We start from the raw sequence: 72,089 nt of genomic DNA on the forward strand, positions 1-72,089 counted from the left end.
AGGAACTTGGGCTGTCGACGTGACTTTGTGAAAATAAGTGCATAAATAAAAACAATATTCATGCTTTCCTCTCTCCTCTTCCACCTTTTCTCATCTACCAGTCTGAGAGTTGCTCAGTCGGTGGAGACAGAAAATCAGGTAAGCACTCCTAAGGAGAGCTGCTCAGCCACACGAAGGGAGCCCTCCCATCTGGAAATGGATTAGACGGAGGCACTTGGTGCCAAACCTATGGGATCATGGGGATACTTTTATGGGTTTCCCATTTTTGTCATACTGGTACACCAGCATCTTGATACAGTGTGAGTTTGCCGGCGAGATCCAAGGGCTACTTGTTATGGAAAAGTTATGGTTGGTGTAGAACTGTACTGGTTGCTTCTGGCACTTGAAGAAGGCCTTGAGCGTGGCGGCTGCCATGGTACGGAACCGCTTGCTGATGAAGCAGTAGAGGAAGAAGTTGATGGCTGTGTTCAGAAGGGCCAGCATGTTGGCAACATCAGACATGATGTGCACCAGCCAGCGGTTCCGGATGGGAGCCCCATAAAGATGATAGAGAATCATGATGATTCGGGGGGCCCAGAGTGTGGCAAAGATGGAGGTAATGGTGAACAGGATGGCAGTGGTTTTCCCTGTGGAGTAGCCACGGAGACGAAAATTGCTCTTTCTCCTGAGCTTGTACACAATGATGGAGTTCAAGATGAAGAAGATTGAGCAGGGCACCAGGTACACAGTGAAGCAGTGCACCCAGATAAGGATGTGATGCATGGAAGTGCTGATGTAGTCTTCAGTCCAGATGTTGGGCCACCAGTAGTAGGGGATGCTGGTCAGGAAGCAGGTGATGTAAACACTCACAATGACTTTCCGGGTGCGGGCTGGGTAGGAGACTGTGTGGTATTTGAGTGGGTGGCAGACGGCGATATACCTGTCAATTGTTAATGGAACAGTAATCCAAATGGAGGTGTGGATGGAAGAGAACTCCAGCACTTCGATGATCTTGTTGGGGACCTGAGGCATCTGCATGTTCAAGATGAAATCTTCCAACAGGAAGTCCACAAACACAATGAAAAAGAGGACCAAGATGTCTGCAGCAGCAAGTGCTAAGAGATAGTTGTAGGAGGACTTTTGCCTTCTAGCCACCAGCCGGGAGAGGATGATCACTGTCAAGATATTTGCTGTGAAGAGAAGAGAATCTGGTTTATCTCTGAAGCAAGAATGACTTTGTTGGCTAATAGGAGGTCCTAGGTGTGTATTTATTGGAATACTCCCATGGAAGGCAAAGGGATTGAACCAATGCTTCTGAGGGACAACCTCTGTATTACAAATCACACCTCACAGAAACATCTGGATACTATCTTAAAGTTATGCTCATATTCTAGTTTACTTGTTCCTCACTCAATCTTGAGAGGTGGCCCCGTCATTATCCTCACTTTAGAAATGAAACCAGAGCCCTGAGAGCTTAAGGAACTTGCTCAGTCACCCAGGTGGTAAGACATAGTGACAGAATCCAAAACTCTACTCCCCCATCTCAAATCGATCTCAAATCCCATGCTCTTTCTTTTGTCCAACTGCATGGCAACCATGGGGCTGAGATCGCTTTTTCTGTTGTATGTTTTCACATAGGAGACTGGACTGTATAACCTCTTAAGAACCGTTTTAGAACTTGAATTTTAGGATCTTTCCTCTTTAGGTGAATTCAGAATTGAAGGAGCAGAGAAGATCATGACTTTTAGATTAATTTTTTAAAAATTATATTTGTTTTTGGAATAGATAATTTACAAACATGGAGCATAGTTAAAAATAACAGCAGAGAAAAGTAAATTTCCCTTCCACTCTTGTTCTGTAACTACCCAAGTTCCCCTCCCTCACAGAAATCACAGTTAATAAATAATCTATGCTTACGTATGTCTATATAATATGCATGCATATAGTTTTTGCACAAACTATAGCAATGTATTGTTTCTCTTGGGGCCAGAAAATGCAGCCACATAATTTCTGATCAGTTTAAAAAACAAATGTCTCCGTGAATAAGACACATTTAGAAAGTGATCAGGGACTCACTCCAAAACGATATTCTGGTGGATAAGATCTGGAAGTCATTTTATACATTTGTTGTCATTAATTCTCACAATCAACCCTGAAATTTGAACATTGTTAATCCAATTTTCCAAACAAAGAGGGCCTGGGTCAAAGGCCTGGCTTCCAATCCTTGCTCCTCTGACCTAATAATATACAGTGAAAACTTCATGGAACTCAAGCTGTGGAAGGGTCTTGGGGAGCTTATGTCCTTTGTCTGAGGTCTAGTGGCAGAACTAGAATCCGGCTCTCTCTCCTTTCTCCCTCTCACTCTCTCCTTCTCTTTCTCGGTACCCATTTAAAATGTAATAAACTAGTTCACATGTAAAAATGTCTTATAATAAATATACCCACATACTCTGGTGTGCTCATTCCTCAGATTGAACAAATTTTAACATTTTTCCATATTGCTTCATCTCTTTTTTAAAAAAGAAATGACATTATAGATACAGTTGAAGTCCCCTTGAAATAGGTCCATTCCCATTCTTCTCCATCCTCCCCCCTCTCTCTCCCTAGAGGCAGTCACAGGCTGCAGGCAGCGTGTAGTGTTCAGGGCCGCGTTTGCATAGTCTTGCTTTTTTTCATATTGAACTTGACATTCTGTGTGCTGCTTTTTTTCATTCGGTATTATGCTTTGGAGACCTATTTCTGTTGATACATGTAGCTATGGTTCAATCATTCTTTTTTTTTTTTTTGCAGCTATTTTTATTTTTTATTTATTTTTATTTATTTTATTTATTGTTCAATCATTCTAATGACTAGATAGCATCCCATTGTACAAATGTATTGAAATTCATTTATTTATGTACACGAGTAAAGAACATATAGTTTCTTAAAATTAAATGTATATATACATTTAAATCAGTTCCAGGATTTTGCTATTATGAACCACTTTTGTTAATATTATGATATGACTCTCCATGAGAAGTACTTACATGTGGGAATGTCTCTGTGTATTTACGTTTTAGTGTATGTGCATCTTCCTCATTCCCAGACATTGCTGAATGGCTCTGTAATGTTGTTTCCCTAATTTGTCTCCCAACAGCAGAGTAGGAGAATTCCAGTTGCTCGATATCCTGTCAGTACTAGGTATCGTCATTTTATTATTATTATTATTATTATTTTTAAGTCTGTGCTGTTCTTGCTCTTGTCTAAAGCACTGCAAAATAACATTTTGAAGTGGTGGAGAGTTAAGGTACTGATTTAATTAGCCAGGATTCAAACCCAGGACCAACATCCGTGCTCTAAGCCAGTCTGCAATATTGGTACTTGGATTCCAAGTGGGGTGGGGACTCCATGCAGGTATGTTACACTGTACTCAATAGAGGAAAATGGTGAATATATCCTACTTTAAGTCACTACTTAAGAAAGAAGTTCATTTAAGCAAAGTTCCTTATATGTGCAAACCTGACATTTCAGAAGCTTATTCTGCATTCAACAATGCTTTTGTATACACACTCTGAGCTGGAGGGTATGGTGAATAAAATAGATATGCTCTGTGCAGCCTTCATTGAGCTTAGATTCTACTAGGTAAGAAAAACATAAATTGAGGAGCCACAGAAGAAAATGCATACACAAGGCATAGTAAATGCTGTGAAGGAGTATTTAGGAGTAGTGATTAGGAAAATCTCTGCTGAGATTTGGAGGAGCAGAGGAGGTAAGCAGGCAAAAAGACTGGGAGGAGAAAGTGTTTCAAGCAAAGGAAATGTCATGTGCAAAGGCCCTGAGGTGGGAGAAACGTAAAGGGTTGGGTTAATTAAGGCGAGGAAAATCTATATTGATTTCTGTTTGCTTTGTAAGCATTTTTTGCATTTTATAGCTCTTTTTATTAAACAGCCTTGCTGTGTTCTGTTGAAAGCATTTCAAAATGTTTTATTCATCCAGAAATCTATTAAAAAAGTATTTAGCATCCATCTTCTCTGGGCAAGGATCTGTGCATAGGCCCAAGGTGGATACAAATTGGTATTTCAGAAATTCAAGGTTTTTACTAGAGAGTGTAGAAATAGCTGATAAGTGGCTAAGTATTAAAGAGATAAATGAGAAGGCACATAGGGATACAAGACGTGCTGGTGAACAGATACAGAATGAAGGGCAAAGTTTTCAGAGGAGGGTCTAGGTCAAAGACCTGACTTCCAATCCTTGCTCTTCTGACCTAATAATATATAGTCAAAGCTTCATGGAACTCAAGCTGTGAAAGCAGGTCCAAATCTCCCACTGAGCCAATGTCATGGAAGCAATTAAGTGTGTGGAATCTAGGGCTGGGCTGCATGGGGTTCTGTCCTGGCTCTACTATTTATTGGCTCTTTGACTATGGGCAAGTTTATTCCATCTCTCTTTGTCTCAGTTGTCTTCTTTATAAAATGGGGTTAATAAGAATACCACCTCATAGGACCGTTCTGAGGATTAAGTGAGATAATTTTTGTAAAGTGGTTAGAATAGTGCCTGGCATGTGGTAAGTGCTCAATGAATTTAGCTATTGACTGAGAATCCATTCATTCAACAAATATTAACTATCATTTACTATGGAAGGCATTGTATGAGGCACTGAAGATACAGGGATTAAAAAAGTGAACAAGTTCCCTTTTGTTCTGGGGTTCATAGTATAGTGAGGGAGACAGACCAAAAATAAACACACAAATAATGCACAAGAGAATTTTAGATGTTATACTACAGAGAATGAAACCAAGGGATGAGACAAATTGATGGGAGAATCATTTTTAGATTGAAAAGTGACATTGGCATTCAATCAAGGATGAGGATAAGAGATCCACCACAAAAAAATTGTAGGAAAAGAATTCTAGGCGGTGGAAATGGCCAGTGCAAAGGCCCTGGGGCGGGAATGAGGTTGGTATGTTCATGGAACAGAAAGAGAAGGGAACAGTTTCCCATTTTACAGGTCAGGAAACCGAGGCTTGAATTTTTAGGTAATTTGCTTAAATCACAAACTGAGCAAGGGGGGAAGACAGAAGGTGACTCTAGCTCTGTCTGACCTTATGGCATATTAAAATCTGCTTTGTTTACTTTTTATCCTAGGAAAGGGTTCTCAACAGGAGGATGGGGATTCCTGTTCCCTAGGTTGCCCTCTGACTTAGAAAAGTCTCATGATTTCTCAGAACCTCTTTTTTTTTCTATCTGTTAAACAATGCCTACATTCCTTCTCATGTCCCTGCTACCCAAGCCCATAAGGAGGCAGGAATGGATGAAGGCAGGGAGTTCTCCACAGAAAAGTGCTGAATATATTCTGCAGAGAGTGATTCTTTGCCACTGTCTCTCCTTCTTCAGTTGAATCCTGTTTGAAGCATGGTGCTAAACATTCATTCTCCATAACCAAACTCTTCAAAAATATTCCAGCCCTACCCCCTGCCCACAACCAGGCACACTGCCTGTGCCTCAGGGCCCTGCCTGGGATCCTGCAGCATCAAGCCTGGGACTAGATCCCCCCACACAATCAGGCACACTGCCAGTGCTGAGGAGCATGCCAGAAATTTCACCTCCATGTGGGTGGCCCACCACAGCCACTGCAGTAACCATGGTTGTCACAAATGTGGCTAGACATCACAACCACCATGCAGATTGTCCACCAGCCACTGGAGTGCATTGACACAAGGAGAGTCACCAGCAGAGACCAAAGAAAAGAATAGGATGTCTCTTACCACAAAGCCCATTCCAGAATGACAGAAGAAGCATCTGCTCTATGATAATATTGGGGGACCTGATCACACCTTTCAGCATTGGACAGATCATCTAGGCAACAAATCAACAGAATAACCATTACTCTCTTAGAGGGAGAGAAGAAATCTAGGGTTATCAGTGGTGGGAGGGGGTAGGGAGAGAGGGATAGGGAGAGATTGGACAAGGGGCATAAAGAATAAGTACAACTTATAACAGTATACATACTAATAAAAAAAATAAATAGATAAAAATTATTTTAAAAAATAAAAAATATATTCCAGCCCCATCTAATTAATGCTTTAAGTAAGGCAAGTCATCAACTCCAAATTAAATTGCAAGGTATTCATATTTGACATTTCCTTAAGCTTCTAGTAATTGCCTCTCTTGAGAAACTAACCTGTGGACACTGAGTTTCCCATTTCTTTTGTACACTTAGATTTCTCCCCAAGGCAACATTAAGAACAATTAGTAGATCCTTGGGGTGAGACAGAGATGTGTGAATTGGAGAGACTAAGAAGGGAATGGAACAATACCTGTGTGTTGATTTTCTGAAAAAGAAATGGGAAGGTAGAGTCTTCAATTCTTAAGGCTTGGCATTTGCTATAACTCCCCATATCAAAAAATCGTTTTATTTCCACATTGGCTCATTTTTCCCCAGAGAAAAAGAGTGGTGTCGACAGGGTCTATATGTATTTATAAAGAGTGGGTAAACTAAGAAACCCAAGTCATCACTGCCTGAAATTCCATTTCTCAGCTTTTTTCTTAAAGTAACTGGTCCAAAGACTCTGTTGAGGAAATTCAACCAATCCGATCCAACCAAGCCCCAGTGAACTTCACAATCAAAATGTCAATGCTTCTAAAAAACAAATCCTTCCTGTCAATGGTGTTGTTGGACAGGTATAATCTCCTGGGTAATATAAAGCCCATATTTTGTGATTTAAAATCCTCTTGTTTATATTCTTGGGGGGAATCCATTTCCTACATTTTGCAGCTTACTGTGCTCAATCAAACTTGAAAGGATCTGGTAGTGGCTGAAAGAACAACACAATTCAGGTTATCAGATCACACCATTGAACAGTCTGCTGGCCCAGAGAAAAAGGTTCAAGGTCTTCTTAGAGGTAGTCTTAGTGACTGTGATGACCAAAGGTTCTCTGCAGGTTCCTTGGAAGAAACAGTTGAACTGGGGAACAGAGCACTGACTGAGAGTCCTGAGTTTATATATACCTTAGTTCTGCTATATTACCTTTAATTTTTGCCTTTGAAAATTATTTTTCCAGTTACAAAAGTAATACATACTTGCAAAAAATTAAACATTCTATCAATGTATAATAATAATACAATTAGCTCACTTTTACTGAGCTATGCCCAGAGCGCTTCCGAGCATTTTACATACAGTATCTTATCCGATATTCACAACTACCCTGGGAGGTTGGAACTATGATTTGAGAGCACTGAGGTTCAGAGAGGTTAAGTAATTTGTCTGAGGTCACACAGCTAGAGGGTGGTGAGCCAGGACATTAAACCAGGCTTTTTGTCTCCTGAGTTTATATATTTAATGACTACATTAGAAATCAGAAAGAGAAAGTCTGTCAAAACCCCATCTTCCAGAGATAACGTGGTAGCTAGCCTTATAAATGGCCCCCAATGAAACACACCTCCTGGTATTCTTGCTCTTACGTTGGAGCTGGTCCTATGTCTCTTTTGACCAATATACTATGGCAGGAGTGACACTGCATGACTTCGGAGGCTAGCTCATAAGTGGGCCTCTGGAATACTTGTTCTTGGGATGCTCCTTCTTGGAACCCAGCTGCCATTCTGTGAGATACCATGCCACTTGGAGAGGCCATGTGCAGGGTCCCATGTTGAAACTCTCAGCTAAGCTCATAGCTGACATCCGGCATCAATTGTCAGCCATGGGGGTGAGCTACCTTGAATGTCCAGCTCAATAGAGCCCCTGCGTGGCTGAAGTCCCAGCTACTCCCTGGCTGCACTTGCATGAGAGACCAGGAGCAGGAGCCACCCAGCAGAGCCTAATCAGCCCAACAACCATGATAGTCATACATTGTTGCTTTTAGCTTCTAAGTTTTGGGGTCGTTCACTATGCCACAGCAGATAACCAGAACAGATGTTTGTTAGTCATTTGGTGTTTGTATTTCCAGGATGCTTATATGCCTAAGAAAACATAATATAATTAGTAATAATGATTATTGGCACAAGATGAGATTATACAACCGTACTGTTATGTAGCTTGATTTTTTTCACTTAGAAACAAATCACAGATTTTTCCTCATGTCAATAGTATTAATGAAATATTCACTTATTGCTGGATGTTACTTACTATTAATACTTTTTTGTCACTATCAAGCTTCATTAAGCATTTTTGTGCATTTCTGTAGAATAATTCCCAAAGCAGAATTGTTGGTTTAAAGGACAACATACTTTTCTTTCCTTCTTCCGTCCTCTCTTTCTACCTCTTTCATTCTCTCTCCCGCTCTCCCTCCCTCCTAAAGGCAGCTAAGAAATTCATAAGAAGGGAAAGACCTCAAGTTGGAGCTACAAAAGGATTTAGGTTAGACCCCGAGAAGAACTTTTTGATTGCAATTGCAGAAGAAGAACAGGCCACTGATGACCACAGTTGCTCAGTCCATACAGCTCTTAAGAATACGAGGGAAAATTGCTTCTCTGGGCTGATGAAATTCCCAGGTTAATCTTTTGCAAATCCTGCTTTTCTGCATTCTAAATTATGTTCTTGTGAATTTCCAAAAAGAGAGCCCCTTAGTTACCATCCCTTGTGACTTAAATGCATCTCTTCCCCACAAGGTTGCCTATCTTTTGCATTTGAAGAATCAACCCTTGTGACATGCAAACCCCTCCCTGGCACTTTGAGCAATTCCAGTGGTGTTATTTTACCTGCTACTAGCAGGTGCTCCAAGGATGGATTTTTAGGAATTTTGAAGCCGTCTAGGTAAGAAGTCAGCAATGCCCTTGTTTAGACTAGCTGAGGAGTGGGGATGGAATTGTGCGATGGGGCACTACCTCTTGGAGGCTGTTACCTCTCTTGCTGTCACCTGTCACACTCTGGATCTTAGGGCAGAAGAAGGGGAAATAAAAAGATGACACTGCTAAGACTTGGCATTCATCTCTTTGATCTTTGCAAATGGTGCTGGGGGGTTTTCAGGAGGTTTTGCTCTGAATGGGCCCATAAGAGAGGAGCAGAAGAGGCATTCCTATGGGCAGCTGTCCTACCACGTGTCTCCAATTTCCGGCACTGCCATCTGGTCAGTGGTCATCCTTGTCTCCTGGTGTTCCACTTGCCCCAAGGCAGAAACTTGGGAATGTGGAGCTTTCTTCTTGCAGTTAGTTGTTAGGGGCACAAAACTGATTGTGAACTAGTGAGGTGGAGGTTAAAGAATGCGACCCCTCCCCACAGGAAAGAAAATCCCTGGGGGACGGCTTCCAGGTTCTCGGAGGGCCTCTGAAGGGCCATTCAGTCTTTTCACTCTTTTCAGGCTGAATCTCACCCAAAATATCCAGGTACATGTGAACTGATCCTAGCTGGGAGTGTCGCGGTTAAGAGTACATTCCCTGGAGTGAGACAGCCTGGGCTCAAATCTCAAGAGAACCATTACCAACCATGAGATGGTGAGCAAATGACCCAATCTTTCCAAGCCTCAGTTTCTATGTCTGTGAAATGGGCATCATAAGACATAGTACCCTCTTAGGTTGTTATGAGGATATATGAAATACTTGTAAAATACTTAGCACAGTTCCTGGCACATAGTAAGTCCTCAAAAAACATTAGCTATTGTTACTTTTTTTTTTTTAACTAGCTCAGTTCAGTTCGGTAGAAAATTCCTGAATATCTACTAGAGACCAGACCCTGTGCTAGACCCAGAGAGGAGGAGGAGGGATTCCAAGCTCTCACTGAATCCCAGTGAAGGTTTAGTTTCTCTCCATGGCTCATTCTCAGCACTTGCAATCCTGCCAAATTATCAAGAAACTCTTCCTGGCCTTTGATCTAAGCCCTCTAGTTGCAACTGTGTTCCAACCCCTACCCCTACTTCATTCCTCTGCTTGGTGGAGAAGAACACTGGTCATTATCTACAGAACCATGCCCTTAAGAGCCATTATTGTATGGTGACGCAGTTATCTCTTGCATCCTGTGAAATAGCCTTTGTTCCTTTTAAATTTTAGTGCTTATTTTGATAGCTATTTGGTTTTCTTTGTAGTTTCACTAGCATGCTCTTCTCTGTTGTTTTTCTTGTGGAGACAGATGTGAACTGTATTTTTTTTTAACCACATTTTAGCACTTGAGTTGATTCTTTTCAAAACTAGGGTCAGTGTTTCTCCTTTCTTTGTATCTGCCTTTCTATAGGGTCTTGTGCCGAGGCTGAGAGCACAACCTGAGGCAGGGATAGCAGAAATGTGTCATCTTCAATCTATTGGTAGTGACTATCTGGATGCCATGTTGAAAAGTACTGTATTCTAAAACCATGCCTGGGCTTAGAAATGCTGTGATGGATTGGTGATGTCTGCCTAGGTGGAACAAATGTTATGGATTTGTCCTGCAGGTCTTGGGCCCTAGATCCGTGCTGTGGCCTCCCTGGCTTTTTCCCGTAATGAACAAAGCAGTGGTTTCCAGTGTAGACCAGAGCTAGCTGAGACCTAGCAAGCCTCCCCCTTGCCGATGAGTTAAGATGGCTGCCATCCCAGGCATCTGAGTCAGGCAAATGGGGAAAATGAGTCAGCATCCAGGCTGCAGGGCTGGAGTCAGCTTTGCCAATCAATTGACTTTCTCTTGACAGCAGAACTGTTCTGGCTTTTTGATGAGGAGCAGCTTCTTTGGGTGACCATGATAACTGCTGGGCCTTGATCATGAAACCACATCCAAGCTAGCCAACAGACCTAATAATTTCCAAACCATACTTCTCAGTACCAAAGTTCATTTTCTTATGACTACCCTATGTTGAGCACCTACTATGTGCTGGGTGGCTTTGTATAGATGAGATGATTTTGTGTGATTCACTGATGAACATTTTTTATTTAAAAGTTGTGTATTTAGTTTAAATGGTATTAGAGCAATGTTATCTTTCTATGTTGGGTAGTGATAAATGCCGGCTTATAAAACAAGTTCAGTTTATTTACAAAGTGAGTTGATTTAAAGAAAACTGTAAGGAAATAACAGTGCAGGTGGAATGCAGGCTTCTGGTCTCCATGTTACCAATGAGGAAACTGATATCCAGAGAGCATAAGCTACCTGCTCAAGACGGCATAGCTGGTAAGTCAAAGAAGTATCTTGAAAGCACTTGACGGTGTCATCCTGGGTCAAGTTCTGCACCAAGTGATGGATGCAGCTGTGTTTCTAAGCTCAGGGAGTTTGTCACAAAGACAAATGGGGACAGGGCTATACAGGAACAAGTCCTGGGCATGCAGGGGGCTCTCCAACAAACACTGAGTGGAAGAGTTATCAGAATGAACAGGGTACTTAAAATGAGAGGCATGCCTTGTGGGGTGTTGAAGATCTGCACTTTTCTAGCTGGTGCTCTTGGGTAAGCTGTATAAACACAATGAGTTTCAGATACCTCATTAGTAAAATGAAGGTAATGATGGTACCTGGTTCAAAGGCTCACTGTGAGGATTAGAGAGAATCCTGCATACAAAGCTCTTAGCACAGAGCTTGGCCTAAGGAAAGCACCCAGTAATTAATCATAGTCATTATGTATAAATGTGTCCATCAGTCCTGCAAAGGTGATAAACTGACCAGGCAAAAAGCTGATGAAGCAGAAGAAGCACTGGCAGATCTAGGCATGGGCTTCTGGAATATTTCTTGAGCACAGGAGAACTGGCTCTAGAAAAGACCTCTGACTCACTTATCATAGTCAGTCAGTGAAAGTGACCTTAGACTTCCCAGCTTTGTTGGGAGATGCCTCAGTGTTAGGTCAAGTGCTGACATAGGCTCCTGGGTGCCCGTGGACAAGCCACTTCCCTCCTTAAGTCCTCAGTTTCCATATCTGTAAAATGAGACAGTTGATAACAAGCAATAACCATAATAGTGATAGTATCATAGCTCACATCTAGTGAAGATGAGTGGGAGTTTGACAGACAGACAAGGCAAGGAAGGGCTCTCCAGGGGGAGTGAGCAGCGTGTGCAAAGGTAAAGATGCACAAAAGAGGAAGGTCCCTGCCTTCCCCTCAGAGCAGCTGCCATCGAGTGCCTTCTGTGTGCCAGGCCCTGAGCTCACTGCCTAATGCACATGAATTCTGCATATCTGTCATGCTGTATTAGCTAATATCATAATATCTAATATTAAATATCTAGTACTTAATCCTCACGGATAAAGTAGGTACTGTTTTCACCCCCTTATTATAGATGCAAAAGACTGTGGCTTGGAAGGGTTAAGAAGTTGACTAAGGCTGTACAGGATGGTATCAAATGCCTCTCCCACCTCTTCCATTCTCTGACACCTGTTATATGAGAGCTGAGCAAAGCTGGTACATTTAGTAATAATAGCTCTCTTTATTAAACACTTACTGTGTGTGGTTCACTTGCTAGAGGTTTTACTTGCACTAAATTTAACCATCACATGACATCACGAGATAGATACCATTAATATCCCCATTTTAGAGATAAGAACACTGAGGCTCAAAGGATTAAATGACTTGCCCAGATCAGACAACAAGTGTGTGCTGGATCCAGAATTCAAAAACAAGTTATTAGACTCTAGAGCACCTCTGACGCACCTGCTTGTCCAGATGCTTCCTTAATCAGATTGGGGAAACCAACCATTAAATAGAAACTGGCCAGTCCTTTTGTTTTCTTTCATTACTTTTTTTTTTTAAAATAAAGCAGTGTATATCAGCTGGCATATATGTGGCATGAGGGAAGATGAGGAGAGAATTCCTTTTAGAGGAGTCAGGGCTTTCGAGAACACTCAGCCCCTGGAAATAAGTGTGGGATAAAGAGCCCTGAAGGTCTAATCACTTTCTTCAAGTCCAGAACACACAACGGAGACCCTTTCTGTTGCTCCTTCTAAGAGCAAATGATGTTCCCCGCTGGCTAATTCTTCCCTGTATTTATTCAACATGCTCAGTTTTCTGCCCATCCACTGACTCCAGCAGGTGACTGCCTCGGGCAGAAGATGCTTATTTGATTTTGCTATTTTGTGGACCCAGGCTGATGGTCGCTGGTTGCCAGAGGCCCAACAGGAAGTCAGAGGCTTCTGGACTCTTCATCTGGAGTTTACTGGGGTGTCAGAGGCTAATTATGACTCTACTCGGGTTGTCACTGTTTGATTAAACATCTTGCACTGAGCTCTATCCATCTGCTTCTCCCAACGGCTGCCAGGGGTAGGTATTTTTAGCTGCGGGCAAATAGCTTATCAATTGTGCATACAAAATGCAGCCAACACAAAGCCATCATTTTCTGTTACCCCGCCTTATTCTTCCATGCAGACAAGGACAAAAGAAGAATCAGATGAGGTGGCAATCACATATTCGTTCAACAAATTGTTTACTGAGCCGCCCACTGCCCACCAGGCACAGTACCAGACACAGTACAGTCCACACGCACATGGAGCTTACATTCCATTCTGACCCAGTAGAATTCTGCTGTGCTACCTACTAGCTCTGAGGCCTTGGGTAAGTCACACATCTCTTGGGACTTCTTTGATTCCAACAGCATGTGCTGAGCATGTCCTATGAGCCATTCCCAGTGCCAAGGCTACTGGTAAGGGGGGCAGATTTCCCCCTCTAATGAGGGAGGCTACAAAACCAAGCAGCAAGTGCAAGATGAAAGAAAGGCGCAGGCATTTTCTTGGACACATGAAGAGGAAGCGGCAAGTAGTTCTGTGTTCTGAGCTCTGGGTTCATGGACAGGACAGACTTCCCAGAAGCATGAAGGGGGTGACTGGGGAGAAAAGCACTCTAGGACCCAGGAACAGCATGAGCAAAGGCAGGCAGGCGTGACTGTGAGTGACACCATCAAGAAATAGGAACATAAGAAATACATTAAGGAAAAAAAAAAACTTCAGCCAATGACTCGAGCTGTCTTTCTAGCCTTAAGGCTTCTCTTCTCAGGGGCCACTTCCTGGGGACAGCTGGCTGCCTTGCAGCTAAGGCCATGTATAAACTGCAGCAAGATGTCACATTCCCTGCTGCTTTCTAGTATGAGGTGTGCATCAAGTGTCTCCAACTTAAAAGAAGAGAAAGCAATAACACATGACATCAGGAAAAAAACCAAAAAAATGAAGTAGTATATGCCTAGATTCCAGTACACGTTGCTATGGTTAATCTACATACCCAGGTTTCCATTGCTGCAGACGCCCCAAGAGCTGACCACAGCTATGATGACCACCACTTTGATGACTCAGAAGGCACTTCAGAGGCTCCCAGCCTCATCCCAGAAAGATAAGTGACAGAGTGCAGATTCTGGAGCCAGGTTGCTGGGGTTTGAACCTGCCTTTGCCACTTTCTAGCTGTGTGACCTTTGGCAATTTACTTAACCTATTTGTGCCCTTAGTTTGGTCATCTATGAAAAAGGATGACAAGATTGCATCTATCACTGGCTTTTAAGAGAATTAAATGAATTAATATAGGGAAAGGGCCAGAAGCATGCCTGATACTGTGCACACTCTATACCTTTTACCATCATTACTATTAGGTTAAAAGTCCAGAAGGGCAAGGAGTCTGTCTGCTTTGCTGATTATTATTAATATTTTTCCAACCTCTCACACAGTTTCTGGCATACAGTAGGTGTTCAATAAATATCTGAATGAATGAGTAACTACCAATATAGATTAACAGAGCATTGCAGACATGCAGAAGTCTGGTTAACAGTTTTGAATATACTGGAAGATTACTAAGGTTTACTGCAGACAATAAATCAGGTGATATAATCAAGGGTAAATGGAAATTAATTGGAAATTAATTTGGTGTTCAGTATGTGAAAGAGATTGTTTTGAGACTACGAGCTCCCTGAAAAGAGGTTTTGTGCCAGAGTCTTCCATGTGAATCCAGTTCAGTTCAACATAGATTTAGTGATGCTCAACCATGCGCCAGAACCTGGGTCAGACTTCTGGAGTACAAAACCCACTCCTTGGGCTCAAGGTGCTCAGAACTTACTAAACAAATCAACCAAGGCAGCATGAGGAGTCATTGTACACTCCCTGTTCCCTTTGTTGGCTCTATGCTAGGGCTTGCAGACTCAAATGGCAAGAGGCACCGGGCAGGTAACATGAATGTACGAAGGGGGCATGTGGGGGTCTCTAGTGAACAGGACACCTCCTGCCCCATTTGAAGGGAGCAGTCACTGTTTAGTTCCACTTGGTAGTTTCCCACAAGGAAATGACAGCCAACTGTGGCCAGGTGTTCCAACATTTCAGGAGAGGCTTGCAAGCAACATACACACACACAGAGTGTGGTCCATGGATTACTGGTTTGAGACCTCTGCTCTACAGGCCAAAATCCAAAGTCCTGGCATGGCCAACAAGGTACCTCCCACACTGTCAGCTCCCTTCTGCAACCCACGGAAATGCACCTTGCACATCACTTGATGAGCCATTGTCCGGGTGTACAATGCTCTTCTTTACCTCCAGAACTGGGGCTATTTCTTCTGCTTGGAATGCCTTCCCTGCCTACAACGCTTTGCCTAGTAGACTTCATTTTAAAAGTCTTCCCTGATCTCAATGTGCAGAGTTAAGCACCTCATTGGCTAGGGTTCTTAACACATTTTTGTGATGATTTCCTATAAGATCTTTATCACCTGTTCACTGGAAGGTCCTGGAAGGTAGGGACTGTATCTCTTTTCTTTGAATCTTGGGTGTCTATCACAGGGCTATTAAAGAGAATGCAATCCATTAATGTTTGTGGCATGAAAGAGTGACAGATGTATGTATGGATGGATGGACAGATGGACAGATGGACTGATGGGCTCCCCCAAGGTGCTCTCTGTGGAACCATTCATCTGCTTGCTGTCATTTTCATGGTATTCCATTACATGCATGATGACTGATCTTCTCTCTTCCCTCCACTTTCTTCTCTCTAAACCTAGTGTCCTTAGGTAGCCTCTTGGGAAATCCTTCCTGTTACCTCCTATGATGGCTGATGGGTATAAGCTGAAATTCCCATTTACTTGCACAGGCATGATACTTAACTCGGTTTCTTCATCTGTGCAGTGGGGACAATACCTCTTCCTGCAGGGCTTGTTAGGAAGACTGAGTAACTCAGCATGTGCAAAAGCATTAGTACCATACCCGGCAGGTAGTAGATACTCAGAAATATGATTCATTTTCCTATTGAGTGTGGTAGACAGTTTCCCTCTTAGAACACTAAACCTTTCCTTTGTTGAAATGTGGAGAGGTTAAGAGCACTGATTCTGAAAGCAGACTTCATGGGATAAATCACAAGTTTGCCGCTTCTTAGTTTTGTGATCTTCACTAAGTTTCTTAAACATTCTGTCCCTCAATGTTCTTCATCTGTAAAATGGGGATAGTAACACCTGTCTCACAGGGTTCTTATGGGAATTAAATGAATCAACACAAAGTGCCCAGAAGACTGCCTGGCACATAGCAAGTGCTCAATAAATGTTATTTTGGTCATTCATTAATCCAACCCAAGAGACTCTAGGATGAGGATGATTTTGCATTTTCACCAAGACAGCTCAAGCCAGCCCCCCTCCCCTTCTTCTACGGGAATACGGACTCCCCACTGTGTTCAGGCACCTTGCTACGTGTTGCAGCTCTCGCGGGAAACCAGAAGAACCGGTTTCTGCTCTCATGGAGCTTCTAGCCTGGGAGAGAAACCAGATATATACCTAGAGAGAGGTCCCATGATGGCGGAAGACAGCATGCTATGGAAGCACATGAGGAGGGGAACAAATCTAACCTAGAGCATCATGGAAGGCTTCTTGAAGAATGTAGCATATGAGCAGGAATGTAGAGCAGAAGCCAGTCAAGGGACTGGGAAGTCAAACATGCCCACAGGAGGGAACGGAATGTGCGGAGGCCAAGAGGCAAGACAGAAGATGGCTGTTTGAGCAGCTGGATGTTCGGCGTAGAACAGAGGTCACAGTGTGGCAGCTTGTGGGGTGGATTCTGGGTTGCAGAGTGTCTCTAAGGGTTCTGAATCAGTTGCCATATTTATAAGTTGGAGTATTTCATGTCCAATCCAGGATTTGAGCTTCTTCTGACATGCTGGACCCACACTTCCACATGGGGCTGCTCTCCACCTCAGTTATGTCATCTGCCTGCCCTTCCTTGCCCAGAGGGAGCGACAGGAGGGAGGCCTGACTAGAGCATCCGATTCAAAGAGCTTTGCCGCCCTGTTTGAGTTGGATTAGTCCTGAGGCAATGGAGAGTCATCGAAGGGCTTTAAGCATTAGAGTTTTACTAAGAAGCTTATTATTTTTGTACCAAATCACAGACATCCCTGAAGGGAGACAAGGTGGGGGGTGAAGTACAGAGACTTCTTTACATACCTCAGGAAAACCTCCAAGTATGGGCTGGTATTGTAGCTTCCTCATCTATAAAATTTGACAAGAGATGGCAGAAATGCTGAGGAGTAACATCTGCCCACACAATGCATACCAACCTCCCCGCCTTGGGTTAGCACACAGGATCTGGCTGTTCAAGAACATTAAAAAATTCTCTGGTGCACATGGCCCAGCTGCATGCTGTCCAAGGCCACCCTGTTCCACCACGGGACCTGCATTCTCCTGGCATATGTGGGGTTGAAGTGGCAACACCTGTGCCAGGAGACAGGGATGGACAGGGAACAGACCATGCCTAGAGGACAACATCTAATTACCCAGGGGCCTCAGGAAGTAATTTTCTGTGGTTGGAGAAATTGTTTTTTGTGCTTCCAGCCCCAGCACACAGCTGAATGACATGTAGGTCAAGGAGGAACAATTATATGGAAATGGTTTTATGTTTGGGAACTTCTAAAAATCCACCTCTGCACTCTGAGAGGTGGCAGAGAGAAAGTGGCTTCTGATCTGCTCAAGCCAAGTTTGGCAGGTGAAGGTGGTTTGCTTCCTCATGACTTTGGAGGGGTTTGCTTCTTCTCTGGCTTCAGGACATGAGCCTGAGTGTCACAGAGAAAAAGAAGCAATGCCTTCTGGCTCAGTGGTAACGAGTGTGGGTGCTGAATCCAGATCAGATCCATACTTGCTGTGTGACCTTGGGCAAGTCACTGAAATTCTCTGTGCCTCCGTTTTTCACCTGGAAAATGAAACTGATCATAGAACCTACTTCCTGGGATCATAGTGAGGACTAAATAAGTTAATGCATAGAAAGTGCTTAGACAAGTCTGAGGCACTTAGTAGATGCCACTGGAATTTTGGCCTCTGCTCCCCATCCATCCCATTTCACTTACCATCCCTGCCCCCCCATGTGGGCTGAAAGAAACCACTGTAATTGAAGTTTCCCAAACAAGCCACACTACCTCCTGCCTCTGGGCCTTTGCCTATGCGGTTCCCTCCTCTTGTAATACCTGCTGCTCCATTTCATCTGGATGACTCGTCTGTCCTTCGTGAACCAACTTGTCCAGCCACCAGCGATGACAGATTAATGTCCCTCCCCCATCCTTTGCTGTAATCCTGCCTATGACAAAACAAACTGCTTTTCTTTTTTCTGCTGAGCAGAAAAACCATTTCCAAGTCAAGATAGAGAAGTGTCAGTAGGAAAAGCAAGTGGGTTTTTTCCCCTTTAAAAATAAGAGAAAACGTAAAGAATAATCTCAGTAGCAGTGTTAATTGTGATGATGATAAATGATTCCATACCTATTTCTGCCATAAAGGAAGTTGTCTTCATAATAAAAATAATAGCTGCCATTTAGTAAACTCTTCTGGAATGCTGGAAACTCTGGTATTTTACACTCAGTAGTCCCTGCTGCTCCCTCACTCCAAAGTTGGGTATTATTCAACCCTTTCTATAGAGTAGGATAGTTAGGGTGAAGTTTAGAGACTTGCCCAAGTTTACATAGCAGCTAAGTTGAAGAGCTAGGGTTTGAACTCATGTCTGTCCAACTGCAAAACTGGGCCGTTGCTGTACTTCTTTAAGAAGGGAGGAGGCCTGGGGACCGTTGCTTCCATTGACGCCCACATCAGCTGCAGGACAGATCTGTGTCCACTGGCCTGCTGGTCTACCCCTGACATGGACACCATTGCTGGATATTCCCTACTCTAGAGTGTCCAGGACTGCCTAGCTACCCTGAGAAACAAAGGCCTTTCCCTGTCTGCCCAAGTTTTCCTGGAATGAATAGGGCACTCCTTGGTTGAATGAGGAAGAGAAGGGCTTCTTTCTTGGCAGAGGAAGCCACAAGTGCAAAATCAAGAAAGTGTGAAAGCAGGCTGTGTTTGCAGAACTATAAAATGACAGGCTTGGCCGGTGTGTGGACCGCAGGGAAATGAGAGATGAGAACTCAAGAATCCTGTGCGATAATCTCAGCGAAATTGCTTTGCAAACTCCCAAGGTTGTTGTGGGGACTGAAGGAGATAATGCATGTGTAGCAGCTTTGCAAACTGGAAAAGCGCTAGGCAAATGTTAATTATCATGAGATATTTCAGAGGTAGCCTGATTGGTATTGGGAGCGAGATAGCAGAAAATTAAAATATCTGCTAATTTCTCTTGAATCCACATTCTCAAAAGCATTCATAAATGAAGAATTCTAATTTCATTGCTCTCATGTCCCTTGTTTCAGATGAATAGATTGTAATAGATTTCAGAAACTAATAAAAATTCAGCCGATTTCCTGGTCATTATCAATTACACAACCTGGTTTTCAGACTTGGAATAACATTTTGTGGCCTGCCCATGAGACCACATCCAGCAATTCTTCATCAAAATACCTCTCAGATGCACTCTGTCTTGTTTCTTTCCTATGTCATCCTGACACTGGGAGCTCTGGAAGGGCAGGTCTGTGCCTATCCTGTTTAGGGGCATATTCTTAGTCCGTAGCCCAGTACCTATTATACAGTAGGCACTTGGTAAATATTTGTTCAATGCATCAACTGAGTCTCAATGTCATCATGTCTTACCCAAGTTACTGCAGGGACTTTTTAGCACCGTTCCTGAAGCCATTCTGTCTGTTTGCTAAAAAGCTCAACCCATTTACCTCATAATAAAATACATTGGTAAAGTTAATTTAACTAATATCAAATACTATTGCTACTAATAGAAAACCCAAACCCACAGATTAGCTAAAGCGATAAGGCAGGAAACTAAAATAAGAGGTGTAGCTATTTTAGAAGGCACAATCATCATCATCATCATCATTATTATTATTATTATTATTTGCAGATACTATAATTGTATGCTTAGGAAACTCAAGAGAATTAGCTGAAAAGTTATTGGAGCCAGCAAGTGAATCATCAGGAGGGCCAAAGCCCAAATACATCAGAGACGGCTGGTTAGAAAATGGAGTGGGGGGGAGATTCCATTCACAACACTCCAAGTGCCATGCCTGAGGAGGGCTGCACTTGTTGCAGAGGTGGGAAGAATGGCCTCCTTTCTGACTCGAGGCTGCATTTTGTTTCCTGGGTCCCCAAACAGCTCTACTTGTACCCAGTCTCCCACGAAACTGCTCTGTCAGTTTCTGGCTCCTTTCAGTGTGACAAACAGGGCTCAAACCCAGCCTGCCTGATGGCCGCTCTCAATACCATTTCATCCCCTTCTCAGAGAAGATATTTTCTACCTGGTTCATGGAGATAAACTTCTATCTTCAACATGGATAGCCTTTGCAATTCCATTGCCCTAAGGTGGTAGAATTTGAGCAAAGGGAGATGACAGCTTTAATGAAAATACCTACTTGGGCGATCTTGGAACCAAAGAGTTATGAGGCCCCAAAGCACTTTTAAAATCTCTGCCTCTTGCCACAGTTCAGCAGGTGGGAGCATGGGCTGTAGCACCTGGTGCCTGTTTCTGAAGACTGGCTTTGAGCCACTTAACAACTTGCTGTGTGCCTCAGTTTCCTCATCTATAGAACGGGGGTAAAAATGGCACCTACCTCATGGGGTTAGAAGGCTAGGTGAGTCAATTCATGTAAAGTGCTTAAAACAGTGCCTGACATATACTAGGCACTTAATTAATGTCAGTTATAATTATGGCAAATGACCGTTAGTTTAGTTTCTACCATCAAGGCTTCAGTAATCTTACTATCCAAGTTTCAGCCCTGATTACTGCTATGTGGGGGAATGGGGTGATGGAGAGGCCTGAGTGCAGTATTTGGCTACTGACTTGGGGTTATGACATCATCCCAAAATGTACTCCAGAAGAACAAATTATTATACTATATGGTAATAGGTTGAACCATATACAATGGACATTATGAAAAGGTAAAACGTGGCCCAATATTGACGATTTCATATAGCACAACCTAATAATTTTTGACTGGTTTTGCTACTGGACACACATGTCTTGAAAGCAAGGGTGAAGTTCATTCACGTTTTGTCTTCTCCAGTCCTTAGCAATGGTTCTGATGTGAAGGGGATGCTCAGTGTACACGTATGATAAAGACACGGGCTTGTGATCAGGAGACCTGCATGTCAGGTCTCAGAAAGGAGGGAGGTGAGTTCTAGACAGTGGGGACCAAAAGTCTGTGTTGATAACCCCACCCCGTCCCCAGCACTGTCCCCTAATCCAAGACTGGGGTTGATCCCCTTCCTGTTTGATTTCTTTTTGTGGCACTAGCAGCTAACACACAATTCACAAGTGAATAAACAAGGAGAAATCCAGGAGGTTTCACAGGGGTGGCTCCATCTTGGAGGTCATTCCTGCTTTTGACAATTTTATATATAAAACAAGCCCTGGGTCTGAGGTCCAAGAATACAGCTTCAGTTTTCAGCCTTGCCGACTCGTAGAAGCTTCAGAAAGCCATTTAACTCCTCTGGGTTTCAGCTTCATAATGGAAGAGACCTTTGTAAATTTTAATTCACTTTGCATACTAGTCAGTACTATAATAACATTAATAGTTATTATTGATGACTTTAAGCATTAGGAATAGAGTCTGGCACATAATAGGTGGTCAATAAACACTCAGTACATAAACTGGATTTGGAATTCTGAGAACTTGACTGAAATTGAGACCACTGATGGCTGAGAAAGGAAACTCTTGAAGAATCTGGAAGAGGATGTACTTTTTCAGGGGAATTTTTCCATTACATTATGCTACTTTAATAAAAAAGAAGTATCTCATTTTGTAGGTTAGATGTGGGGTGGAGAGGGAATTCACCTATTTGTCCTTGCTTAAAAATAATTTCAAGTAACTGCTTGGGGAGAGGGCAGTAGGGACACTGGGAGAGTCCTCAATCAGGATGGAAGACATAGTCGCTCAAAACGTCTGCAAAGACGAGGCTGGGAGGATGAACCAAGACAGAGGTCTATAGACACAGCATTTGTCTTGTCCCGTGTACTGAATGCCAATGTCTGCAGCGGACCCAATGGCAAGCACAGAACTCCATCAATGACATGCAGCCGTGTGACATCTCAGCTCTGCTGCTCACTAGCCAAATTACCCTGGGCAGCTCACTTTACTTCTCAAAGCCTCAGTTTCACCACTTGACAACCTCACAGGCACTAAACAAGGCAACATTGAACAATATGTTTGGTTCAGTGCTTGGCTCAGAGTAAGTGCTCAATAAATGGTAGTGCTGCTGCTGCTGCTGCTGCTGGAAATAGTTATTATTAAGATGTGTCTTCAGTATCTTCAAGGCTAGTATGGAGATTACATTTATGAGATTAATAATATAGTCATTCATTCATCCATCCATCCGTCCAATAGTTACCAAGCCCCTTACCATGTGCTAAGGCCCACCAGAGGGCATTGGAGTGACAGAGATGACTGGGAATCTGTGACTACTTCCAAGGGCTCACAGTCTAATTCAGCATCTTTTCAATGTCTCCAAGCAGAGATAAACCTTTCTTCGAATTTACAGAGGAACTTAAATTCCTTACCCCACCACCAACCTCATCCCTATTACATAACTTGTTCTATTTTATTATGACTGTTGATTTTCCTTTCTATCTAACTAGAGTGTTGATTCTTTAAGGGCAGGGACCATTTCATGTTTATCTTTGTCTTTCCCTCCATTATAATGCCCTATAATCTCTGGCACAAAGTAGGGCCTCATGCGATGCAACTTGGTCCTTAATAATGTAACCTGAAGAGCCCACTGGGTATCTGATACAAAATCCCTGTCAGTCATAAATAAAAAGAAACTCTTCTATTTCTTAAGCAACTACAATGTGCCAAGTGTTTTATGTACATGATCCTGCCTATTCCCCTCAACAAGGTGGGCACTCATCCTCATTTTACAGATATGGACGTAGAGGTTCAGAGAAGTTAACTAGAAACAGCTACAAAGTCCAGTTGGAACTCACATCCAAGTCTTATAGACTTCCCTTCTTGCAAAAAAAGCATTTGGGATGGTTGGCAAGGAGATAAGGCCAAAAGTATGATGGTGTAAATGGATGTGGGGTGTGTGCATGTGTGTGTGTGTACGTGTGTGTGTATTGTACACATAGTCAAATTTGAGGAAGGCATTAAAAGAGAAAATGTAAATTCCTACAGGGGTGAGGCAGGAAACAGAAGCGAGAGAGGCCAGTTATAGAAAACTCTTTTTTTTTTTTTTTTTTTTTTTTGTGACCGGTAAGGGGATCGTAACCCTTGGCTTGGTGTCGCCTGCACCGCGCTCAGCCAGTGAGTGCACTGGCCATCCCTATATAGGATCCAAACCGGCGGCCTCCCAGCGCCACTGCGCTCCCAGGGCCGCACTCTCCCGAGTGAGCCACAGGGTCGGTCCCAGTTACAGAAAACTGTTTGTGCTGGGGAGGCAATAGGGAGAGGTGGGGACTGTGGTGAAGTGGATGGCACAAGCACCAACTATGGGAGACTAGGTTTACTTGGCTCTAGGCTCTTGGTGACCATCGGAAAGGGATCGTTTTTTGCCAGACCTTAAAATTCTCAAGTCATGAGAAATCTGGATTTTTATGAGCTTGCCTCTAAATGTCACTAAGGAAGTGGCTGCTTTCTCAGAAAACCTTAAACAGATTTGCCCCACATTCTGAAAGGTCTGATTCCAGTTGGCTGTGGGCTGGCCATGACCTCTACTAGTTCAGACCTCTACAGGAAGGGAAAGGAGGGTGGTTGAGAAGGATGTTAACTGACATGCATCTGACCAGCATTTTGAGTAAAGCATTCAGTGCTGAGAGAAATAGAAAAAAGTCTCATTTCCCAGAGCCATCCTCCTCTGGCCAGAAGGTTTATTCCGAGAAGAGCCAAGAAACAACCAGCCTTTTCTTCCCTCTTTATGAGCTATCTCTGCCCATTTTCAAGATGTCCTTGGAGTCTCCACGTCAGTCTTGGGGGCATTACTCCTTTCTTCCTGCTGGACTCTGTGTCATCAGAAGTGAACACAGTCATGGTGACAACGTCCTCTGCCAGGCTGGCCAGAACTCAATCCCATTCATTTGTCAAATGACAGTGCTGAAGGTGACCCTTCTCTTCTTGTTCACCTCCGTCAGATGGCAGCCCAGCCCAGGCACTTGTTTTCTCACTGTTCAGGATTCTTATAACTGACAGCTGGGTCATTAGCAGGACTTGCCTACTGCCACGACCAAGATGACAGCTCTCTACTGAGCCACACTGGTCACAGATGTCCTTGGTGTCTGAGGACATCGTCAGCTTGCTCACCTCTCTCAACTGTCTCTGTTTGTACTTGGAGACTGAAGGTGATGGTGGATGGGGTAGCGTGGGATGTGCGAGGCTGGCTGTGAACACACCCCGTGCCCCACACTCCTACTGTGTGCCGGGCACTGCGCGGTGCAGATATTTCCCTGTCTCCTGCCAGCACCCATGAGGTCCTTCATACCACAGCAGCCTCCTCACTGTTTTTACTGCTCCCCTCTCACCACTGTCATCTACTCTTGTTAGAGCAGCCAGAGAGACCTCACCTGTGTCTTCTTGCAGCATTTAGAGTAATTTCCAAATTCCCTACTGCCCACATAATCCAGCCTGTGCCTACTGCTTCTCCCATCTCCTGCCACTCTCCTCTTGCTCACTGCACTCCAGCCTTGCTGGTTTTCCTTTGTGCCAGCTGTTTCCACCTCTGGGATTTTATCCTTGCTGTTCCCTCTGCCAGGAATCCCCTTCCCTACTCACTTCCCCTGTCTGGTTCCTCATTACTCAGGTCTCAGCTCAAATATCATCTCTTTGGAGAGCCCTTTCCTGAGCACTCTGTCGAATGCAGCTCCCCGTCACCTTACCTGTGGCATGTATCAGTACCTAAAATATTTCCGTGTGTGCAGTTGTCTACTTGCCTGTGGCTTGTCTTCCCAGTAGCATGTGTGCCTGTGCAAGGACATCTTTGTGTTCTTCTTTGCTTTTCCCTCACTGCTTAGAGGAATGCCTGGCATATGAGAGGGGCTCCGTACGTATGTGCTAAGTGAATACACTTGATATGATCACTCCCATTCCCAGATGAGGAAACTGAGGCTCAAAGAAGGGGTGATTACCTGCTCAAGACCTTGCAGCTAGCAAACTTGCAGTGCTGGGACTCAAACCCAGGTATGCCCAATTCCTAAAACAGTGTTACCTCTGTGATGCCCTCTGCTGAGGAGAGGGGGTGTTCCAGAAGGGTCCTGGGTGTGAAGGGCAGACATGATGTAGGACCACGTTCTGTGAGGGACAGGAGTGTGGGCCCTGGGATTCCTTTAAGGAATGCCCACCCCCATCCTCCAAATGGCACTGTCCCCTCTTAAACTCTCTCTTCAATCACTGCTCTATTCCACCACATCCCCGGGGAAGTTGCTGCTTTCCTTTCAAGAGGCAGATGATGGTCCTTGTCAGCAGCTGTGGAGCTGAACTGTGATGGTGAGGTCGGGAATGCTAAAAGCATGGGGCTGCAGCTGGAACAGAACCACCAGACACTCCACACCTTTGGCTGCAGGGTGCATGTGTGTATGCGTGGTATATGTGTGCATCTGTGCACATTTATACGTGTGTGTCTCTACATGTGGTGTATGTCAGTGTGTGTATGTGTGTGTGTGAGGTGTGTGTGTGTGAATCTCTGTGTTTATATATATATAAATACACATATATGTACATATATGTGTGTGTGGTGTGTGTGCCTGTTTGTCTGCATCTATGTGTGTCTGTATATGTGCATCTCTGTGTGTGGGTGGTGTGTGTGTGCGTGTGTGTGTGTGTGTCTCGGACTGTCTGTATGTGTGCATGTCTCTGTGTGTGTATGGTGTGTGTGCATTTGTCTGTGTGTGTCTTGGAGTGTCTGTGTGTGTCTATATGTGCACATCTCTATGTATATGTGGTGTGTGTGTCTGTGTGTGCATCTGTGTGTATGTCTCTGTGTGCATGCCTGTTTGTGCAGCTGTGAATGTGTGTATTTGTGTGTGTGCCTGAGTGGAGTCCCTCCGTTGAAATGATGTGGCTGGTAGCTTGCTTGCACTTAGCTGAAAATGATAAGAAATGTCTGCAGTAGAAAAACAATTCCCCCAGCGCTACCGACTGCCAAACATTCTGGCAAACAAGGAAGGAAAGAAAAGTCACTGGTGGGTACATCAGCTCACACACTGGAGAATGTGTTGTCCCGACTCAGGGTCAGTTCAGCTGGCTTTCATGAAGCACTGGCTTTCCGTTCCCCTTTGTGTTCATCTCATACTGTGTCTCTCCCTTTAGTCACTCCAGATGCTCTGGTCTTCTCTTTGTCCTTATACGTGGGCCCCAGTCTCCTCCTGCCTCTGGGTCTTCTCTCTTTGCCTCCTCCCTTCCATTCTTCCGTTCCTTACCATTTAGATTTCAGTCTTTCTTTCTTGAGGGGCGCTCTCCTTGGCCTCTCTGCCTGGGGCAAGTTCCCCAATGGTAAGCTCTCACAGTGCCATATTCCTCTACTTCATGACCTTTCACAGTTGAACTTTTACATTTATTTGGGTTTCTGACCTGCCGTGTGTGTGTGTGTGTGTGTGTGTGTGTGTGTGTAAATGCCTTGAGGGCAAGGAACAAGTTTTCTTGGCTCGCTATGAGCCTAGCACAGTGCGTGGTACTTGGCAATGCCAGGCACATGGGTGGATGGATGGTTAAATCAATCAACTAATGTGGGTCCATGTTCTGATATATGATCATACTATTTGGTTTCTCTTCTCATCCCTCCTTGACATGGGGCAAAATGAAAACACACGTTTGGGGTTAAAAGTCCTAGCTTCCTCTCAATGTAGTTCACTCAAGAGAAGCCCAAGACATTCTGCTTCTACTTTATAAAAAAGCAAAGATTCTGGGTCATCCATACAGAGAAGTTCCCTCCCTTCGAATCCTGCTGGGATCCAAGGTGCCCCACACTCCGACCCTTCCTTCTTTACATTTCTGCTGCTGGTGGCAGAGGTAGCAGGGTTGTTCCTGCTGCTGTGATGGCCAAAGCTCAGCAGATTTGGAATGCAGAAGACTTAGGGTCAAGGTCCAGCTCTGCTCCTAATTAGCTGTGTGTTCTTGGGGGACCTCCTTGCCCTCCCGGCCTCAGTTTTTTCATCACGGGCATTGTATTAGACCAGTGTTCCCCAGACTTTAGTGAATGGCTGGCTGCAATGTACTGAATGCTTGTGCCCCCCTCCCACATCCGTATGTCTAAGTCTTAGCCCTCAGTGTGGTGGTATCTGAAAGTGAGGTCTTTGGGAGGTGATTAGGTCATGAGGGTGGAGCCTACATGAATGGGATTAGTGCCCTTATATAAGGAATCCCAAAGAGCTCTTTTGCCCTCTTTCCACCATGTGAAGATACAACCAGAAGTCTACTGGTGAGAAGGGCCCTCACTAGTACCCAACCATGTTGGCACCCTGATCTCAAACTTCCAACCTCCAGAACTGTGAGAAATAAATTTTTGTTGTTTACCAGTCACCCAGTCTATGGTACTTTGTAACAGCAACACAAACTGACTAAGACACCCACCAACTTTATAATTCTTGCCCCCTTCAAAAATTTGTTTCATCTGTACACTTATTTACTTAGCATTTTACTTAGCTTTTTTCCCCTTAAATTTATATTCCAATACAAATGTGATGTGAACCACATATCTAATTAAAATTTTCTCGTAGCCACATTAAAAAAGCCAAAAGAAACTCGAGAAATTAATTTTAATAATATATTTCATTTAACTACATACATCCAAAATGTAATCAATATAAATTATTAATGAGATATTTAACTTTTTTTCCATGCTAAATTTTCAAAATCTGATGTGTGTTTTATACTTCCAGCACATCTCTCTATGGATGCTACATTTCATTGACCTCTATTTATTTTTTTCTTCCAAATTTTATTTTATTTTGTCAATATACAATGTGGTTGATTATTGTGGCCCATTACCGAAACCTCCCTTCCTCCTCCCTCTCCCCCTCCCTCCCGACAATGTCCTTTCTGTTCACTTGTTGTATCAAATTCAAGGAATTGTGATTGTTATGTCTTCTTCCCTCCCCTACCTCCGATTTATTTGTGTATTTATTTATTTATTTTTAGCTCCCACAAATAAGTGAGAACATGTGATATTTCTCTTTCTGTGCCTGAATTGTTTCACTTAATATAATTCTCTTTAGGTCCATCCATGTTGTTGCAAATGGCAGTATTTCATTCTTTTTTATAGCAGAGTAGTATTCCATTGTGTAGATATACAAAATCAACACACAAAAATCAGTAGCATTTCTATTCCCCAATAGTGAACATGCAGAAAGAGAACTCAAGAAAGCTTGCTCATTTGACCTCTATTTAGAAGTCATAAAAATGTATTTTTGAAAGAGTAGACTCACATACCCAAGTTGTTTCAAGTATACAGTTATTTTCTAATAACTGAATAGAGTATCAGATTTTAATTATAAATTAATTAAAATGAAATGAAATGAAATATTCAGTTCCTTAGTTGTACTAGTCAGATGCTCAATAGCCACATGTGGTTAGTCATTACTACATTGGACAGCACAGATGGATAACAACCCCAGATAACAAATCAGCCTTCCTGTTGTAAACATAATTACAATGGCAATACAAGAGTGGCATTAAATTCTAGCTAGATACTGCTGCCTGCCAAGGTACTGATCCCAAGGCCTCTCTGTGTCTGTTAAAAAAGGAAATTTAGCACATTTTTAAAGTGTTAAGGGCATACTAGCTAAAGCTTTCTCTTTGATGCAATCAGAAGGATTAAGAAAACTGAAAAGGGATTTCAAGCTGCAGACTTATACCACCGAAAACAATCGTGTATACCAACAAAACAAACCAAAAAAATCTAGGTGATCACTCTGAACTCTGAAATTACCCAGCTTCTTTCTCCTTTAGTTCTATCACTTTGCTACCTCTTTGGAGTGTACTAGCAGTGTGATTTCATGAAAAGCAAACAAAATAAGAGTTGGGAAAACCAAGTTCTGGTTAAGACTCTGCCATTTTTAGCTCTGCAATTTTGGGAAAGCTCTCAGATTCCTCATTGTGTGAAATGGAGATGTTGGACTCATAAAAAAAAGAGCAGCCATGGAGCACTGTGCCCTGTGCTAGGTTGAATCACCTAATTTCATCCACATCATAAATCCATGAGAAAGGCACTGTCATACCCATTCTGCAGACAGGAACACTGAGGCTCAGAGAGGGTAAAGCAACTTGTCAGAGCCCCAGTAGGAAGCCACGAGGCTGGAATTTGAATCCAGGTCTGGGGACCACTGAGCCCATTTCCTAATCCACCATTTTGGCAGGTTCTAAAAACTCTTCCTGTTCCAAAAAAATGGATTTGAATTCCAAGACAATGTCAACATGTAATTTGGGGTAATTTTTGGAGCTATTTCTTTCAGTTTATGCCAAATTGCTGGTTTCCTGAGTTGGCATGTTTTTCCTGTTTGGCTACATATTTCTCTGGGTCTCTATCCCTATTATTCCTCATTTCTCCCTCCAGATTCTTGTTTTTATTCTCTACCTACTGTGGAACCCATTGGTGCTTCTTGGTGCTTCTTGCAGCTTTCCCCACTCCGAGTTTGCGAATTGGCAGCCTGGTGGGCCATATCAAGCCTGCAGAGCTGTTTGGTTTGGCTTACCAAGTGCTGGCTCACATGGTGTTTTTAAAATTTTTGAATTAGCTGCCAATATTGAAATATTGGACATTTTATATAAAAATCTGGATTTCTAGATTTTTGGAACGATTTGGCAACACTGAATCATTGGCTGGAAAGCCAAGTGGTGGCAGCACTTTCTAGCTCCCTTGGTCGATATCCTCCCCGTTGTTGTCACCCCCACCTCTCAACCCAGCCTGAGTGTCCATTGTCAGCTGTCACTGTGCGTGTGCTGCTGTTTTGTTATAATAAAGCTCGGCAGCAATGCTGGATAGTGCTGTGTCATTTCCTAATTGTGTGGCCTTGGGTAAGCGTCTCAAAGTTCTCCTCTGAAAAATGGAAATAATCTGTACATGCCTCAAAGTATTGTCATGAGAATTAAATGAGTTAATGCATGTTAAGGGCTTTAAAAAATCCCTTGCATATAGTATGTGCTATATAAGTATTACCAATTATTAAGAGTAAAGTGTAGAATTTTTGTCTTGTTTTTTGTGCACATATCTCTATCACTGATGGAAAATGAGAGACCAAGAGAGACACATGCTTTCAGAAAAACACCAGGGAAGCATAATTCTTTGGGTAAGTGAAGCATTTCTTAGAACCGGACCACTTTGTTCATTTACATTATCTGACAGCCACTCCCCCTGGCCCTACTAACCCCTAGAATTTTGGGTGCCCTCTGCATTTGCCTGTATGTTTCAGATCCACACAGAAGATCAGTGGCAGGACCCTTTCTGTCATGACCCTGGCTGCAGTACCCAGGACAACCTTGCTGGTGGTACTTGTCAGTCTCTACCAGTGTTAGCTGAAGGCCATTTCATGTTCTGGACTGGTATTATTTCTGCGAGTTTCAATGAATCCCAGGCAACTCTTTTGGGGGACAAATTCCCTAGGCTTATGATGGAATCGATTGCTTAATACATTGGATCATTTTCTTCTAGTTTGCCAAGGCACAGAGTTTCATTTCCACGTTGAGCTAAATTCGGCACTTATGGAAAAGACCTATGTGTAAAGTGATATGTGGCTACAGGGAATTCACAAGGCTTGGACACAAAGATATGTTAGACAATAAAACAATGCGAGTTACTATTTATTGAGCTCCCACAATATGCAAGGGACTGTGAGAATCCTTTGCATGTTTTATTTCTAATCACAGCAACAATGCAGGGCACAGAAGTTAAAAACATTTATTGAATTCTTACCCTATCTGAGAGCAAGTATGTGCCCAAAATGGTGCTAAGCATTTTTACAATTTTATCTAATTCTCAAAACAACCCTATGAGATAGGTGGTGTTATTATTCCATTTGATGGCTAATGAGGCTGACTCACAGAGAAGAGAACGTGACATATCTGCCTGAGGGCACAGACTAGCAAGTAGGGGAGCCAGCATTCAAACCCAGGCACTTTGACACCAGAGACCACTTGCTTAAATGCCGCACTTGACTGCCCACTTTCTTTCAGATAAGAAAACTAGGGCTCAGAGAGGTGAGGAATTATACTTGAGATCACACAGCAAACAAGGGTAAAACACAAGATTCGCATCCATGTCCAGTTCCACTACAATGTGTTTTACACTTGGCCTCACAAAACAGAAATGACATGATCATTACAGAAACTGTGTGTGGGAAAGAACTATAAAACCACTGTCCTGGACTCCAGGCCAAAGCCAGTTAAGGCAGCCTTCAGCATAGCTGCATTATTGGTCCATGCTAGTATCCCATCAATGGGCCATGTCTCCAACTAAAGCTACACAGGCAGAGCCTGGATCTCCTTGGGCCTTTGACAGACTCATCAAAAATGACTTGTCCAAGGTCACACAGTTAGTTATGGCTAGAACAAACCTGCAAACCAGGACTCCTAATGCAGTGCTCTTTGTCTCACTGTTGTAGCAGGTGTCAGACAGGTCAGACAGGTTACAGAGGTGAATCAGGTGCACCATGTAGGGACTGTTTGGAATTGGAGTGCATGTTCACTTTTGAAAGGGGCAGCCATTGAATAAATTATGGTAAAAATACACAATGGAGTACTATGTAGCTGTACAAAAGAATAAGCTTCATATATATTGTTACTGATGATTAATATATTAAGTGAAAAAGAGCAAATGTAGGACAGTGTGTGTAACATGCTTATTTTGAGGAGAGTAAAAATAAGGGAGAGTTAAAACCCTCAATTCATATTTTCTTGTATATGCACTAAGGTATCCCTGAAAGAAAACGTAAGAAACAAAGACACTAACAACAGTGGTTACCTGTGTGGGGGTGGTGGATTTGAGAATTGATAACGGGGAAAGTGATTGAAGGGAGACTTTTCACTGCATGCCTTTTTATTTTTAGGTTTTTGAATGATATGCCGTTACCTGTTTAGTGTTCCCTTCCACCCCACCCCCAAAGGCAGCTATTCCTCAGCTACCTTCTGGGAATGTGAACCTAATGTCAATTCTTGTGGTTTTTCAAGGAAACTTGGAAATCTATTTTTTTTTTTTGTCTTTTATGTGACCGGCACTCAGCCAGTGAGTGCACCGGCCATTCCTATATAGGATCCGAACCCGCGGCGGGAGCGATGCTGCGCTCCCAGCGCCGCACTCTCCCGAGTGAGCCATAGGCTCGGCCCGGAAATCTATCTTTAAAAATCCCAATTTTAAATTTCAAATTGTTCATTGCTAGTATACAGAAATACAATAGGTTTTTACATATTAACCATATGTCCTGCAAATGTGCTGAACCCACTTGTTAGTCCTTAGGAGATTTTTTTGGTGGAGTCTTTGCAATCTATTTATAAAGGCCATTATAACATCTATGAAGAGAAATGATTTAATTTATTCCTTTCTGAATATTTTAAATTTATTTTTCTTGCCTTACTGCATTGGCTAGGACATTCAGTACAATGTTGAATAGAAGTGATGAGAGCAGCCATCCTTGCCTTGTTCTGGATCTTAGCGGGAAAGCATTCAGTCTTTCATCCTCAAATATAATGTAAGCTGTAGATTATGAATGCCCTTTATCAGGTTAAAGAAGTTCTCTTTCTTTTCCTAGCTTGATGAATTTTTATCATGAATAGATGTTTAATTTTGTCAATGCTTTTCTGCATCTATTGAGATAAATCATATGGATTTTCTTTTGTAGTTTATTAATATGGTGAATTATACTGAATGATTTTCAAATGTTGAGCCAGCCTTGCATTCCTGGGATAAACCCAAGTTGGTCTTGAGGTATTATTCCTCTTATATATTGCTGTATTAGAGTTGTTAATATTTTGCTGAAGATTTTTGTATCTATGTTCATGAGAAATACTGAGCTGCAGCTTTCTTTGTTTGAAATGTCTGTCTAGTTTTGATATTAGCGTAAAGCTAGTGTCATAAAATGAGTTGGGAATTTTTCCTAATTTTTAAATAATGAAAAAATAACATACAGAGAGCTTATTGTGTGCCAGGCATTGCATTCAGTGCTTGACCCTTTTAGTCTTCATAGAAATCCTATGAAGTATGGACTATTATTAACATCACCCTCACCTTACAGATGGGGAAACTGAGGCACAGAGCAGTTAAACTCATTTGCCTAAGATTACACAGCTTTTAAGCAGCAAAACCAGGACTCAAACCCCAGAGATCCAGCTGCAGAGTTTGTACTCTTAACCTGTTATACATTTACTCTAATTAAAGATGTTCACGGGCTAAAGGAAACACACCAGCAGGGCTTAGTCCAGCTTATGGGCCACCAGTTTTCCACCTCTAGCTAACAACAACAGTAACCACCATGTGTCAGGTTTACTACCTGCCACAGGTACAGTCTGCCTCAGGCTACAGACTCCTCATCCCCCTTCACCTTGCACCAACCCTCATAGGCAGATATTATCATCCTCACTTGGCAGTTGTGGAAATACTCCCTTCTGCTGGGTTGGCATGCAGTTTCAAGCTATCATCCTCTTTCTCACCTGTCTTCCTTAGCATTCATGGCAGCTTTCAGAAGGTAAAATTAAAGAAAAAATATCTTTCAAATCTCAATTTAACTTTGCACTACTTCTTCCTTATCAGGCAAGCTCGCCCATCTTCTCCTCAACCCCCTCTGTCTTCCCCAGGCATGCAACTTTATCTTTTCCTCCTGCACTCTTTTTCTCTTTTGCACTGTCTTGTCCTAGCTGTCCCAATCAGTGTCCCCAACCCTTCCTTGTTGGCTATGCTGACTTATTTTATGTGTCTCAAGACATGAGAAACATCTTGCTTACTCAGAAAGGAGTAGGAGAGAGGGAAGGAGATGGAGTTTTAGGAATAGCTGAGACACCAATGTTCTCCACTGATCACATAGCACGAGGGACCAAGGCTAATTAAAACAACTTCTCGGCAGTAATGTAGATGATGCAATGCAGTGAAAAGAACATGTGTTTGCATGCTGGTTTAACCGTGTGACCATAGACAAGATGCCCCACTTCTCTGAATCTCAGTTTGTACTTCTGTAAAAGAAGTTCAGACACATGTGTAGGTCACAGGGGGTGTGGTGGAGATTAAGTAAAAAAGAGCTGGTATGGAGAAGGCCCTGAGTAATATGTGTTTTCCTCAGACGAGGCACTGTGCTAAGCCACTTTTACATAGGAGGGCTCTTCAAAAAGTTCATGGACAAACAGAATGAAAAGATAATGTGAATCTTTCCATGAACTTTCTGAAGTACGCTTGTAGATTATCTTATGTAATATACTCTATCAGCGTGGTAAGTAGGTACGACTGTTATCCGCATTTTACAGATGGGGAAAATGATGGTACAGAGAGGTTAGGAATTCTTAAGTGGCCAAGCTCTGCCCATACTTTACATTAGAATTCCTTGGATCCTACACTAGACCAGTGAAATTAGACCCTCTGGGACAATTCCTAGAAGCAGAGAATTGGACCACATGCCTTTTCCCAAGCTCTGCCTTCCAACCTAGAACTGAAAGTAGTCAATGACATCTACCACTTTCCCTCCTTACCGGCTCCCCTGTTGCCAAACACTCCTATCTCCTTAACCATCCCTCAGTTCCCACCCACGTCTCCGACTACTATTTGGTGAATGTGGAAAACTTGGGGTGAGCCCACTGCCGGGAACAGTGATTCAATTAAAATCTCAGTTTTCAGCAGTATCAGCCAGGCCTGTGGTCAGCTACTTCACACCCAGCAGAGCTGCGCCTCCTGGTCAGTGGGAAGGTAATGAGGGTTTGCTAATTGCTGGTGGCTGTGGCGAGCCCAGCAGGAGGAGTGACACATTGGGCTAAGTGCTTTCTTCTGTGCACCTCTCAGTCCCTCCTTGGCTCACTGGGCAGGTTGAGCAGCTCCCCTCTTCCTTACAACTCAATCGTGGTAACCAGAACTATACCAGCATAGCATGAATCAATGAGTGTGTCAGGCGCTGAGCTGAGTGCTTAACTTGCACCATTACCTCCACCAACATTGTTCCTTCTCACCCCATTCCAGGGGGTAGCTACTTTCATAAGGCCTATTTTACAGATAGGGAAACTGAGGTACAGAGGAATGAAACAACCTAAACCTGCAGAGACTAGATTAACACTCAGTCTGCACTCTTAATTGCCTCCCTTTATGGCTTTAAAAGAATGACTGAAGGATTTCACCTCTAAACCAACCTTGTAGGCTGTTAACAGAACTACTATTAGCCCATGACATTTTTTTCTTTTTTGGTGGCTGGCTGGTCCAGGGATGGAACCATGGACCTTGGTGTTATCAGCACCATGCTCTAACCAACTGAGCTAACTAGCCAGCCCCTCAATGACTTTTGGACAAGCCTGGCCTCCCCAGTTATTCTTCTCTAGCTTGCTTGGTCCTTCTGCATCCATCCTCTGCTTCTAGAATCATAAGCTTCCATTTGTGAACTCCTTGAACTCAGGGGCTGCCCGTTAGGAGTCTTTGAGTCCCTTTGGTACCCCCTTAACACTTGGCATAGGCAGTCAAATCTATTAGTTGAGCGTATGAATACATTAACACCCTCCAAGTTGTAATTCCAACCCTTCACTCTTTTAAGTCCCCAAGCTCTGGGCTGAGCCCATGCCCAGCACAGTGCCTAGCATACAGTACGTGCCGATGCTGTGGGTCAGGAAGGCCATAGCTGGCCTAGAAGTTAGGCTGTGAAGGTCTGAGGTATCTTGTCTTCCACCTTGAGGTCTTTGAATGCCTGAGCTTTCCCTCTTCTCTCTATCCTCATGTCCCTGCTTTGGACTCAAGGAGGGTGAGTCTGCCTCTTGTCTTTTTGTTTCTGTCCCTTAAAGGCATTTCAGAAGAAAAGCCTGGGAGAGTGAGTGAGTGGCCACCTCAGTCAGTAGAGGAGATGGCTGGCTCAGACACATTCTGTTGGGTGGCTGAAGGGAAAGTAGGTTTCGTCGCTTTTCTGGTTTAGCAAGCATCATCAATAACCCACCTTCTCAAAAACTAATTTCCCAAAAGAGCTCTGGGGAGAGGCTCAGGAAGGCTGAAGGGAGAAGTGCAACCTGGATCAAAATCAATCCCAGCTCTGGGTAATTACAGGACATGTGCTCCCACCCTGGCAGGGCGAATCAGAGACTGAGCTATCCTAGGGCAGCCAGAGCGATTAGTTAGAAATAAAAGCCTCATCATTCACTGGGGCAGAGTGTCACACATTAGTAAACTTGTGCTTTCTCATGCCTGCCAAATCTGGGAGGGGGTATTTATTCAAACACAATCTCATCAGGGCCCTGGCTGCCAAATTAAATGTTTTAGAAAGGAAATCTTAACAAGGCTCTTAGAAGTCCAGCTCCCAAGATCCCAGGATCCCAGGATGCTATGGTTCTCAGACTGGAAGATGATGGGGTAGATGATGCTAAACTTTTACGCTGTACGTTGGATTTTTTCTTTCTGTTCTTTTCTGTCCCTCTCTCCCCTCTGCATGCAAGTGACCTTTAGGAATCTTTCTGCCACAGAGACTATCTAGAAGAAGAGGCTGTCCTAAGAAAAACGTCTCTCTCTCTCTCTCTCTCTCTCTCACACACACACACACACACACACACCAGGCAAGCTCCCCCTCCATCCTCCTCGGCAGCTCGGCTCTCTTCAGGAATTCAGCACAAGTCTCAGCCACTTTGGAGAGGACATTAAGATGTGGAACCTGCTAGACATCTGCAGCAGCTGTGAATTGCCTAGAGTGAGTGGACCTGGAGGCAAAGCCAGGGGGCAAGGCATGTCCTCAAGGAGACTGTGACCCCCTGAGGTGGTGGCCCAGCAGCTCTGGCCACAAGACATCCCAGGTCCACCCCTGACTCATCCCAGCCAGCCCAGAGCCCCCTTTCTCTCTCAGGGGTGGGCAGCGAGGTCACATCCTCGATTCGTCCCTATGCCCCCTAGCAAGACAGCACCCAGCATCTGGGGTTCGTCAGACAGGGACACAGAGAAGGGCAGAGGTGCCCCCGGCTGGGGTGGACATTTGGAGCAACGGGCGAAATGAAGTCTCCCCGAAGCCTTCTGTCCAGAACGTGCAGGCAAGTCACATATACAGCTCTCCATGGAGCCCCTCACGGACGCCCGAGCCCCCTAGACGCGCACACAAATGCACACGGGAATACACACACACACACACACACACACACACACACACACACACACACACACACACACACACACACACACACACACACACACACACACACACACACACCCGAGCCCCCTAGACGCGCACACAAATGCACACGGGAATACACACACACACACACACACACACACACACACACACACAGGCCCCAGCAACTTCCTTTCCCCTCAGTCTGGAAATCTCCGCAGTTGCCCTTAAGGCTTAAACTTTTTCACGGGCGGCGCCGGGAACGCGCGGGGAAGGATGGGGCTGGGGGGGGCGGGTTCCGGGCAGGGTCGCTCCGCACTTGGGGCTCCTGGCTTCCCTCCCTCTCCCCTACACCTCTCACCTGGTAAACCGAGGCACAGCAAGAGGCTGTAGTAGACCACGGGCACGACGCCCAAGCCACAGGGTGCCCAGGACAGCGAGCTGTTGGCTACGAGGTGGGCGTGCGTGTGCTCCATGAGCGCGCCCCTCGCCGCCCCGCGCCCGGCCTGCCAGCCCCGCTCTGGACGCCGGCTCGGTGGTGGCGGAGGCAGCAGCTGGAGCGGCAGCGCCTGTCTCCCCGCAGGACTTGTCTAACCCTTGGCCGTGGTCCACCTCTGCTCGCTCCGCACCTGCCCGCCTGGAGTCTCGGCTCAACCCGCCTGCAGGGTGTGCGGGTCGCGGGGCGCGGGGCGCGGGGACTCGAGAGGGGCTCCCGGAGCCCGTCTGTGCACCTCCCACCTCGGACCCGCTCGGCTCCCGCCTCGGAGCCGGGGCACTGGGACGCCGCTCCCCGCAGCCAATCAGCAGCTGTCTGGACGCGGGGGGGAGGGGTCGGGGGTGCACGAGAGGTGGGGGTTCCAGCTGCCACCGTTGGCTCCAGTTTCAGGGGAGAAGATGGAGTTACACCTGGGAACCCCGGAGGACGACCGGGGTAGAGAGCAGGGTGCCCCCATGTCCAGGCCCCGCGGAAGGGGCGTGGTGTGGGTGGGACCTGCTTCTCCCGCAGCGGCTCCTTACGCTTCCAGCGTGTCCTCAGTTTGCCTTTGTGGACTCTCTTCCCAGCCACCTCTCTTCCCCCTCGCCAATGAGTCCATCTCCATATAGAGGATCCTGCGCCCAGGGCATGGGGGCGGGGGAGGCTGTCGGAGCAGCGAGGATGCTGAAGGGTTGTCCGATTTCCTGGACCAGGGGCGCTGAGCTGGCAGGCTCAGTACGGAAGGGTGCGTGCGTGTTGACCCTGGGGGCGGCCAGCTCTGGACTGTCCCTGAGCCGGAGTGCTTTAGAAGGGGATGCTGGCCGGCAGAGAGAAGACTGCCACAAGCAACCCTTCAGAGAGGGAGAAGAATGTTACAGCCACTCAGACAGACACGCACCCACGCTCACACAAAGACACACAATACCCGGTGAGGCGGGTGCGCTCATGCACTCGCTCAGGCTCGCGGATGCCCTCTCACCCCACATTCGGACAGGCAAGACTTCATTCACAGGCACTCCAAAGGTACACACAGGCACGTGAGAGTCATCGCGTGGTCTAGAGTGCCTGAAGGTTGTGTGAAGGATAGGATTGGTAAAGCAGGTGGGATCCAAGCCATGCAGTCAGGGGAGGCAGGTGGAGCGTTCCCAGTGCAGCTCTTCCCGGGGCCACCACAGAATTGGGAAGGAAGAGACATCTGTCTGGGGCTCAAGACAGTGTGTGAGAGAGAGTTAAATATTCTTCAGAATATAAATTCACACACACACACACACACACACACACAAAACCGGGGGGGGGGGCGGAAGAAGATATAACAACCACAATTACTTGAAGTTGATACCACAAGCAAACAGAAAGGACACTGTTGGGGGGGAGGGAGGAGAAGGAGGAGGGAGGGAGGTTTTGGTAAGGGGCAACAATAATCAACCACAATGTATATCGACAAAATAAAATTAAAATAAATAAATAAATACATACATACATAATGGGGAGAAAAAAATAAAATAAAATAAAAATAAAAATGAAAAAAAAATTAAAAAAAGAAAGATTCAGAATGGACATGAAGCGAAATGCAATGAGGATAACCAGCATTACCTCAGACAATCAAAAAAGAAAAATATGTCAATAATGATAAAAACATGTGTATAGAATTTGAAACATAAAATAAGTTAAATATTAGAACTGGATCAAATACAAAGCAAGAAGTATCATAATGAGATTGCTATTTATATATTTGGGGCTAGGTTAATTTTGATAAGCAAAACATGTGCTGAAGGAATTACTCCTAACAATAATAAATCGTTAATACAGTTTTAAAAAAAAAAATTCTGCAGAAATACCGAGGCAAGGCATTTCCAGGAGCAGGCTGTAGCAGCCGCCAATGCGGGAGCATATGATGGGCTCTGTGAAGCCTAAGACCCCCTCCGCTCCGCAGCAGCCCTCCTTCCCATATGGCACCCATACCTGGAGAGGAGGAACTGGCTAGGCTTTTCCCAACCTCTTCCACATCTCCCAAGGTGGAGGGGACCCCTTCCCCTCATGCCCAGCAAGGAGGAAAAGCAGGCATGCACCTCTAGGGCAAGGTAGAGAACTCCAAAGCACAGAGAGCCAGGCAGTTTGCATAAGAGAGGTAAGAGAGGGGATAACGAGGCACGTGTCCCCCTTAAAGGGGCAGATTATTACAAAGTCACAGGTGACCAGTGAGACAGGGTCTGATATTTCAAGCCCCATTAGATATAAAAATTTCATTGTGACCTCTGTCATTGTTTAAATATGACTACCCCCAACAAAAACAGAATAAAAGCACCACGGTGTTGATAAATAAGGCAGTACCTGGCCGCGGTAGAGGCTCAATAAATAATTGTGCAAAACCCTGTAGACTGGGTTTGTCAGCAGGTGGCTAGACCGAAATGAGAAATCGGGTTTGGGCGGGGGGAGTGTATGTGATTTGACAAATCTCCCGGTCTCTTCAGAGATCTCCCTACCTTGAGAATCATGGATAAGGCCTCAGGCTTTTGCACTGCCTGTTCCCTCTGCCTGGAATGCTGTTCCTCCAGAAAGTTGAATGGCCTTTCTCCCTACCTTCTTCAGATCTTTGCTCATATGTGTCCACTGAGGCTTTCCTTACAATTCTACTTAAAATTGAAGTCTCTACTCCACCTCGCACCCCCGGAAATATTCATTTCCTTTGTCCCTCCTCTGCTTATTTTTTCTCCATAGCATTTAGCACTTAGTGCTCAGCCTACCATAAGCATTGTATTTATTTATTTTATTTCTTGTCTGCTTCCCCTTTTACCAGGGCAGAGTCTTTTGTCTGTTCTTTCTATCCTCAGCTTCACACAGAGCCTGCAAGTTGCACTCTCAATAAACATTGAAAGAAGGGAAGGTCTCAGCACCCACTAACCTAAAGCTTGGGGAGATGAGTTTTCCTTTGCTTGCCCTTGCAGGCCAGAGTGTCAGAGCATGGGACGCTATTGGAGCTGGGGATGGGGAGCACAGTCTCAGATTTAGCATGTAATGATCATGTATGACTAGCCACTCCAAAAATGATTTGACTGGTTTGAATTCTGGAGTTCTAGATAGAGACTCTTTATAAAACTAGAAACTTGGCTGGGCAGAGCAACTGGGTTGCATGGGGAATCTTGATGGGCCTTACTGTGTCTGAGCTGCTATTTGCCCAACTGTAAAATGGGGTTGAAGGAAACCAGGGATGCTGAACAGGGAACTTGGTGAAAGTGGTGTAGACTACGAGTCTAAAGAATGGGAAATTGGACAGGGTCCTCTGCTGGATAAATTGGGAAACTTGGTAGCTTGTTCCGAGTTTCCTGAGAAAGTGATCATTTGGATGAGAAGATCTTTAAGGTCTTGGATCAGGCTTTGGGTGTTCTTGGTCCCAGGGAAAGGGCAGGATGAGTTAATAACAAAAATGTATTTAATTTTTCTCAAAGTGCCAACTCACTTGACCACCTTTGTATGACAATGGCGTGCTTGAGCTGACAACTGTGGTTGGTTAAATTCATTCATTTCAGCAGACTTTTACTGGATATTTAACATGTGCTGGTCAAGACCAGCCACATAATTTGCAAGGCCCAATGCAAAATGAAAATGCAGAGCCCCTTGTTCAAAAGTTATTAAGAATTTCAAGGCAGCAGCAGCAGAGCCTTATGTCAAGCATGGAGCCCTTCTAAGCGTGGAACTCTATGTGACTTCAGAGGTTGCACATCTGTGAAGCCAGTCCTGCTTAGGGTACAGGGGTGGGTAATAAAAGTTAACACTTATTGAGGATTTCTTATGAGACATCCATGTCTCAACTCATTTTATCCTCACAGTTACACTGGGAGGAAGGCACAATTATTAGCCCCATTTCACAGGTGAGAAAACCAAGGCAAAGAGAAGCTCAGTAATTTGTTGAAGACCACCCAGCAAGGATTGGGTCAAAGGCAGTTTAACTTCAGTACCTGTGCTGAACTGAAGCCTTTGGGGGACTCGGACTAGTGGAAGGACAGATACAGGACAGAAAACTGTCACACACAGTAAGACAAGCTTCATGTAACATGAAGGGAGAGTCTTCATTTATCTTGTCCTCCACTGTGTCCCCAGCACAAACAACACTGCCAGGTAGATGGCCAGAAATAAATCTTAAGTGAATAAATAATTAAATATAATATATATGCAGAATGTTAAGGGAAGAGTTGGAAACTCAAATGCCTATAAGCCTGGGAAGATAATGAACATGAGTGAGGCAGACATGCTGTACATTCTTCACTTCCATAAAGAAACATGCTGTCTCCCATTTTCCTGGAAACACTTGGCCTTCTTGGTCTAGATTTCATTTCTCCACTCTTTGATAGAGGCAGTTATATGAAACAATAATGCTTTAGTCTAAGAAAAATAGCAACTCATGCCTAACATAAATTGCAACTCTTTCCTTGGAGTTGGGAAGGCAGAAGGGAGTGGTGGGGACTGTAACAAACTGGAAGTAGGTATGTTAGCATACAGAATGTACAGTTGTTTTTAAAAGTTGACATGGTCTCTGCTTTCCTGGATCTTAAAGTCAAGTGCAAGAGATAGGCATGAATCAACACACACACACACACACACACACACACACACACACACACACACACACACACACACACACATAGATAAGAGCTATAAAGAAAAAGCCAAAGGAATGAAAGAACACGTACCAGGGAGATCTTACGAGATCTGGGAGTCAGGGAAGGCTTCACTGAAGAAATAACATTCGAGCTGAGATGTGAAGGACAAGTAAGGGTTAACTAGGTGAAGGGACGTGGGACTGGGGGTTCGGGGAGCATCCCAGGTACAGGAAAGAGCAAGTGCAAAGGTACTGGGGTGGAAGTGAGAAACTGGAAGACCAAGGAGTGGAAAGTACAGGGAGCTGGATGCTCTTGAAGAATGGGCAGGTCCTCGTTGGCTCTCATGAGAAGTTTGGTCTTTTTCCCTGTTTTTAAGCAGAGGCATGCTGTGATTAGATTTTCAAACACTTGCTATGTCAGGGAGGTGGAGAATTGATGGAAGGGAGGCAAGAATGGAGGTGGGAAGACAAGTTATGAGGCTGTCAAGTTTGACATGTGAGAAACAATGGTGGCTTGGGCAAGGGTGGTATTGATGTTGGAGTGAATTGCACCCCGGAAGTTAGGAGAGTCAGTGCATGGGGGGTGGGGCAGGAAAAGACAGGAGGGAGGTGGGAGAGAAAAAGAGTTAGCTATAGAGAGAGAGACAGAGATGTGGAGAGAGACACAAGATAGATGAATTGACAGGCAGATGGATAGGGAGAGAGACACAGAGTACAACTGCATGATTGAGATTGTTCTGGATGGGAGGACTGGAGAAAGGGGACTTGGAGCCCCCTCAGTCCACGTGGCTGACCCATTCTGTCTCCCCACCTCCCATAGGAGAATAACTTGCCCTCTGGTTTCTCCTTGCTCTTTTAAGACTCCTCTTAAGGGTCACATCATACTTGAAGTCTTTCCTGACCTCCTGTCCCCCTCCACCCCCGACATAGACAACCCCTCTTCTTCAACATCTCTTGCCACACTGTGTGGCCACTCAGGGGTTATCTGTTACCCTTCCTGTATTAGGATCACCTGCTGGGCAGAGTAAGTTTCCTTCATCTCTGAATCTTCAATGAAGAACCAGACTGCAGTGTATATAGTGTAACTGTTAACAGTCAGGGCCTTAAATCCAGACCCAGGTTTGAATCTCAGTTCAGCTCCTTGGTAACTATATATTCCTCAGGACTCTTTTTATTGAAATCTATAGAGCAAAGCTCAAATTAACTCAATTTTTGAAAAGAAATGTTTACGCCACAAAGAGTGATAAATGCATGAGGTGACGGTTACATTAACTACCCTGACCCGATCATTATTCAACATACATATGTATGAAATCATCAGATTGTATCCCATAAGCTTGTACAATTACGAAGTATCTATTAAAATAAATAAAAAATTTTAAAAAGGAATGTATTGGCTCTTATAGCTGAAAAGCATGGAAGTTTGCTTGACTTAAGCCTGGCTGGATTCAGGCACAAAAACATATCATTCAGTGCGCTCTTTGATTAACTACATTTGTAAGCAGGTTTTTACAACGTAATAAAAAGATGGAAACCAGCATCCCTGGATTTATCCTATCAGTTTAATAATCTGAGCTGAAAGAGAATTTCAGCAAAAGTTCTGGGAAAAGCTCTCCATGAACCAATCTGTATCATGTGCTCATCTCAACCAAACTCACCAGTTTGAATTGAATTTCTGTAGCCAACAAAAGACATACTGATTGGCCAAGTGCGGTTCTAGTGCCCAGTGATGGAGCCAAGAGAAGGCGTCAGTTCTTCCCAGACCACATGGACTGTGAGAGGAGATGGACCATTTATCTAAAGGAAAATTGGGATTCCATAATGGAGAGAATGGGAACAGATGCTGGGCAGGAAAAACCAATGCATGTCTGCAAGCTGAATTCAGACCATGGATGTCAGTCTGCTAGTCCTCTGTTAGAATCTATAGAGCAAAGGTCCTATGTTTTATTTATTTATTTATTTAAAATGTAATAGACTTTATCTTTTACAGAAGTTTTAGGTTCACACCAATACTGAGCAGAAGATACAGAGGTTTCCCATATACCTTCTGTCCCTCCACATACACAGACTTCTCCATTATCAGTATCCTGCACCAGAACAGTACATTTGTTGCAACAGATGAACATACTTTGACATGCCATTATTGCCCAAAGTCCATAGTTTACACCAGGGTTCATTCTTGGTGTTATACATTCCGTGGGCTTGGACAAATGTATCATGACATGTATCTGCCATTATAGTATCATCCAGAGTAACTTTACTAAAAATCCTCTGTGCTCCACCTATTCATTCCTTTCTCTCTCTCCCCAACCCCTGTATTTTATTTTTCATGTCAAAAATATCTTCTGTATGAACCATAAACAAATACTGAACTCTAGTTCATGCTGAAGTTCTGGGTTGAAGAGAATTAATGCCTTTCACTTATTAAAAAATGCATCAAAAAATTAAAAGTGTTGATGGGTAGACAGAATAGGTGAACAGAGATGCATTAAAGCAAGGAGATGTTAGTGGTAGAATCTAGGTCATGAATATAAGGGTTTCACTGTAAAATTTTTTCAACTTTTATGTATGCTTAAAATTCTCATAATAAAATATAGAAAAAATACCTTGTGAAATGTGTCTTGACCAAGTACACTCATTACAAGCAATTGTTGAAACCACCATCTTCTGGTAGTGGTGCAGTTCTTTAGAAATTCAGCCCTTGGAGTTGTTGCTGAAGACGATTGCTTCTCTGCTATTAGCCTGTCAAAATGGTACATGATATTTTCTCCTGGTGCTCCCGGTTCTCCATTGACCTTGGCCTGCCCTGTTAGAGCTTTTACCAGTTTGTCTTTGTCCGCAGGCTCTTGTTTGCTTTCCAGTAAAAACTACAGCATTGTGTTTCTCTGCTGTGTTTGTTTTACTCCATATGCATGGCTTTTTGTTGAGGATGTCTTGGTGAGCTGTTGAGGATTTGTTCCAGCAGTCCTTATGAAAATCATTTGCTACAGCTCTTTGCAGTGCACGTCAATTCCCATAGAATTTGGATAAAGCCTTTTGTGGCCTGTCATTGACCTGTCTAGGTGGTCAGGGGCAGTCACAGAACAGGATGGGAATATTTCCACAATTGCATGCCCCTCTGCCTCCTACAGCCCGGTGGGGGAAAAAGACAAAGAATCAAAGTTGCACCTGGGTAAATTTCATCAGGATATGAAGAATGATTGTTGATGAGGTGAAGGAAATTGAGTATTTGCCTGAGAAGGAGGGGAAGGTGAGGGCTAAAGGCATCTGAATGTGCACACATATGCATGTACATGTGCATATGTGTGTATGTGCACACATGTGCATGTGTGTGTACGCACAGGTGTGCACGTGTGTACGCACAGGTGTGCACATGTGCATGTCTGTGCATATGTGCGTGTGTATGTGTATGTGCACGTGTATGTATGTTTGTATGTATGGTAGAATGAGGGAGGGTGTAATTGACCAGGATGCTGATGTATCAGAAAAACAGTCTTTTCTCTCTGGTTCTGAGGGATCCAGGAGACTGTTGAGTATCCTTCAAGACTCACCTTGCTCTGGAAAAACTTACCTGGTAGGAGTTGGGCAGGAGAGAGGGAGAAAAAAGGAGGGGGGTAGAGAAGAGAAGAGAGTGGAGAAAAGGAAGGATAGGAGGGAAGAAGAAGGGAGAATAGGAAAGGAGAAGTGGAGGAGACGGAAGAGAGGGGAAAAAAGAAAGGAGAAGGGGGAAAAGAGGAAAGAGGAGGCAGGACAGAAAAAAAGCACAGCAGTATGTATCATCTAGTTACCTGCTTCCTATCAGGTGGGGAAACATGCAATGGTGAAAAGAAAAACAAACAAAAAAGTCAAATCCGAGGGTGACACATTTTGATTATTTAAGCATTTAAGTAATCTCTGGACAGTAGTTATTTTGGCTTTAGTGGATGCTAAGAATCTTATTCCCCTTCCTAACAGATTCTGATTTCTTTTGGAAGGTGATATCCCCCCACTGGATATGGCTTCGGAAGGAGAGTGAATTCAGGTGCCTGCCACTCCATTACAAAAGCAGAAGGGGCAGATCCTTTTACTTAGGACAGTGAGAGGTGTGCGGGCAGGTGTCCTAAGCTTGGCCAATTAGAGACTGGCTTTTTGAGCTTAGAATCTTGAAGGAGCAAAACAAGGGCAGGAGAAGAGTTTGGATTTCATGACAGGACACATCTGCTCTGGGGCTATTGCTGTGGTTCTTGCTTTCTGGCCATTCCCAGATTGGGAATGAGAACTTCCTGTTCTCTGGAAGTCCCCTAATATATCCTCACTCCATGTTCATTACAGCAGTATTCACAATAGCCAAGATGTAGAAACAACCTAGATGTCCATCAATGGATGAACGGGTAAAGAAAACATTGTATATCCATGCAATAGAATACTATTTGGCCTTAAAAAAGAAGGAAATCCTGCCATATGTGAAACACGGATGAACCTGGAGGACATCATGGTAAGGGAAATAAGACAGTCAGAGAAGGACAAATACTATATGATTCCACTTATCTGATGTATCTAAAATAGCCAAATTCACAGAAGCAGAGAGTAGAATGGTGGTTGCCAGGGTTTAAAGGGAGGAGAAAACGGTGAGGTGCTGTTCAACAGGTATAAAGTTTCAATTACGCAAGGTGGGTACTTTTCAAAAAAAAAAAAATACCTTTTGTTTAGGTCAGTCAGAGAAGACTTCTGTTGCTAGCAACCCAAGGGCATGTACTGATCAGCCAGTGATTCTTTTTCTTGTGTTAGTACCACCTCATGATTGATATGTCTCCCTTTTATTTTTGGTGGCTGGTCCGTATGGGGATCTGAACCCTTGACCCTGGTGTTATCAACACCACTCTTTAACTAACCAAGCTAACCAGTCAGCCCTCACAACTGATAGAACTTTACTTTGAACAAAATATGGACACATACACCATTTTATTTCAATCCTCATCACTACCATTGCGAAGTGGTCAGGGCTGAACTCGTCAACTCATTTACAGATGAGAAATCCACAGCCCAGAGAAAGCAAGCACTGTGCCCATGATTGCCTAGTGCTGGAGAGATAAAGGGCCCACGGAGAAGATCGCATCCAATCTCCCCATTTTACAAGTAAGATGATTGAGTCCAAGGAAGTTAAGTGAGGTGTCTAAGGTCACACGCAGTGTCAGAGCTGGAACGCCAACCCAGCTTTTATAACCCAAAGCCTAATGTCATTCATTGCATAACTGAGAATTGGCTCCAAAAGAGAATAATAGTAACTAATAGTTGACATCATATCTGTGTACTGTGTGAATAAAGGTACCCCTTGGATTGAACAGCATCAGAAGCCAAGAATTCTCACTCCCTGTCTATAACACCTAGAACATTCCGAGTACTCAAGTTGTCAAACTAGAATAACGTTTGAATATTTTTTCCAGTCAGCTGTTTATGAGAACATCCCCCCAATCCCTGAGCTCTTTTTCTCCCTCAGCCACTGCACACTGACTGCCAAAAAGTTCAATTTTCGTTAAGAGCTTCAGAAATAGTCCTGAAAGGGAGGCATGGGATATTAAGAGCGGTGAGGGTGAAGGTTCTTACCAGAATCCTCCCCGCAGGGATAAAACATTGAAATGTACAGAAAGCATGACTCATCAATGTACAGATAAGGCTGGTTCTGCCAACAGCAGCGATGACAAAAGCAGAACAGCCAGAAAGGCCAGCAGGTAGGCAATCTAGTGGCTGGGCCAGGCCAGGTGGGGACAGAGGAATGAGCTGTCCTGCTCAGGAAAGTTCCAGAATATCCTGAATACCTGATCACTGAAGGCTGCTTTCTCTTGAACAACCCTGTCTTCTCTGTGACTCTGCATCACACTGATCTAAGAGGCCAGTTTACAATGAATGCAATGGGAGATTATGGTACCACTCTGCCTCTCTGTGTAGCTGACACTGTTGGGGAGAAGCTTCAGGAAACTTGAAGAGATGCTTTAGGGCTTTGTCCAATCTTTTGCAGGTAAGTGTTAACCATATACCTGGCAGCTAACTTTTAAAGCCAGCTGGTCACTGGAGCCTTCTTAAGTGGTGCATAGGAGGACTTCCTAAACTGACAACTTCTAATTCTGGAAATAAATACCATGATCTGTTGGCATGGTAAGATTTCAAATTCTGGAGGCCAGTGGAACTGGGTTTAAAAGACCTGTGTGACCTTGGCCAAATCACTTCTTCTCTCTGTGTCACAGTTTCCTACATGTAAACTAGAATTTAAAATGGCATATACCTCATAGAGTTACTATTAGGATAAAAGAAATAACTCAGCATTTCCTGCAATTTAGCCATTTGAGTTCCATGGGTGTGATTTTTGTCACTTGTACTATTATTTACATGATATTTCTGTTTAAATAGACTCACATAAAAATACCTCTATTTTAAAAATTAAGTATTTAAATTTTATTATTTATTTATTTATTTGTTTTTTTTAAATTTTATTTTAAAATCAAATTTTTACCACATATGTGCAAAACTAGTCTCTCTCACTCTATAAAAAGGAAACCTCTGAAAAAATCATGGAGGGGGTGGAAACCAATGTCATTAAAATTCTAGCTAATACTATAGCCTGCCAAGGCTCTCAGTGTAAGGCCTGTTCATTCTTTGTTGAAAGGAGGGATTAGCAAGTGTTAGAGGTGTTAAAGACATGTTAGCACTCCCTTGAGACTTTTGCTTGATGTAATTAGAATGATGGAAAAGGGATGAACTCTCTTATCATGTGATTCAATATTCTTTCTTTCTTTCTTTTTTTTTTTTCAGGGTAGGGGGACAGTTGGCCAGTACAGTGTCAATATTATTTCATATTGAGTTTGAGAACCTCTAAAATGATCTCCTCTATGGTCTCTCCTGACTACATTTGAAGACACATTGGAATAGTGTATATGCCTCACACAGGGCTTGGCCCATTGAACATGGTCAACATGTATTTATTCTCTTTCCTGTCTCCTTTTGTTGCTGCTTTTTGAGGAACTGTTAAAGGTTCAACCCCAGTAGCAACATCTTCACTGGTGAATACTTTTTTTTTTTTAATCAACTGCCAAGACTGGTTTGGTTTCTGGAGGGTGGATGGGAAATTTGTTCTCAGTTTAAAATGCAGGTCAGGACCCATCTGTTAGAGGGTGCTTTCTGGTCTAAACATGGTATTAGAGGACGAAATGTGTTGAAGCAGGAATGGAAAAGAAGTAAAAGTTTTGAGGACTTCCTATGTTTTTGGTTCTTTGCAATATGCTGTATAATTTATTTCTCACAATGTTTCAAAATAGGAAGAATTGTCCTCCTCTTAGAAGTAATAATAGTGGATATCAATTATGAAAAGCTTGTTTTGTGATAGGTGCTCTGGTAGAAACTGCTCTGCTTAGAAATCTCTGCCAATACGTTCCCTTCTCAAACAGAGAAAAATCCAAAATACCAATGTGAGTGATGAGGCCTCCCAGGATCTAGCCCCCTGACTTCCTCTTGTGCTGCCCTTGCTTTTGTTCAGTATGTCCAGACACATGGGTCTTTTATTTTTCTTCACAAACACACCAAACTCAATCTTGCTGCAGGGCTTTTCTACTTACTGTTCTTCCTGACCAACCATCATTCAAATGTCTGCTCGATCCTCACCTTCTGTGTCAAAGCAGCTCTAGTGTGATCACGGACTGATGTTATTCTGTTATTTTAATTTTCTGCTTAGCACCTATTTTTCCCTACTTTAATGTGAGCTCCATGACAACTGAGATCTTGTCTGCTTTGTCACTACTTGAACATGCCTGGCCAATAGAAGGTTCCCAGTAACTATCCGTTGAATGTATGACTTACATCATTTCATCTCCACCACCCTAACAGGTAGGGAAAACTATCTTCTCCAACTTACAGATGAAGAAACAGAGCCTCGGTGAGCTTACAAGTGCCTTAGTTTAGGCAGTGAATAACTGGCAGACCCCAAATTTGAACCTGGGTAGTCTAACTCCAGAGCCATTATTTTGAAGTCCCTAGAGTGAAGTTGTGTGCTTAAGATCACTTGGATACTAAGCATTCCAGGCCAGCCCTGTCTGACCCCAAATTTCCTTCTGTACTCTCTAAATCATGTTGTTTCTTGGAATAAGAGATTTTGGGACTTCATATTCCCGATTGCTCAAATGCTTGAGGTCAGTTTGTGCCCATGTTGGTCGACAGAGAGATGATCAAACTGCAGCCACTGGTCACAGCTCATAGATTTTTGGTGACAAGAGTGCACCAGGCAAGCCTAATAATTAATGAGGCCACCAGGGTCGGCGATCCTGTAGGCAGCCTCAGAGGATCTGTCTGTTGCATTTCTGTCGATTGTGGTTCATACACCTTGCAGTGTCCCCCTTTTCTTGTTACCAACTGCTGGCTGCAGACCATGCCGTATCATCATATGTGTTTTTACTTCCACTCTTACAGACCTACAAAATGAAATTAATAGTAGTATCTACCTATAGGTTTGTTGTGAGGATGAAATATGAAATAAAATATAAGCTCATCCAATGTGTTCCTCATGTTCCTTGGCAAAACACAAAGAGCTCTTCTCGATTTGGACTTAATCCATCCTTCCATATCTCTGTCTCAGCCCCTGACCCAAACAGCTCAATTCTTTGCCAGATTTTTGGGACTCAAAGAAACCTAGATAGATTTGAATCCCAGAACGTTTGCTTAAACAGTATGGAGTTTGGCAAGAAATTTAACCTCTTCAAATCCCAGTTTCCTCATTTATAGAAATGGGGGCAGTATTTCCTAACCTTGCAAAATTAGGATTGTATTAAATCATGCACACAATATTTGTTGATTGAATAAATCTCATTTCATCTTAATAATTATTATGAAATGGATACAATTATTATGTCAACTTTAAGGATGAAGAAACTGAGGCTCAATGAGAAATCTTAATAGTTGCCTGAAGTCACACAGTCAAAAAGTGATAAAACTGGATTTGCACACAGACAGTCTGAATTAAGAGCCTGCAATCTGAACCATCTCACCAATGTCCCAAGAGGTTAAATATCAATCTAAAAATGTTAGTTTTCTCTCTTCCACTCCATTACATATCTGTAAAATGGAGTTAATAATAGTGTTTACTTTATGGATTTGTTGTAGGGATGAAATATCAAATGAAATATCAAATCTGAAAAGCTTAGTACAGCACTTGGAATGTAGTGAGTGCACAATAAATCCTATTACTATTAGTAGTAATGGTATTATTACACTTGACAGTATCAGGGTGCATTTGGCTGCAAGTAACAGAAAACTTGATTCCTATGGAAAAAACAAGAAGGGGATTTATTTTCTCACATGAAAAGAAGTCCTGAGACAGAGCAGCCCAAGCCTGTTAAATTGGTGGTTAAGTGATAGCCTCAAGGGCTCAGGTTTCTTTCTGTTTTCTGCTCAGTTATGTTTGATGTTTCAGCTTTCCTTTCCAGCTCACTCTTCTCATGGTTGCAAGATGAGGCAACTATTCAGTGCATGTCACACAGAAGAGGGGCCATTTCTTCTCTTATTCATCTTAAAATTTTTTTTTTCACTGAGGAAAGTCTTTCTCAAAATCTTCCCTATTCCCTGAGACTTCTCAGGTCTTTATAGCCAGAGCCATGTCATCATCCCACACATTGATCAGTCACTAGAATTGCAAAAGAGTGAGTGGCAGGCTTTAATAACACAAAGCCAATAATCCAACTCCACTTTTGACCTGAGAGACAGTGGGCAAGTGACTTCTTCAATTCTCAGATTTTTTAATCTCTGAAATGAACATTGACTAATTCTCAATTTATAGTGAGATTAAATAAGATAATGTGAAGTACCATATACTTTTGTAGATAATCAGTCTTTATCCCCTTACTCAGTCTCAGTCATCACAGACTAGTAAAATGGTACTAGATATTTAAAAGTTGAATTTAAAGACCTGACCCATCATTACTGACTGTGAGTCTCTGTGGCTAAATTGCTTACCTTTAATTTTTCTCAGAATTTCAGTGATGATAGTGATAACTATGATAACAATATTTGCTACCTTTTATTGTGTGCTTCCTAAGTGACACGTATTGTAACAGATACTTTACCTACATTAGCCAATTTAATTTTCATGACAATGGATATTGACTCCATTTTACAGATAGGGGTTAAGTAACTTGACAAGATCAGATAACTTGATCTTAAGTTACATAAGTGGTGAAGCCAAAAATTGAAGACTGATTTGTCTGTATTAAAGCCTCACACTTTCAATGCCTGCATGACAGTGCCTCTATTCTTGTGATGGATCTCAGTTTATTCATTTGTAAGTGGACATAATGAGATCCTTCCTTGCCCACTTCACAGGGTTTGGGGGAGAATCAAACAATGTTGAGTTTGAGAAATCCCAGTGAAAACTCTGAATGACAAGAGATCACTCTTGTTAGTACCGATAACAGTTGGTGCTAGAAGTATGAACCAGCACTCTAAGGTTACAGCCACTGGCACTAGATTACCACTATCTACCTCGTCTCTTAAGGAGTCTGAACCATAAGTCTCCCCTTTTCTCTCCACATCCCCCACTCTGAACTGTTCATATGCCTCATTCTGTTTCATATGCCCTGGGGCCCTAGCTCTCCTTCCAAGGTGACAACTACATAATATGATAAATTAGTATGTGCCAAAGGGCTAATGGGAGAATGATACAGGAGGTGCTGCAGGCACTATAATCTCTGTCCCTCCCTTCCTCCCTCCCTTCCTCCATGTCTTTCTCCTTATTCCCCCCACCCCTCAAGATATCTACTACATTGGTGATAGCTTCTGGAAAATTGCCCTCTGTTCTCTCATCTCACCTTTCTCTACTGTGGCAGATCTCAATGAGGAGCAATTTTGCTCCCCCGGGGACACCAAGCAATGTCTGGAGATATTTTTGTTTGTTATAACTGGCAGATGGAGCATTGCTACTGGCATCTACTGGGTATAAAGACCAGGGATGTTGCTTAACACCCTACAATGCGCAGGACAGCCCTCCATAACAGAAAATTATATGGTCCATAATGTTAGTGAAAAGGATGAGTCGACACCAGTTGACTATCCACCAGAGAGAGCTCGTTTTATTAGGCAGCACACACACATACATATAGGGCTTTAAGGGAAAGCTGATTGGTTTAAAATACAATCCCTACTTAGCATACCGCATGGGGCTTGGGGTGAGCTGATTGGTGTGCGATTCGCGCCGGCGGGAAGGAGAATGCGGAAGAGAAGGGCAACCAGCACCATGATGGGGTGCGGCCGAGAAGGGCTTATGTGATCAGGGTGTGATCCCTTGGGGCATTTGGGTTCTTACATTCCTCCCTTTTTCTTATTTTAGGAAAGGGGACGTTGAAGTCATCGAGCTACTTCCTGCTGAACTGGGGCATTGTGGGGGGGGCAAAGGGAGGAAGGTACATAAATACCCATTATGAAACCCCAAACGAGGGTGGAGAAACAAGTAATTTCAAAAGAGGAGAAGTCCATAAACATTCCTTGAAGCCACAAGTCGAATATGCACCAGTTCCATTGTTCGTAGTTGGAGACTGGAGGGAGCAGCCAGGCGTCGGTGGCAAGGACGTGTAGGAATGCGTTTCCTCTGTAAGGTGGTGTCTCTTCAGCATCGGCTGAGGCGCTCACGAGATGAGGCGAGGGGTTCATCGGTATCTAGGAGCTGGTAGTTTCTAAGTAAAAGCTGGTTAAAAGCCTGATTAGAAATTTTTCCCACTTGGGCTTGAAGAATGATGCAGGGCAAGAAAAGGCAGGTTATGAGGAATAACAACATTCTTCTCCAAGGGAGATGCAAGTACCTCCTTTTTCTGCAGTGAGGAGGTCTAGTGCTCTATGGTTTTGGAGGGTGACCTGAGCTAAAGAGGTGATCTGTCTCTGTAGAGAAGAAAGAGATTCGGCAGTGGAAGTCAGAGCCCCTTCAAGTTTAGCATATATGTCTTTGACCGCCCATAAAATGTGTCCTAAGGCTCCTCCCGACAGGCCGGCTCCAACAGCTGATGTTGTTAGGGAAATACCAACCATGATTGGGAGTAAGGCGGCCCCTTTTTTGTTTTGAGGGTAGATGAAGAAGACAGAACAGTTCTGAACTGGTGTACAGAGTGAGTTCAGGGACGATGGTGACAAGAAGGCATGGGGCAGTAAGATTAGACTGGATGGAGGTAGAGAGGGTTCCATTGCACCAGAAGAAAGAGCCTGGTGGGGCAAAGGTGTGGTTATAAATGGTGTGTTAAGATTGCAATAAGATGGGGGAAAAGTTAGGGAGGAAGAGTTTCCGATGAAACAGCGACGGGGATTGTGTTTGTCATCGGGCTCCCAGAGAGGGACGTCCGGAAGGTTAAGGGGTTCTGATGGTGGGGAGGAGGTAGCACTGAGAGGAAGGGAAGCGTTTAAGGGGACAGCCGCCAGGAGCGGTCGCATGAGAGAGGAAAGAAAACAATTTCTGGGATAGAGAGCCGGTGAGGTGCGGTTGAGAAAGATGAGTGTTTCAGAAATGATCTGTTGCCAGGTGTAAATGGGTGACCCTGGGGAGCTAGCAGAGGGGCCTGAAAGCTCCCTGGGTGAAATGAGAAGAACAGGAGAAGGCCAAGGAGAAGGTTCATGTCTCCGGAATTGGGGGTAAGGCTGAGGTCTGGGATAAGCGGCATTTGAAAGGGTCAGTAGGATGAGGGATACACTTAAAAGAATGGTGTGTTAAGTTCTTTTGCAGCTTGTTATTGGAGTTCTCAGTGGCCGAGGGTGGATCCTGAGTGTAAGGCTTCAGCCTGGAAATATGATGACAGGACATGGGCCTTCCCACTTAGGGGTTAGGGGGGTTTTGGGTTCCGGGGAAGTGTAGAATACTAATTGGCCTGGGCTGAGTGAAAGGTTATTTTTGGAAAGTGACGGCGAAGGTGGGAGAGCAAGGGTAAGGCCATGGTGGGTGGTATGGGTCCTTCAGTTGCTGTGATCCCCGGGGGTAGGAGGGGCCTACCATATATGACTTCAAAAGGGGAAAGATTGGAGGGCTTTTTTTGGGAGAGCTCTGGTCTTGAGTAGAGCGAGAGGTAGAAGACGGACCCAATCAAGGTGAGACAACTTAGTTAGTATGGTTCTCTCTACCTTTCCAGATGCCTGAGGTCGGTAAGGGCAATGTAGGTGCCAGGGGAGAGAGAGTGACTGGGAGAGTTTTTGTATTATCTGGGCGGTAAATTCAGGTCCATTGTCAGATTGAATGGAAATGGGCATCCCAAATCGTGGGATGATTTGGGAAAGGAGAGTCTGGGCTATGGTGGAGGCCTTTTTATTGGATGTTGGGAATGCCTCTACCCATCCTGAAAAGGTATCAACAAACATTAAGAGGTATTTGAGGTTCTGGACAGAAGGCATGTGCATAAAATCGACTTGCCAGTTGGCCGCAGGTTTGAGACCTCTGGCCTGGTGGGAGGGGTATGGCCCAGGTTTGAGAGGGGTGTTAGGATTGGTAAGCTGGCAGATTGTGCATGAAGAGGAAATTTTTGCAAGAGGGCTTTGTCAGATGGGGTGACTGAGAAGAAGGCTTGTAAAAACTGGGATAAAGCTTGGGGGCTAGAGTGAAACAGGTCATGGTGTTACCCTTGGTGTTAAGCAGACCGCGTTCTTTCCATATGGCAGCATGAGAGAGAAGTATATGATTTGGAGTCAGTGTATAAGTTAAGAGTTCTTCCTTCAGCTAGAACACAGGCTCGCATGGTGGCGATAAGTTTGGCCTGCTGGTTGGTAGTACCCTTGGGTAAAGGTTGGGCCTCTCTAACCGAATCAAGGGAGACTATGGCATACCCTGCGTAATGAGTGTTTCCTTCCTTGAATGAGGACCCATCCGTGAACCATGTGAGATCAGCGTGAGATAGGGGTCCCTCAGTGATGGAAGAGTGGTAAGGTATAAAATTTTGAAGACTTTCTACGCAGCTGTGCAAAGGGGTGTTGGGGGAATCTGGTATAGGCAGTAGGGTGGCCGGATTTAGGGGTGGGCAGGTAGTGAAGGATAGGGCAGGATTTTCCAGAAACGAGGATAGGAGGGTTAGGATTCTGGAAGATGGGAGGGATTGGAGAGCCTTATAGGTAAGGAGGTCTTTGAGGTGATGTGGTGAGAGAGTATTGAAAGGGGAGTGAGTGGGATGGAGATACCCCTTTTTAAATAGGTCCTGAATGATGGGGCTTAACCTGAGGAGGGCTGTTTTGGTTACAGGGGAACACCGGGCCAGAGCAGGGCTGGCAGTCTCCCAAACTGTGGGGTTAACAGGGTGCGTTAAGATGGGTAAGGACTTCTTTGGAGGGGTGGGATTCGTAGGATCTTGGGCTTGAACTAGCGCTAGGAGGAAGGAAACGGGGGAAGAGGAAGAGGACAGGGGCAAAGTAATGGAGACTTGAAGCCGTGATAGAATGTCCCGACCCAACAAGGGGACGGGGCATTGTGGCATGACTAGAAAGGAATGGGAGAAAATGGATTGAGTGCCTTGAAGGCAGCAGGTTTAAAGAGGGGTTTTTTGGTGAAAGATTTGTTTACCTCCTACCCCGACTATAGGAGAGCTGCTGAATTTTTTAAGTTTAGTTTTAATGTCGGGGTAGCATTGGGCCAGGAAATAGGTCATAAGGACATGCCGGCCATCTTCTGAGTTGGGATCTAAGTTAGTGTATTGTTGAAAGGCCTGAGTTAATTTATTGAGGAACTCGGAGGGAGTTTCCTCCTTTTTTTGGACAATTTCTTGAATTTTTGGAAATTGATGACCTTGCAAGCCGATTTTTTGAGGCCAGTTATTAAGCAAGAGGCAAAACGGTCTCGAGCCTGGATTCCCTGGGCTGTGTTCTAATCCCGATTAGGTTCCTGTTCTGGGACTGCTTGGGGGCCTGGCGGGTGATCTGGATTGGTACGATGGGTGTCAGTGGCATGGGTTTGGGCTGTATCCCAGACCCTGTGGCGTTCCTTGGGGAGGAGGGTATTGGCTAGGAGCAAGAAGGTGTCATGATGTGTGAGGCTGTAGGCCTGCAGGATCCATTGGAATTCTTTAATGTAGGTGGTAGGGTTGGTAGAGAAGGAGCCTAGTCTTTTTTCTAATTCTGCAAGGTCAGCTAGGGAAAAGGGAACATGGACCCTAACTACTCCTTCAGCCCCAGCTACCTCACGTAGTGGGGCGATTGTTAAAGGGGCAGGGGGCGGTCCTCGGGAACGGGTGAAAGGGGGGCTTAGTGGGTCAGGAGTAGGGGAGGGTAAAGACGGAGGAGTGGATGGCACAGGAGGTGCAGAAGGTGACGCGGATGACGGGGGAGGAGGAGCAGGCACCGGAGGCACTGGGGGAGGAGGAGGTCGGTAGGGTGGGGGCTCATCAGCAGGGTTGAAATCGAGGGGTGACTGTGAAGATGGTTTACAGGCTAAAAGGACTTGAGAGGGAGCACAGGAGGAGCAGAGGGTGGGGTTCTGAGCCAAGAGGCGAAAAGCCTCGATGTAGGGGATCTCCTTCCATTTTTTTAGGCGCTGGTAGTAGTTAAAGAGGTCTCGTAGAATGTCAGGATCTAGTGTGCCCTCAGGGGGCCATGTGTTTTGATTATCTAAAGGGTAATAAGGCCAATCTTGTGTGCAGAATTTGGTGAGGAGTTTGGGCTTAATATTCGGCCTGAGGGAAAGATTGGTGAGGTTTTTCAGAAGGCATTGAAGTGGAGAGTCCCCTAGGGAGGAGGAGGAAGCGCCCAATCTGGTCTCTTAATGGGAATTTAGACAGAAATCGGACAGAGATTAGTGATAGGACAGATCCTTCGGCCGGTTGGGAAAGGCGGGATCCTATAGGGCGTCCCCAGTAGGTCACGTCAGTCCTGGCAGGTTTAGGTATGAACCAGGAGGAGAGAAGGGAGGTGTGGGTCTTCACTCAGACCTCCACTTCTCTAGGGCAAAAGCCTGGTGCCTGAAGGAACCTAGCGCTAGGGATTTCTGGTTGGGTCCCGGACCCGGGAGGTGGAGAGAAGAGAGTGGTGGACAGGAGGGTAAAAGAGAGAAGGAGAAAACAGAATGGGGCTTTTAACCTCCAAAAATGAAAGTAAAAGTTTACCGGGGCTTTGGAACCTGTTATAGTTTGGGAATTTAGGGTGGTCGTGAAGACCGTGGTGGGGTGGGGTATGGGCGTTAGGGGCTACTGGATGATCACAGCTAGACTCCCTGCAGTAGCCTGAAAAAGGGCTGGTGCCCTTTAGGAAAGGGGGCTTACCTAATGATGAGCCGGTGGTGAGTGGAGGGAGCCAGTGCCGAAAAGAATGGACGAGGGTGGACCGTCAGTGGTGAGCGGTGGAAGGGAGGCCGGTCCTGGCGGGACGGAGTTCCCGAGGGGCAACTCGAAAAGTGCTGCCGCTGTTATCCGAAAAGTGTCGCCGCTTGAGGGGAACTCCATCCCAGGTTTCGGCACCAATGAAAAGGACAAGTCAACACCAGTTGATAATCCACCAGAGAGAGCTCGTTTTATTAGGCGCCACACACACATATATATAGGGTTTTAAGAGAAAGCTGATTGGTTTAAAATACAATCCCTATTTAGCATACGGCATGGGGCTTGGGGGGGAGCTGATTGGCGTGCGATTTGCGCCGGCGGGAAGGAGAATGCAGAAGAGAAGGGCAACCAGGGCCATGACGGGGTGTGGCTGAGAAGGGCTTATGTGATCAGGGTGTGATCCCTTGGGGCATTTGGGTTCTTACAGTTAGTAGTGCCAAAGTTGAGAAATCCTATTATCAGATTCTGTGCTATGAAGATTAAGTCAGTGGAAGTAGAGTAGACGAGCTTTGTTTTAATTTCATGTTATAAAAGCAGTTTCATAGGCCATAGGTTTTGTTTGCCCAGCATCCAATACTACCTCTTGCTAACAGATCTTACCTCCCAGGCATAGGAATGAATACTTAGTATTTCTCTTATACCTCTGGTTTCAGAGATTGGTCAAAGGGGAGAAAAGACCTATGCGTCATCAATCAGAATCTTCCCCAGAGATTTTTTTTTCAAATGAGAGGCAGAGGAGAAAATTCTTTCTTCTACTCTGGGACCTGGGCTGTCAGAATGGAAACAAAGGTCTATATGTAGCAGGGGAAGTTCAGACAGGAGATCATGAAATCAGTCTGCAGAAACAGCAGTAGACATGAGACAGAGATGTGGGCAAGCTGATGGCATTGGAGACACAGATTGTAGCCATTTGTTAGCACCAGCCCTGACCATATTCAGGTCCATCCTCTTTCTCCTCTTCTTTTGGGACTCCAGTGACAAGGATGTTAGGTCTTCTGTAATAGTTCCACAGGTCTCTGAGGCTATGTTCATTTTTTCTTTTTTTACTCTATTTTCTCCATTTTTCATGTTAAGTAACTTCAGTTGTTCTATCTTCCAGTTCATCGATTGTTTCATCTCTCCCATCCATTCCACTGTAAAGCCTATTTGCTGAGTTTTTTTTGTCATTGTTATATTTTTAAGTTTTAAAAATTTCATTTCATTTTCTTCATATGTTCTTTTTTTTCTGTTTAAAAGTATTTTCAATGTTTTATTTTCCAGACGCAGGTGAATGATTTGAAGATATTGGCCTAGTGAGATGGAAGCAGGTTTAAACACAGGAATCATAAGAAGTTACCTTTTTCCAGGTAATGATATTTTCTCATCATTTCTCCAAACCTTTCATTTCTCCAAGTATTGCAAAATTTCAGGGAATGCTTGAATGATTTGATTATGAAGAATATCTGCATTTCAAGCTTAATTTTTTACAATAGCGACCAGTTTTATAATTTTTATAGCTCTTCATACCTTCTATTTGCTTGCTAGTACTTTCCATTTATTTACACTGAGGTTTTCTATTTTTTCATGAAGGATTTTTTTTACAACAGCTGCTTTAAATTCCTTGTCGGATCATTCTAACACCTATGGCATCTTGGTGTTGGTATCTATTGATTATTTTTTTGATTCAGCTTGAGATCTTCTGGTTCTTGGTATGATGAGTGATTTTCAACTGAAGCCCAGAAATTTTTGTATTGTTAGGAGACTCTGGATCTTACATAAGCCTTCGATTTCAGCTCATTTTCTCTAACACTACTCTGCCAGAGGAAGGGGTGCTGGTTCCACCTGTTACTGACAGGTGGAGGTAGAAGTTTTATGTATACTTGTTTTATTTATAGTGTCCAGGACTTTTAGTTGTACTTAATAGGAGGAATAGGTAAAAGCACATCTACTTGACCTTCTTAAAAGCCAATTTCTCTTCTTCTTTTTTTTTTTTTTTTGTGACCGGCACTCAGCCAGTGAGCGCACCGGCCATCCCTATATAGGATCCGAACCCGCGGCGGGAGCGTCGCCACGCTCCCAGTGCCGCACTCTCCTGAGTGCACCACGGGCTCAGCCCCAATTTCTCTTCTTTATTAAGCATCTACTAAGTGGCAGAAATGTAATGTAAAGTGCATACATACTGCAATCAGATCCAGCCAAGTCAGAATTCTGAATCTTCCACTTGTAGGTTGTTCTTAGAATCAAAGACATCATAAAGCATTTCTTGAGGCACTTTCACTTAAATTCTCTCATTTAACGTTTATATCAAATCTATGAGGTTGGTCTTATCAGCATAATGTTTCAGATGGGGAACAGACTTGGCGAGGCAAAGTAATGTTTTCAAGATTATTTGGCTCTGAATTTCCACCACATTACAGATGAGATACAGATAAAGAAATACACAGAAAGAGAACTATGAGGAGGCAGCTTGACATAAGGGGGCACAGAAAATTAGAGAAGTAGAAAGCATGGTAGTCTGGAAATAACCTTGGGATGGGCACCACAAGACCTTGGATCTAGTCCCAACTGGGTCATCAGGTTAGTTGTGTGATCTTGGACAAGTCATTTAACCTCTGGGCCATGCCTTCTAGCAAATGAAGAAGTATAGGGTTAGATGGTATTTAAAGCAATTTTCACTGCTATAAGTTTATGATGAATCTAAGATATACTAAATTCCAAGGACATTCTAGATGTGATATATAGGAGAATGAAGATCTATTAAACTCAAAAAGAGAGCCACACAGAACATCAGCATATAACAGGATTGCTGAAAATACTTCAGCAAAGACCTTGGTTGGGGAGATAAAGGGTTATTATCTATGAAGTCATTTGAAAGCTTCAAGGTCATCAAGTAATTTGGGTAGACTCTTCTCTTGGAAGAGATGCCTTTTTATGAGAAAAGGAGCTGGGATCCACCTCTTTCTTGAGACTTGCCTTGCTGCCCCAGGCTGACTTTAGCTACCTCCTGCTCCTGCTGCTTTGTCCCTTCTCAGACGTTTTACCTTATTACAGTGTGCCTCCCCAATACATTCTGAGTTTCTCCAGGGTAGGAACTGGTTTTATAATATCAGTGCCAACTAAGGGTGTCTGAGCACTCACTAAGGGCTTGATCTTGTCTTCTCAAAAACAGTCCTATGATTTATGTACCACATTATCCCCATTTTATATAGGAGGAAACCAAGGTTCAGAGAGGCCCAGGGATTTGCCCAAGGGTATTCAGCTTCTAAGTGACAAAGGCTAGATGTTAACTTAGTTCTCTGTGCCTGCTGACCCTCTTTCTTGAGCACTATATTATGTTGCATCCTGTGTCTTATCCATCTTTGTAACTGCAAAACCCAATACAGTGTTGGGAACAAAGGAGGTGGTCAATAAATGTTTGCTGAATGGATAGGTACGAGGAAGGATCGAAGGAAGAAGGAAAGATGATAGAAGGGTAGATTGGTAAAAGGTAGATAAAAGAAAGGATGCAAGGTCACTAGACTAAATTATACAAAAAAGAACCGGTGGATAGATGGATGCATGGGTGGAACACCCTGAAATATGCATAGAGGGCATAAGATGTGTTAGGGAGCCCAGGCCACACTTAATAGATAACTGATAGTCTTCAGTGAGTCCTTTTTTTTCCCTTCCAACCACTTATGCAGCTACACAGTAGCAGAGTGTTGGATCTTGGTCTGCCTGACTCAGAGCCATGCTCTTAGCCACTCTGGATAATTCTAGGGAGCACCCGCATTTCTAAGGGGCATCTGCTAGGGGTGGAGCTCCATTGCAGTAGCCTGAGCAGTGGGGTTCTTGTAGTCAGATGGGTGAGGGTCATGGTTTGGTATATGGGGAGGGAAAGATCTAATCAGTTTGGAATGGATACAGAGACTGGGTTGAGTTCTCAGGGGAAGAAGCTGGCAAGCATTAAGTCATCCAGATATGAAAAACTGAGTCTTTGACATTTACTAGCTAGGTGGCCTTTGACAAGTTATTTTATCTCATTGGGACTCTGTTTCAAAATGAGGGTGTTATTTCACCCGCCTTACAAGGCTATTTCAAGAATTAAATGAAATACTCTGCGTATAAAAGGGCCTGATAGGAATTCTAAGTAAATGCTAGCTGGTATCATTATTATTATTCCTATTATTATTATTATTGAAAAGTCCTTAGATACGGAAAAATTGTGTTTGAATCTCAAATTAGGGAGTTACTGGCTAGCTGTGTGACTGTGGGTGAGCCATTTAACCTTCACTCTTTTCTTTCTTCCTGTTTTTTATTTTTCATTAATCTTGCAAGTGCTGTTTGAAGTGTCAGGCTCTATATAAGCTGGGAGACTGTTATGGACACACCTTGGTCTTTGCCTGGAGGAGCTTGCAATCTAGTAGAGGAGACAGACATAACAAATACAATGTATTGAGGGAAGAAGAGCTCTGGCTATAATAGAAAACTGGTTAGCACCTTGGACTGAGACAGATAAGAGTTCAATTCCTGGCTCCATCTCTTACTAACTGTGGAGCCTACACAATTCACTTAATCTTTAGGTGTCAGAGTCCTGTTCTTATTAGTAAAATGGGAACAATGATAACAGAACATGCCTCATAGGGTGGTTTTGAGCTTTGAATGAAAGAATACACATTGTGCCTGACACATATAAAGCAAAATTTCAAGAACTCTTTGCATCTGTATAATGGGGACACTAATCCCTATCCTGCCTGCATATATCACACTGACGTTTGAGTATTAAGTGAAATAATACACATGAATGGGATTTTTAAGATGTGATATAAAATATTAATTTTATCATTCTAAACTTCTGGTTAAGAAGGCACAGAAATTGCTCAGCATCCACTGTTATGCCTACAACTGGTCATGGAGTAAATATTTGGTGATGCACAATGATAAAAAGGTAGATTCACTCTTATGCTTCCTCTTGTCCAATGGAGCTCTGCTTTCAGTGCATTCTGAAGCCAAGAGAGAAGGGAGCAGAATCGGAGATTGGGAGAGCAGGTTCCAAATGAGGTTAGAATGGGAATAGCAGGTGATTGCATGTAATTTATTTTCTAGGCAGCTGCTTCATCTTCATGCCTGTCTCCTTATACCAATTCCACCAGTCACTGCCTGCTGTCCTCAGCACAGGTATGGAGCATGAGAGTGAAGGAGGGAAGGGGAATCTAAAGCCACCTGGGGAGGATTTTCAGATGAGAAAGCTCTGCTGCACAGGCTGGGGCTAGTGATGGGTATGGGTGGTGCTGGAATCAATCAGCGTGGAGTTGTAGAGTAAGCTTGCCTTAGCTCTGTTTGTAGCTTACATGGATCCTTTCTGTTTCTTTAACTCATTCATTTAACAAACATTTTCTGAGCCTCTACTATGAACCCAGCACTGTGCTAGGCAATGGAGATAAGGGTGTGAACAAGACGTCATCTCTGTCTTCCTAGATCTTATGCTGGGTCCCAAGTTCAAATGCCTATAGCGGCTGTGTTAGGATAAAATTAGCTGCTGAAATAGACAAAACTGAACATTTCAATGACTTAATACAGTAAAATGTTTTGCTCACTAATGAAACTAGTGAATATTCTTGCTTGGCAGAAGTTAGATGCGGAGGTCTCTACTTTCTGCAATTTATTAAGGAACCCAGGCTGATGATGGCTTGTCCATGTTCCAGGGTTGCTCTGGGCATCAATATTCAGCTGACAGATGGAAGAAGAGAGAGAGACCTTGGATGGAAGTTTTCTATGGTCCAGCACCAGAAGAGGCTCTCATCACTTTTTCTCAGAGTTTGTTTGCTGGACCTTAGTTACATGACAATGATTAACTCCAAGGCAGGTTTGGAAATGTAACTTGTGAGCTCAGGAAGATGAGAAAGGTTTGATGATTGAATATTAGTCTCTGCTGTAGGGGTCCATTGGAAGTGAGTGAAATGGGGTGAATCAGGACCGTGGTGGGGGGGACAATGAACTCTCTGAAGGAAGCATATATGTTTTAGTTCAGGGGATTGTTGCCAGGTGGGAAGTGTTGCCAAATCTTTGGCCATTTCAAGAGAGATTGAAAATATGGATTTTTAAGTGTAAGTTCCCAGTTCTTAAATACTGGCAGTTAATTAAAAAATTTAAAGGTGTGGTGCGGGCAATATTCTGCTGGCCAGACTAACTGAACTACCGCCAAATGTGGCCCATGAGTGCCAGCTTTTGGTTTCTGGATCATGGTTCAGCTTGAAAGACAAAAACAAAGAATTACAGTGTGATCAGAACTAGCACTCTGCATTGTGCCATTCATTTCGTTACCTGATGTTTATTGAGCATTTCCTAAAAGCCTGGTTTTGTTCCAGGTGCTGGAGAGAAAGGTGTGAATAAAACAGACACAGTGTTCAGGGAGGTTACAGTCTACTGGGGAAGGCAGATATTGAATAAATATAAAACAGAATAACAGGTGCAATGGGTATGCATAAGGGAAACAAACCTGGCCAGTAAGAAAGGCTTCTTAAAGGATGAGAAGTTTAAGGTAATATATGAGATATGAAGAGGAATTATCAGGTGCTGAGGGGGAATATGCTCCAGGTACAGGAGCAGCATGTGCAAAGGCCCTGAGGTAAGAAAGAGAACAGTGCGCTTGAGGAACTCAAGGAATTCCAACGAGATTAGAAGTGTACGCAGCCCTGATGTCAACATTTGAAAGGCTCAAGGGTACAAAGGGAGACCTACCCACCTTATGTCTAAATATTTTCAATTATTTTTTGCATTAAAAAGCAAAATACAAATTATAATTAATGAATTTCCAAATCCAAACACAAATTATTTAAATAAAAATAAAATTTATTTCAGTTTTAAGAACTTAAATGCATTAAATAATTTTAGCACTCAAAGCCCAGCTAGTTGTTGATATAAAGAATAGATATGCTTCACACTTGTCATAAATGTAAAACTTGCCATGAATGGATTCTAGACTTACACATACACAAACTTCAGAGTACTATAAATCATTTAATATTGCAAAATGTTTCTCAGCTGCCATGTCCAGCCTTTGCAAATACTGTGCTAATTCATGAGTGCCTTTGGACCCATGAATTGAAACATGAAGGGAAGCAAGTAAATGGATGCTTGGCATTATTTTAAAACAATGCTTCATTTGTAAGAATATATTACATTCCTATTATCTGAGAGAAAGAATGTGACAAGTTAATTAATTTGTATTTTTCCTTACGTAAGTGTTTTCAATGCTGAAACCTTCTCTGCTTTCCAAAACGGTGTTTATTTTCAAGATTAGCAGGGGCGATATAGACAATCCTTCATGGCATTTGAATGCAGTGCTTCTTGTTTTAAAGAAATAGAGCCAAGGATGCAGAAAAGCATTTCCCTGGGGCTAACGGTTAGTTGTGACAATGGATGTTTTGGGTATGGTGACACCATCCTTGCATTGAATGCCAGATCTCAAGGGTTGCCCTTATGTTCTTAAATAAATTTATTTTTGCATGTGTTTGTGATATGTAGGGCCATCTGAATTGTGGGGGCCCTGTGTGGGGACCTCTTACCCAGATCTAAGGATGGTACTGACTTATAGAGTAAGGAGGAGAGAGGCACAAGAGAATTTGCAAGAAGTAGGGACCCAATCATGTAGAATCTCATAGATCATATAAATCCTAAGTGCAATGGGAAGACATTGAAAGTTTTTAAGCAGGAAAATGACATAATTAGATTTGGATTTTTAAAATATCACTCTGAAAGCTGTGTGGAGAAGAGATTTAAATGAGGCTATATTGGATGTGAAGAGAACAATTAGGAGGCCATCACCATAGTTTCTTACATCCAAGGTTCTTTGTTTTGTGGATACATCAGCCTTGACTGGGGTCCCTCACATGGGAGGACATGCAAGGATCATTCATTCTGGATTTGTTTTCAGTTGGAAATTAGGCTTAGCAAATACTTGCATGTGCTCAGGGAAAATAAAAATTTTTTAACTGAAATATAGTTGATTATACAAATTTGTGGGGTAAACAGTAGACTATCAGTATTTGTGTACAATACGTGATGATCAAATTAGGATAATGAGCATATTCATCATTACATAACATACTCATTCTTTGTGTCCATTAACCAATTTCTCCCTAATACTCCTCCCACCCCCCTTTCCCCACTCTAGAAACCGAAGTTTTGTTCTCTCCTTCTGAAAGTTCAACATATTATTTTCCTTCCCTTCCTTCCTTCCTTTCTTTCCTCCCATTTATGAGTGAGTATGTGTGGTATTTCTCTTCCTATGCCTGGCTTACTTCACTTAACATAATTTTTTCCAAGCTCATCCATGGTGCTGTGGCGAATGGAAGAATTTCATTCTTTTTTTGTGGCTCAGTAGTATTCCATTGTAAATATATACCACATTTCCTTATCCAGGTGTCTGTCCATTGATGGACATTCACGTTGGTTCCATATCTTGACCATTGTAAATAGAGCTGGGATAAACATGGAATGCAGGTTTCCCTTTGACATAATGATTTCCATTCCTTTGGATTTATGTACCCAGTAGTGGGATTGCTGGTTTCGGAAGCCCTTAAAATATAGAGATTGTCTTAGTCAGTTTGGGCTGCTATAACAGAATAGACTAGGTGGCTTATAAACAGAAATTTATTTCTTACAGTTCTGGAGCCTGGAAATCTGAAATCAGGGTGCCAGTATGGACAGGTTCTGGTGAAGGCTCTCTTCCAGGTTGTAGACAGGTAATTTCTTGCTGTAATATCATGTGGCAGAAACAGGGCAAGAGAGCTCTCTGGGATCCCTTTTATAGGGCACTAATCCCATTCATGAGGGCTCTACCCTCATGACTTAATCACCTCCCAAAGCCCCACCTCCTAACATCATCACAGTGGAGGTTAGGATTTCAACATATGAATTTTGGGGAGACACAAACATTCAGTCCATAACAAGCTTCTTTGAATTCACCATGGGATAGCAGGCTAAACAGAATCAAGATTTGGTCATAAGTCAGAAAATATTTATGCCAAAGGATTCTCCAGGTTTGGAGGGGTCAGGAGTTAAGGGGGGAGGATTTTTCCTCTCTTCCTGTAGGCCCTAAGATAAATGGCCTACTCCATAAGAGGGGGCAAAAATAGAGTGAGATGGGAAGGGGAAAGTGGGGGTAGAATTGATGTCAGGGGAGCACTGGTACCTGCTGGGGTGTCCCAGGTCTCTACCGTAGACAGGGATGTTGGAGGCTCCTATGGCCACTCCTTCCTCATGAACAAGAGTATTTTATCTGGGGGTTGTGTCCTCTGGCCTCACTTCTTTCCCTTCTGGAAATGATCACAAGCCTTGGGGAGAAGGGCATGGAAGAATATAATGCTTTGTGATTGAACAAGTCAATATCATTCTCCATCACTTGAGATTTAACCCCCAAACATTTTATTATTTAGATAAGTACAGTGAGTGACTTGTCTATGATTAATGTGGACAAGCGGACATTTCAGAATGATCTTTAACACAATCTTTGCTTCCCCATCCAAAGAATAACCCAGGCTGGGAGACGATCCCTTGATGGTGTCTCCTCTATTCATTTCTTTTTTATTCATTATACCACTTTTTCAGTTCAGGACTTTATCATCTTGTGTGTCAGGTTGTAAACAGGGCTTGGGTTCTACAATCATACCAGACTGAATCTGAATCTCAGCTTTCTTCAGGCAATTGATATCTCCTGTACAAACCACAGTTTACCCATCTGTATAAAGGGAACAATGATAGAGCCCATTTGAGGAAGAAATGAGATCATGTGATTCAGATTACCAGCATGGTTAGCTCCATTTCTTCCTGTGCTGCTTTGAGGACTAGTGATGTTAGAACTAGCATTCAGGGCTGAATCCCTGCTTTTGTTTCTCCCTTGTCTCAGGCAATGACTGCACTTTCTTGGGAGACACGTGTCTAGTTTTTTGAGCCTCAGGGCTCTGTGGAAGAACTCTAGTCTTCCAGTCCAGATGTAGCTGACACTATTGGTCTTCCTTCCAAGAGCCATCTCACCTTCTTCCTTGATAATAAAGCCTGTGGCCATATTCTCTGAGATGATGAACATATCTTCAGCTCATGGGGATAAACCATAATTGGCCCAGCTCTGTCACTTACTGGCTGGATGATCTTGTGCAAGTTGCTTTACCTCTCTGAACCTCAGTGCTGACATCTGTAAAATGGGGAGATGGACAAATAAGCTATACAGAAGGTCCTTGGTATCCCAGGGGCCCTTGCTAAATGATAGCTGTCCTGATTCTTCTATGGACATCGACTGCTTTGCTTTTAATTCTTTGCTTTTAGTTACATTTAGGGTGATGGATTTCTAGCTACACAGGTTCAGGGTTTCCCTTCAAACAGTGCTTCCCACACTGTAATGTGTACAGGAACCACCTAAGAATCTTGTTTAAATGCATATTTTGATTCAGTCCGTCTGGGGTGCGCCTGAGATTGTGCATTGCTAATGAGCTCAATGGGGATGCTGATGTTGCCGGTCCATGGATCATGCTTTAAATGGCAAGGTCTATAAGGAATACGACATGTAGATAGCCCACTGATAGAAGGGAGAGAAAGAGGTGAGACTCAGTCTGTTCTTCTTAGCATTTTTCTTCTCATTCAGACTTCTGTGACTTCTAGCCCCACTGGATGGGGTCTTTACTGAGCAGCAGAAATTGCCATTAGAATCCAAATCTTGGAGATCCCACACCTCAAGGTCACACAGATCCATCCAGAGCAACACAGGAGCTCAGGTGATGGCCTGATTCTTTGAGACCAGTCAGTGCATTTCTGAGCGATGACTTCTTATGAGTAGCAAATTGTGCTCCAAATTTGGGTTTCCGCTCAGCTGCTTCAGGCAAGCCTAACCTTTCAAACACAAGTGGTGTCATCTGTGTGTGCAGAGGCACTTAGGGCACAGGGAGGATGTTGCTCCAATTAGGAGAATTGCATTTAAGATGTAGGTTCTGATTGGTCCTTGCAAATAGTATGTCTGCCGAAATGGATGTGTCTGGAGGATGTGGCTGAAAATTCAATCTTGTGGTGATTTGAGGGAGGCATATGTCATCGGATGTCCTGGAGTGAAGTCACCTGGGCTGTAACCTGAGGCTTGCTGGAAAACGGCCGGAGGGGTTTGGGCTGCTGGGCCCTGTGTATTTAAGTGCTGCCCCTCCTGTTGCTACCTGTCTGGGGGCTCTTCTCTCCTTCCTCAGTGTCTAGCACATGGTGTAGCAAAGAGTGGGGCTTCAAGGTTTTTTGTTGGTGCCTTTTGATGTGCTATTTCTCCCTCCCCCCTGCCTGATCTGGGGAATATTCTAGGCTCTGACAGCATTCCTCCTTGTTTTCAGAACTCATTTCTTCCTCTTCCTGGAAGCTGCGGTCTTCCCCTCCTCCTCCTCATCCTCCCTCATCCCCTCCTCCTTTTCCTCCTCCCCCTTCAGCACTAGTATCGTCAGTATCACTGTTTTTTGTTTTGTTTTGTTTTGTTTTGCTTGGCAGATGGCCAGTAAAGGGATGGAGGCTTGGACTTGGTGTTATCAGCACCATGCTCTAACCAACTGAGCTAACCAGCCAGCTCATCAGTATTGCTGTTATAGCTGCCATTTTAATGTTATTGTTATGGTTGTTACTATTTATTGCTATTTCACCAGGTCCTGAGCACTGAGATAGGAGTTGTATACCTATTATTTCATTTGATCCTCTCAACAATTTATTACCTCCATCTTACTGGGTTTCAGAGACACTCAGCCACTTGTCTGAGATCACAGGGCTGGAGAGTGGTGGAGCCAGGACTTGAGGCTAAGTTTGTCTCACCCAGACCCCATGCTCTTAACCTTCATGTTCTCAGTTTCTCAATCTTAGAAAGAGAAAAGTGGGGCCCTGCTGTCACAATTCCCAGGATTGCTCCTTCACTCTATACCCTATCTGCACACTAGCTAGTATAGTCCTTGAAATCTTGGCCCATGGAGCCAGACATATCAAGTTTACATCTTGGCTCTGCCACTTTCCAGATGCATGACTGGAAGCAAATGTCTGAGTCCTTCTGGGCTGGGTTTGTTCATCTGTAAAATGAGGACAAAAGACACCTTCTTCTTAGGGTTGTCATGGGGATTACATGGGTTAGAAAGTTCTAGAACAGTTTTGTCACATGTCGGCTGTTATTGTCATCCAGGTTTTCTATTCCAATTGGCTGTTACTACCAAGTTATCTATTTTGTTCATTTGGTCATCAGTTCAACAAATATGTATTAAACACCTACTCCATGCTAGATACTATATTTGGTGCTGTGAATATTCTTTAATAATTTCTCACTAATTGCGGCCAAAAGCAAGTTGTTATCACCTTCTTGGCCTCAGTTTTCTCTTCTCCCAAATGGAATTAGTGAGGTCTACCTCATAGGATGGTTTGGCAGATTCAGTGAGAGAGGTGTTGGGTTCCTAATGGGGCTTGATTTACGTTTGCTAAACAGGATATGAATGAAAGTTCTTAGCAATATCTTATGAGCCTGTGGATTTACACCATGATGTTCAGGTTCAAGAAATATATCTTTTTTTTTGCCCTCCTGAAACAAATTAAATTGATCTCTGCTGCTTACCTGCTGGGTTGGTGGGACTCGATTCTACTTCCCACTGGGATCTTATAAGAACCCCACTGTCTCAAGAAAACAGGTAGGGCCCATTCCTGGTCCTCAGAGATCTCCATCCTTGCGGGTGCTTTTGAGGCTACCCCAGCTGAGCGGTGGTCCTCCGCCCCCTGGGGGGCGCTCTACTCAGTCTGGGAAATAGAGATGCTCTTCTTGGGGTTCCCCCAGCCTGCCTCAGACTGTCACACAGAAATGCTTCCATGAAGTTGTTCTCACTACTTGGGATCTTGACGCCTTGGGGCTGGTGGCCACAGGTCCCAGGGCGGTTTTCCTCTCACTGCTTCTGTTGCTTCTGTCTCTCTGAGGTTACCAGCTGGATCCCTTGATGGGCCCAACTTTTTTCCAGCAAGACTCCTTCATTCCAGAATTGGTGGGAAGCAGGGAAATTACCTTTCCTTTTACCCTTCCTATGACAGTGCAAACATGACATAAGTGGACTTAGAATAGAGCACCCTAGCCCATTGAAAACGCAACATAAATTGTGTTAGGTAGCTATGACTTCTCTGTGCAACTTATTTTCTCTCCCAGAAAATCATCTCCCACCTGTGGACAGGAGAAGGGTTCTAACATAATTAACTAGGTGCCAGATATTTTGCATGCATTGTGTCACTGAATCCTCAAAACAGTGCTGTCTGATAGGGACGACTTTCATTTTCCTGATGGGGCAATTGAAGAAGTTCAGGATGATTAGACAACCTAACCTGCCAAAGATCACAAAGCTAGAAAGGGGCAGAGCTGGGTTTTGCACGCA

The 72,089-nt window shown here is 43.7% G+C and overlaps 1 protein-coding gene and 1 non-coding gene across 2 annotated transcripts; both read right to left on the reverse strand.

Moving 5' to 3' along the window:
* Positions 1–234: 234 nt before the first annotated feature.
* On the reverse strand, positions 235–37,843 carry GPR139 (G protein-coupled receptor 139). The gene is made up of 2 exons (XM_063098580.1): positions 37,729–37,843; positions 235–1,169 (listed from the first exon to the last, which is right to left on the reverse strand). Exons 1-2 carry the CDS (start codon positions 37,841–37,843, stop codon positions 235–237), a joined length of 1,050 nt encoding a protein of 349 aa, XP_062954650.1.
* On the reverse strand, positions 35,487–35,560 carry TRNAI-GAU (transfer RNA isoleucine (anticodon GAU)). The gene has a single exon. It is a non-coding gene; the product is annotated as a tRNA-Ile (tRNA).
* Positions 37,844–72,089: the final 34,246 nt, after the last annotated feature.

This window comes from Cynocephalus volans, chromosome 6, assembly GCF_027409185.1.
Source record: "Cynocephalus volans isolate mCynVol1 chromosome 6, mCynVol1.pri, whole genome shotgun sequence".
In the NCBI taxonomy this organism is placed as follows: Eukaryota; Metazoa; Chordata; class Mammalia; order Dermoptera; family Cynocephalidae; genus Cynocephalus; species Cynocephalus volans.

What these genes read in the sequence shown, in the direction of transcription:
- GPR139 (XM_063098580.1), bottom strand. Translation starts at nt 37,843, where the DNA reads ATGGAGCACACGCACGCCCACCTCGTAGCCAACAGCTCGCTGTCCTGG. An exon ending in GCTGTGCCTCGGTTTACCAG is followed by an intron (nt 1,170 to 37,728) that starts GTGAGAGGTGTA and finishes TTCTCTTCACAG; the next exon opens with CAAATATCTTGACAGTGATC.